The 72089-nt window shown below is 38.4% G+C and overlaps 2 protein-coding genes, 1 long non-coding RNA gene and 1 pseudogene across 4 annotated transcripts in view; 1 reads left to right on the top strand and 3 right to left on the bottom strand.

Annotated features, from left to right (window-relative positions):
- The window catches only part of LOC118500678, a 24733-nt gene extending 21966 nt beyond the window's left edge, over window positions 1-2767 (top strand). The window contains exon 2 of the long non-coding RNA XR_004903255.1: window positions 976-2767. This is a non-coding gene — a long non-coding RNA (uncharacterized LOC118500678). The remainder of the gene's footprint in view (window positions 1-975) is intronic.
- A 4034-nt stretch (window positions 2768-6801) lies between these two features.
- LOC114496718 (guanylate-binding protein 7-like) lies at window positions 6802-40325 on the bottom strand. 2 transcript variants are annotated; one of them, XM_036026386.1, is made up of 11 exons: window positions 40186-40325; window positions 36120-36318; window positions 31623-31750; window positions 23650-23759; window positions 23237-23433; window positions 21597-21842; window positions 20423-20703; window positions 11954-12166; window positions 8456-8558; window positions 7966-8159; window positions 6886-7059 (listed from the first exon to the last, which is right to left on the bottom strand). In XM_036026386.1, the coding sequence occupies exons 2-11, from the start codon at window positions 36307-36309 to the stop codon at window positions 6886-6888; spliced, it is 1836 nt and encodes a 611-aa protein (XP_035882279.1). In that variant the 5' UTR covers window positions 36310-36318; window positions 40186-40325. The 2 variants fall into 2 exon arrangements, with proteins under 2 accessions (XP_028368225.1, XP_035882279.1); XM_028512424.2 differs by lacking the exon at window positions 40186-40325 and having other exon boundaries at window positions 6802-7059; window positions 36120-36309.
- Window positions 28713-31280, bottom strand: LOC114496131 (annotated as a pseudogene).
- A 28527-nt stretch (window positions 40326-68852) lies between the features above and the next one.
- Window positions 68853-72089, bottom strand: part of LOC114496243 (guanylate-binding protein 4-like) — a 20396-nt gene continuing 17159 nt past the window's right edge. Inside the window, exons 8-10 of the mRNA XM_036027492.1 lie at window positions 71190-71292; window positions 70705-70908; window positions 68853-69073 (exon numbers count right to left, since the gene is read on the bottom strand). Coding sequence (XP_035883385.1) covers window positions 68853-69073; window positions 70705-70908; window positions 71190-71292 — 528 coding nt within the window. The remainder of the gene's footprint in view (window positions 69074-70704; window positions 70909-71189; window positions 71293-72089) is intronic.

Here is a 72089-nt window from a genome sequence, read left to right on the forward strand (position 1 = left end):
CTCTCCTTGTTCCTTGTTTTGGCTTCTTGATCATTAATCATCTTTCTTTAGCTTCTCAATCTCTCCTGTTATACCCCCCAATACCCCCAAAACAACAAACAAGAACAAAATACGTGATGTGTTTCTAAAGCACATGTTGTAGGACTGTGCCATAATTTACTCTTCACATCAGGCATCTTGGATCTCCCAATTCCTCCACTGACTGAAGATTTAAGCAGCAGGCCATTCTCTTTTCCTCCCTACTCTAATTGTAAATATTTCAGCCTTTAAGATCCAGTACACAAACATCTGATACCTTGACCTATCAGTTTCTTGACCTCCTCATATCCAACAGTCTTGTTTTTCCTATCATTTCATCTCAGCCTGGACATTTTCCTTACCAGTAATTATAGCTTTCCCATGATCTCACTATCAAGCATGCCACACACAGGGTCCCTCTCCATACCTCCTCCACACGCTGCAGCAGATGGTCAGTTTCCAACTCCTCACATTATGTTATGTTTCCGTAACATTTGGTAAAGGTAATAATGCTTCCTTCTTGATGCATCTTATTTGCCTGGCTGCTTTTGTCTCAGACATTCTTTGTTTTTCTCTATCTCACTAGTCATTCTTTCAGTTTCTCTTCTGGATTTGCCCTACTTCTTAATATCCAGCTATTGTGACTCTTCTGGTTTGAGCCCCTGCCCCTCTTTTTTCTCCTTTAATCCATTACTCTAGTTCCATGGATGGAAAAATTTACAAAGATGACTCCTAAACTTGTATTTCCAGCTCCAATCCCTCCTGTATTTCAAGCTTTAAATTCCATTCTCTGCTTGACATCCCACATCTTGTCCCATAAGTATCTCAACCTTAACATATCCAAACTAAAACTTCTGATTGTCTCCTGTGGTCCTGGGTCTAATACTCCCAGAGTCTCTTCCATCTTGGTGAATAGTAACTGCTTTAATTCCTTCTTGATTCTTATTTTTCTCTCAGGCTTCAAATTCAGCTCAACAATAAGGTCTGTAAACTCTTAAATGAGACACATATCCAGAGTCAGACAAAATCTCACCATCTCCTGTCCAGGTCTGTATCATCACTCACCTGAATGCTACACCAGAGTCCTAATAACTTGCCAGGTATGTTCACACTCACCCTCCCTTAGATCTAATCTCATCTTAGTGATTTTTGTTTTAAAAATTAATCAAAATTTCACATATGTAAAGAAAAATAACCAAATTATAATATTATAGTAGGTGACTTTCAAAAAGTACACGTCCTTGTGCCATGATGTAAATTAAGGAAACAGATTTTAGAAATATTTTCAGAAGCTTAGTCATAGCACCTTCCAAATTTCAGCTCCTTCCCTTCTCCCACAAAGGAACTGTGTTAATCAACTTCTGACACTAGTTCCCAATAATCCCTGCTTCCAGTTATTGCACACTTGTGCAATTGCTCTGAATGTGAGCTAAACCTAATGAATTGCTTAGAATGACTACCAACATTATAATTTGTTACTTCTATGACTCAGTCTAGTTATGGAATGATTCCCACCTTGATAGCACTGTCTCTTGCTGCCTCTCTGTCTCTCTTTCCCTGAATCTTACCTTTCCCCTCTCTTTCTGTCTCTCTCTGCAGCTCTCTCTCTCTCCCCTATTCTCTCTCTTTCTTGGCTTGTTCGCATGGATGAAGCAAGTCACCATGGTGGAGAGACTCACATGGTAATGACTTCAGGAGAGTCCTCAGGTACCAACCTGCAAAGAATTGAGGCCTTCTGTCCAAAAACACATAATGAAATGAACATCAGTGTCCTTGGGAAGTGGATCCTTCTCTAACTGAGCCTTGAGTGATCATAGAACAAAATTTGAAACCTTATTTAGGGTTAATATAAGTAACATTGAAAGTGGCAACAGGGTAGGGTTACTTTGAAATAGGATTAACACTATGATATCAGTTGCTTATTCTTCTGATCAGTAAAATATATTGTTTAAGTGAGGGAATCAAAGTGATTCCAGGGACAATTGAATTTTTTTGCTGAATTGTATATAACGTAAAGGTAAAAAAGGTGAGTTCTTTATATGTATAAGCAGAAAAAGCCCATTTCCCTATCTATTTTCTTAGACTGTTTCACTGGAACAAGTGGGCAACAGTCCTATCTCTACAATATTGAATGGCAATAAAACTGTACAGGACTAGAAAATGGATTGGCAGATTTACAACCCAGAGTTGTCTCCAAGTCTCTGGGCTCCATCCATTTTGAAATGTGAACACCTAGAAAGCTAGAGCTCCAGGCTCCCTGACATGTTGGGAGCTTAATCTGGGTTCTATCCTGGTGGACCCATTTCTTCTCAGGAAGATGGAAGAATTTTGATTTTTTTCAGATGAAGGCAATTAACCAAACAACAGCCATGATGCTTTCCCAGCAAGTGTAGGGTGCATTCAGGGAAGGAAGGTACAGAAAGTTCAGGCTGTAACAGGAAATTGTGCTGTCCAGTCCTGTTGTGGTAAAACAGGATATTCTTCTTCCTAAGAAAACATATTATATACTTGCTAAAATTTGTGCAGTGTAAAAGGATCTCCTCAGTTTTAATATGTAAATAATGTGAAATTTTATCCTGACTTTCTATTCACTTTCAGTCTACCTATAGGCATATACTTGGTACTGCTTATTCAAAATTAAAGAGATTTCTTTCTTTTTTTTTCGGTGGAGAGGAATTTCTTTGTTAAAACTTTTAATTCACCAAAAATATGAAAAAATAAATTCCCTGCCAATGCTTCAAACTCCTTTGAAGATAAACAAAGTACATAAATTGACATCCTTGTTAAGAATAATTCAATCTATGATAGGTACAACATTATTCTATTTATGAAAGCATTTTTGTCAACAACAGCATTTCTAATTCACTGGCACTATTGTGTGTATTTTTATTTTCTACTTTTCTGTGTATTGTGAACCTTTCTAATGATTGTGAATTATTTTGAAAAATAGAAAACAAATACACAACAATAAAGTAAATTTTCTCCTAAAAAACAAAAATCATTTATCAGGAAACATTTTCTGCTATGTATCATGTATTGTAATTTATTGTTTATTAATTTCTTGGACACAAATATTTAGTAATCCATAATGATATACAAGGTCAGTCATATATTCATAATGTTCAACAGTGCACACATCAGTTATTATATTAGAGTGGATCAGATAGAAAAGGAGGCTTGAGATAAGGAGTTTTCCTAGTCTGCTTGGTCTGGAGAGGAACCATGGGCAATTGATAAAGTTGCAGGTTGCAGGATCCAATAAAAGTTTTATCCTGGTGAGCAAATAAGGAGACGCAGCTCAGGCAAAGCAGTTTGCAACTGGATAAAATTGTTTTATGTGGGAAGTAGTTTTATAGAGTTTAGGATGGACACTGTGCTGTGTATGTTTACATGCTGATGCCAGTTACAGCCATGGGGTAGTTAACAGGGTTGTGAACTGGCCAAACCTAGAAAAACCTACTTATGTTTGGTGATTTAGTACAGGAAGCATTCTTTTCTAAATTAACAAGGAAGAATTTGTTAATTGGCATAAGAGTCAGTAGGTGATGAAGTCAGTGGGGCTTAAAATGTGTGGTGGGTTGGGAGAACTGATCAGTTCCCAATACTCTGGTGTGAACAAGTCATAGGTACGCAGGCCTGGTAGCTCCTGCCGGCTGTGCATGATCCAGGGCTTGCACCTGCTGCCCTGCTTCTCTGCATTCCAGGGAAGACCTAACCCCTAATATAGTAAGTTCAAGGTCAGAGAACCTGCCATGGAAGCTCCTACATCTACCATGGAATGAGCCTTTGTTTTACAGAAAAGAACTTCCCCCGGCTGCAGACATTGTTTTTACTTTTTTGTTATATTCCGTGAGTGGTCACTGGCAGTATTTAGCCTGAGACTGCAGAGTGTAGAAGAAACCACCTAACACTGTTTAGTCAGCCCTCCTGCTTTGTTATGCCTTTTCCTATGTTGTAGGAAAAAACAAGTCTCCTCTCGTTTTCTTTGTGTTTTGATGAGTTCCTGTACTTTATGCCCTCTGTAACACTGAAGACTTTCCATAATAAGTAAGTGCTGTGAGGATTAAATGGCACCAGCAGCATCTGAGGACCTGGGGAAAGGAATGTAGACACGTCCAAGCGGCTCACTTCTCAGAATGTGAAAGCATACTTGTGAAGCTGCCTTCTCCCACGATTGTTGGAAATGTCTCCGATAGACCTTTGATTCTTTCAGTAATTTAACAATTACTTATTAATTTTTGAGTAGGCCAGAGGCCTTTCCCTGAAACCTAATCTTGAGAATGGTGTATACTTATTCCAAGAGATGATGGTTTCTGATGGAACTTTAAAGTGCATGAAGGTGTTTTTCTCTGCCTTCATTGTCCTTTACCTCACCCCTGAACTCTCCTTTCTCTACATTAGGATCATTTTATGTCAGCATTCTTGGGTTAACTCTTTCTAATTTGTATTGCTGGCCATGTGTGTTGGAGAGACTGGGTACAGAGGCAGAACTCATCATTGCCCCTCGCCCCCATACACACCATCCAGATGTGCAGTATTCAGACCACTCCTCTGGCGGTCCCAGTGGGTTTGGAGACTGGACCAGGTGCAGGGCTTTGAATGAGCAGAATTAAAGGCATCTGAGCATTATCTCACAATCCTCAAGAAGAAAGAGCTGTATTGTTGATTCCACTTCTCTGTTGGAATGTTCATTGAGAATTTGATCTTCGTAGCAAAGCATAGTTTTCTTTCAGCTGAAACACCTTGAATGCATAGAATTATGGGTAAAATGAAAGTGCAAAAATACTCTTTTCTTACTTTTTTAAATATTATAATTGCACTGTGAGGCAAAGGTGGTGACCTCATTGCTGGGTAAATGTCTTGGGAGAGAAGCTTGGAGAACCCAGAGCCCTTGGAGTGTCCCGTCCCTTAGAACAGGGCAGCAGGTGTAGACAGGTGAGTGTTTCCTTTGTGTCTTGGCAAGTCCCTGATGCACTAGTTCCTAAAACTGTGTTCTTTATTTTGGGGACCTAAATAGGACAGTTAATACAGTAAGAAAATGCTATTAGGGGCCCTGTTAGATGGCAGCTCATATATTTGCCGCTATGTTTTTGGCACACCCGGTGTTTACAGGGTGCGCTTTGTGATGGGAGCCTAAGAGGCGATGATGAACATCACCAAGTAGATGAGATCATGAGGTAGTAAAGGAGATGACTGTAAAGGGGTCATTTCAATTTCACAATCACCTAAAAGTACTGTGGTAGCAGGGATGTCACAGCACAATAATAACCCAAGGAAGAAACCTTTTGCACTCTTGGGAAATCAGGAAATAGCAGAGGGTACGGAGAGACGGAAGAATGCAAGTAAAGGACACAGGGTGAGCAGCCAGAGTGTCTGAGGAGGTCTGTGTCCTGTGTGCAAACATCCAGAGTCAAGAGAATACGCACGGCATGTGAAATTATAAGCAACTCATTCTAACCACAAGAGTGTTAAGTCCTACACTGCTGAAAAGAAAGCTGCTGAAAAGGATTATTAAAATGTGTAGCTGGCCCTGAAAAATTTTTTCTTCTAATTCACTGTCTTTATAAATGTGGGGCAAGAATTTGGAGATCATTCCAGTTGACACTCCAGTAGACTTTATATCTGAACTTAAATTCGGGACTAGAATTTCAGGCCCTTACTGAGAGGCCTGAAGGACAACAAGTTTAAGAGGCACATCTTGCAATTTCTGTTTCCTGCTGTGATAAGTAGGCGCTCTCTGTTGACCTGACTTACGGTATTTCTACTTTGATACTGTCATGGGAAGGTTCCCTTTCCATGTATTTTTCTTTTAGTTTTAATCTATTAATTTTATTTATTTATGTTTAAATAGGTAATAATTTATGCAAGATGTAAAAGGCACAGTAAAATATAAAATGTAAGGTTAGCTATCCTCTCATATCTAACCTCAACTTATGCACATTCATTGCTTTTGTGTTCTTGGATGTTATTTTCTTTTATATTTTTTCCAGAGAGATGATCATAAATGCACATATTATTTTCTAAATTTGTTGGTACATCTATATACACATTCTGCATCTCTTTTTCATTTGTGATAAATTGTGTAGATTTCTTTATGTTAGTAAAAAATAGGGCTTCTGTTTTCATTTTAGGGACCATAGAGTCCTTTGTAAGTCTGTCTCAAGATTTACTTAACTAATATCTGAGAAGAAATTTAAAGTTGTTTTCTTCTTTTAGAATTACAGCAATCCTGCCACAAATATCATACTACATATGTCATTTTCAACTTAAGTAAATAAATCTTAAGGTTTATTCCTAAATGTGGACTTGCTGGAACAATGGTGTTCGCATTTGAAATTTTGCTATGTATTCTCCTCAATTTGTATTTCTCACTAGCAAATAGGAGTCACTGCCAGTTTCCTGAAACCCTTGCCAATCCAGCGTCCTATCAAAACTGTTCTTTCTAGACCATTTGTCAGGTGACACAGGTACCTCCTAGTTATATTTTACATGCCTTTTATAATCAGTAAAGTTAAGTGTTTTCATCTCTTCTTATATTTACACCCATTTAAAACATGTGGTGGTTGTTCTCTGTCCCCAGATTCCCGGGGACTGTGTAGATGGGGAAATCATCTCTGTGACTGTGATACAGATGGCCAGTGTTTCCTTCATGGAACCATCTGTCTTTTTGCTTCCCTTATACTGTTAGCATGAATAAATTATTATCTTGTGTCACTCTTTATTTTTAAACTGTTCTTGGATAAAACTAGCATGACACACATACTTTAAAAATGAGCCACAGTGTTATGCTATTATAACATATGTCCTTTTATAACATATTTACTAAAAATTCTCAACTAATCTGAAAAAAAATTCTTCCTTCTTTCTTCATTGGAACATGGAGGGTCCCAGTAGTACGCCGGCTGCCATACAAAAGAGCTCTACAAATATGGAGGGCCAAAAGTTTTCAGTTTCTTGAATCTCTTGCTTTAATTGGTTTATCTCTTTCCCTATCTTCTCAGATTCCTTTTCAAATCCCTCAACCTGTAGTTCTTCTTGAATCTGTAAAAAAACGAGAGAGTTCCCTTTTGAAAGTCCCACTTATTGGCACATTGTATTTAACAGCTGCAGCAGGTAAGTACGTGTTCTATACCTCTACTAACTTAGATGTTCTTTGATGTGTTTGTCCAAAATTCCCAAACTTTTGGACTTGGTAGTGGGAGTATCCATAGTTTACACCTTCCTAAGATCCCTCAGCATGATCTCATTGGGTGTGGGGAGGACTTGGGCTGGGTCAGCCCTGACAAATATGCCAAAACTGTGTTCCAGTTCTAAGGATGCTGTTTGGGAAGGATGGAGGTTTAAAATTATTAATTAATAATTATTTTCAGTTCCACTAACATAGGATGACCACACACACATGCATCACGTAATGGGAACTGCCAACTTTCTAGGGAATACTGGCTCTCAAACTCCCACTGAGACAAAGAATGCATTGTGCTCTGGGTATACAGTGCAAATCAGGCAGATCTAGAAACTATTCAGCAAATTGTAGAGCTTGAAATTATAGAGCTTTCAGCATCCTGTATATCATGTCAGGCACAATCTGATGTTTTCAACCAGATGGATCTATATAAGTCTCTTTGATGGTTGTAGCAAACATCCTAGGACTACAGGATTGAGGTCCCATTCATTTGTGGACAAAATGAAACCCTATCTTCACCTGACACAGCAGTTCCAGAGCCTGGGACATGTTATTTGTTCTCTGCAAACTCTAATACTACAGAAGGTGCTGAGTTCTAAAGATTTAGGGCTTTTGAATGATTCAGATTAATTTGACAATTCACTGAATCATATGCCTTTGCATTTTCTTCAGGGTTTATTATTACTTCAGTTAAAATGTTTCTTCCCTTCATGAGGAACTAGGCTACTTGTCTTTAGGCTTGCCCAGGCCCCAACCAGACTGACCTTCAGCTTGTGCTCCAGTGTTCTTTCCAGCACCTTCAGTCGGTTCTCGCTTGCCCTCTTCATCTTCTCTTTCAGTTGGATTAAGTTTTCCTGGAAGCTTTTCTCTTGAGCCTCTGATTTTTCCTCCTGTTCCTTCTGTTTCTGCCTTATCAGCTCCTGTTCCTTCTCAGCTTCCCAGTTTTTGGCATGCTCAGCTGTTCCCCAAAGGTTTTACAGAGGAAAGAATATACATTATACTGGGCTGTACCCTCTTCAGCTGAGATTAAAATGACTTTAAAATGGTAAGGCGAAATCTCTGTTTCAGAATGTGATGGAAAGGCATTAATTGGCTGAATAAGCTACTAGAATTCCTGTAGTTATTTTTAGTTTAGTGGACTGTTGGACAGAAAAGACAGGAAGTGCCTGTTTCAGGAGCGTTTTGCTCTCATACCTGGTACAGGACCATGCAGGAAACTCCCCTCCCCTCTCTGATCAGAGCCCTCCCCTATACCTGCTAGATCCTTCTCTCCAGGGGTGAGGGCTTTGTCTCCTTGCAGGATGGACTCCTTTGTTGCAGCCTGTGTCTGCAAGAAGCTCTGGAGGACCTCATTTGCCTGTAAAACAAATAAATCAAAAACTCTTGTTCAATAAAACAACCTATTTGACTCTAAAACTTTTGTTCTTCTTGGAACCCCACAGTAGTTCCCTTCCTTCCATGGCCACAATAAAAAAAAATCCAACCTCTTCAGTTAAAATAAAACCCTCTTTGGCAACCTCTTCCCTGTCCTAATGGCACCGGCTACCAGCCACCCACGTTGCAGACAACCAGGTTTACGTGCAGTTCTACACACATTCTTCCTCCATGCTTTGTAATATCTGCACATTCTTTACCTTCTGACTGGATGCTTGTCTACCCCCCCTTTACTCAGATATAATTTACCGATACCTCAACTAGTAGTTTCTACTTCTCCTTCCAGAAAGTTTTGCTAAATATTCTTCTGAGAGTTGAATAGATGCTTGGTATACAGACCTGCCCTACCAGCTCTACCACTTGTTGGCTGTGTGTTTTTAGGTAACCTGTTAGCCTCTCATTGCATCACATTTCTCAGTTGTATAATGGAGATGACAGCAGCATCTAAATCATATTATTCTAAGATTTAAATTGATAATCCAAATACAGCACCTAAGATGATACCTGTAATAGAAAGTGAGTGCTCAAATTATGTTACCCATCACTGTCATTATTATCATCTTCATCATCACTATCAGTGTATACTTGTATGATAATCATATCCCACCATATCCAATTGACTATGTCTTTTTTCAGTAAGATCATAAGCTTTTTAAGAATGTTGTTTCTAACAGGAACAAGTATAAAGGACACATGGATGAAAAACTAGGGGTGGGTGGAATTGGGAGGGAGGAGGGGAGGGCTGGGTGGGTGGACTAGGATGGGAGTAAAAGAAAATTGTACTGCAACAACAATTAAAATAAAATTAAAAAAGAAAAGAATGTTGTTTCTTTAATTATCTCTTACACTTAGCAAAAAAACTATCACACTGTTTGTTAAATAAAAGAATGCTCTCTTTCATCTAGATTTCTGATAATCATATATTTGAGAAGAAATATTGCTGGTTTATTTAAAAGTGTCTAATCGTGGATATAAAAATTAAAAATGTAGGGCTCACCATGCTCTGCTTTAACTTCATAAATGATGCAGTGTGTTCTTAGATTTTCAAAAGAAACAACAAAGACTCTGACCCTAATCTGCTACTCTTTCCCCCTCTTTTTTTAATCCTCATGTGAGGGCATTTTTTCATTGTTTTTATTTTTCAGTATATTTTATTGATTATGTTATTACAATTGTCCCATTCATTTTTCTTCCCTTTATCTCCCTCCATCTTGTATCCCCATTCCCTCTAGCATTCCACCCCTCAGTTCATGTTCATGGGTTGTACATATAACTTCTTTGACTTCTCTGTTTCCTACATTATTCTTAACCTCCCCCTATTTATTTTATACCTACCAATTATGCTTATCATTCCCTGTACCTTTGCCCCATCTCCCCTTTTCCCTCCCCAGTAATCTTCCTCTATGTGATCTCCATTTCTGTGATCTGTTCCTGTTCTAGTTGTTTGCTCAGTTCATTTTTTTTTAAGGTCAGTTGTTGATAGTTGTGAGTTTGTTGTCATTTTACTATTCATAGTTTTGATCTCCTTTTTCTTGGACAAGTCCCTTTAACATTTCATATAATAAGGGTTTGGTGATGATGAACTCATTTATCTTATGTGGGAAGCACTTTATCTGCCCTTCCATTCTAAATGATAGCTTTGCTGGATAGAGTAATCTTGGATGTAGGTCCTTGCTTTTCATGACTTTGAAAACTTCTTTCTAGCTCTTTCCTGTGTGCAAGGTCTCTTTTGAGAATTCAGCTGACAGTCTTATGAGAACTCCTTTGTAGGCAACACTCTTCTCTTGCTGCTTTTAAGATTCCTTATCTTTTTTTTTTTAAATATATATTTTTTTAAGATTTTATTTGTTTATTTTTAGAGGGGAAGGGAGGGAGATAGACATAGAGAGAGAGAGAAATATCAATGTGCGGTTGCTGGGGGTTATGGCCTGCAACCCAGGCATGTACCCTGGCTGGGAATCAAACCTGGGATACTTTGGTTCCCAGTCCGTGCTCAATCCACTGAGCTACGCCAGCCAGGGCTAAGATTCCTTATCTTTAATCTTTGTCAATTTACTTATGGTATGTCTTGGTGTGATCCTTTTTGGGCCTAACTTCCTTGGGGCTCTCTGAGCTTCCTGGACTTGTACGTTTATTTCCTTTGCAAGATCGGCGAAATTTTCTTTCATTGTTTTTTCAAATAAGTTTTTAATTTCTTGCTCTTACTCTTCTCCTTCTTGTACCCCTGTGATTCAATTCAGGTGTTGGAATGTTTAAAGCTGTCCCTGAGGTTCCTAAGCCTCTCATTTTTTTTGAATTCTTGTTTCTTTATTCTGTTCTGATTGAATGTTTATTTCTTCCCGTTATTCCAAATTGTTCATTTGAGCCCCTTTACTGTTGGTTTCCTGTATGTTTTCCTTTATTTTATCTTGTATAGCCTTCACTTATTTTTTTATTTTGTGGCCACACTCAATCATTTCTGTAAGCATCATAACTACCAGTATTTTGAACTCTGTATCTGATAGATTGGCTATCTCCTTGTTGCTTAGTTGTTTTTCTGGAGTTTTGATCTGTTCTTTCATTTGGGCCACATATGTTTGTCTTGGTGCATCTGCTACATTGTAAGGGGCAGATCCTCAGGTATTCGCCAGGGTGGACCCACCCACTTCGCCTATTTGTGGTGCTGTATGTGGGGGAGGGGTCAGAGAGGGAACAATGGTGCTTGCTTGTCTCTCACCCTGCTTTCAAGAGACTGGCTGTTTCTCCCACCACCACAATACCCACAGATTTTCATAGCCAGAGGTTCTGAGACTATTTTCTCTGTGCTGAACCCTGGGTCGTGTGGTCTGTCCTGTTCCCAAGTTGTTCCTCTTGGCTTATCTGCATGTGAATGTGGGGCTGCCTGGTCCACTAGCTGCCACCTTCTTGTGCATGCTTTGGGCCCTGGCTGCCTATCTCTGCCCCTCCTACTAGTATGTATGAATGTTTCTTCTTTAACTTCTTCTTTGTCAGACTTCCATATAGTTTAATTTTCTGGAAGTTCTGTTTTTTTTTTTTAATTGGTTGTTTCTTTCTTTTGGTTGTATAAGAAGTGAAGCGTATACACCTATGCCTTCATCTTGGCTTGAACTCTCCATTTTTTCATTGGTTTTAGAGAGAGAGGAAGGAAGAAAGAGAGAAACATCGATACATTGTCTTCTTGTACATGTCCTTCCTTAGATCACACCCATACCCTGGGCATGTGCCTTGACTGGGAATTGAACCCATGATCTTTTGGGCTACAGGACAATGCTCCAACCAACTGAGCCACACCAGTCCACCCCTCTTTATTTTTCTCACCTTAATTCCTTTCCTGGGTACCAGATTATAGGATTGTTCAATGTTGTCCATTGCTTCTAAGTAGAGATTGTATCCTCCAGGCACAGAGAATGTTCCTCTTAAAATCTTTTCCATTAAGGGCTCTGAAAGCTGCTTAAGTTGAACCTGGCAATATTTGCCAGATTCCTCTTCATTTTGCAGCAAGAAATCTTCCTTCCTCATCTCTATGGTTTCCTGTCAGGAAAAATGTGGAGAAACCCAAAGGAAAGAAGCTGTTAGAAGAAAACGTCCAACCATGATCCTCTTGGAAGAAGCAGCCTGACTTGTGGTCAAGATGGCAAAGCATGTAAACACTGTGCTTACCTCCTCCCAGGACCACATAAGATTTATAACTAAATTATAGAATGACCATCTTTGAGAACCATCTGTAGACAAGCTGAATAGAAGTACTACAACTAGGGACAGAAAAAAAGCCACAGCAGGACTGATAGGAGGGACAGAAATGTGGAACAGGTAGGTCCCACACCTACAGTGTGACCACTAAGAACAGGGAAGGGTATCTCAGCTGCTGAGTCCTCCACCCTGAGGAATGATGGGTTCCAGCCAATACTGGTCTCCCAGCCAAAGGAACAAGTGCCTGGAAGAGGACTTCCCACAATGTCTGTGAAAACCTGAAGGGATTATGAGTGAACGAGGAGGGCTGCTGGATGCCATGTGTTCTTCCTAAGGGGCCTGGGTAGTGGGTAAGGACTCACTCACAAACTCACTTTCTCTAACTTTGTTTGGGCAGCAGCTTGAAAGGCTATATGAATATACAGGGAGGAACTTAATTGGCTACTTTTAGGGCTAGGGTGGAGAAACTGATGTCAGGGTGGCTCTTTCTGGGATGAGAAGTGGGGGCGGATGCCATTGCTCCTTTGATGAGCCCTTCCCCCCTCCGCTGCCAGCAGGCACATGTGTGTAACCAATTTGAGCTCTCAAATAATCTAGCCCAGTTTATACCATGCTGGTAATTTTTTGATACACTACCACAACCAGTTTGTACCTGGACTGATTGCTTCCATCAGGTTTTACACATAAGCAGCTCCTCTCAGTTCACATTGTAGAGCTTCGTAAAATCTCTGAAAGGCCCAGAAACCTCCAAAAAGCAGCAACTGGACTTGGCATGCCCTGTACCTCTGGCTAAGCAGCTGCAAGTGTGGCATAAGCAGAGACCAATGTCAAATTATGTGTAACTTCCATCAGGTGCCACCAAGACTGGCATAAGCTGTGGCCTTGATGGTTTAAAAGTTAGCTTCAACTAAGCAGCCATAAGCCCAGCAAACTGGTGGCAGGCCTCAGTTCACATTATGGTGCCCACCAAAGTGTTCCAAGCCTGGAACTAGTGGCAGCTGACTTATTCACAGAATCTCCAAACTCAGTATAAGTGGAAACCAATTGCAGATCATTTTGTAACTTCCACCAGAAGACCCCAAACCAGGTACAAATGGCAGTTGAGCTCAGCCTGCATTGGGACTTCTCCTAAGAGATGTCAGAGGCAACACACCTGGTGTCTGGCTTCAGATCACACCAGAGCACCACCCAATAGCTCCAAAAAAGACACATCTGAAGGGTGGATTTGGCTGGCACCAGAGCCCTGCTAACGAGACTTCTGTACTGTGAGATCAGTGTTCATACAACAGCTCATCTCCTGCAGTTACAGGCAGCCCTTATAGTCAGTCAGCCTAAGGGTCCATTCCACCCACTGATGTGCCAACAGCAATCAAGGCTCAACTACAAACGAAGGGCACACACACAACCCTCAAGAGATATCCCTGGAGCAGCCAACTCAGGTGAGCAGGAAGACTGTGCCATTGGATCCTACAGGACACCAACTACATTAGGCCACTGTGCCAAGACTGGAAGATGTAGAGGATTGACTTCATATATAGAAATAAAAACAGAGAGTCAGCACAAATGAGGAGACAAAGAAATATATCACAAAAGAAAGAAAAAGATCTAAGTGAAATGGAGAAAAGCAATCTACCAAGTGCAGCATTCAAAACACTGTTTATAAGGATGCTTAACAAACTTAAGGAAGGAGTAGAAAAACTCAGTGAGAAATGACACAAAGAGATAGAAAACATAAAAATAGGGGTAGAAAACAAAAAGAAACAACAGAAAATGAAGAATACAGTAAATGAAATGAAGAATACATGAAAGGAAATCAAAAGCCGTTTAGGTTAAACAGAGGACCAAATCACTGATCTGGAACACAACATAGCAGAAAACTCCCATATGAACACCAAAAATATAAAATTATACAAATGAGGATAATTTCAGCGACCTCAGAGAAAGCATCAAGCACACTGATATTTGCATCATGGGAGTATCAGTAGGAAAAGAGAGAGAGCAAAGTATGAAAACCTATTCAAATAAATAATGACTGAAAACTTCTTTAACCTGCTGAAGGAAATAGACATACAAGTCCAGGAAGTGCAGATAGTCCCAAACAAGAGGAACTAGTATAGGCCTGCACTAAGATATAGCATAATTACAATAAAATGCCCAAGGTAAGAGATAAAGAGAAAATTTTAAAGCAGTCAGAGAAAAGCTGTCATTTGCATGCAAAGGAGCTTCATAAGCTTGTCAACTAATTTATCAACACAAACTTTGCAGACTAGAGGCAATTAGCATAAAATAGTCAAAGTGGTGAAAAGCAGAGACCTAAATTAAGATTACTCTACCCAGAAATATTTTCATTTAGAGTTGAACAAGAAAGAGTTTTACTGACAAGAGAAAGCTAAAGGAGTCCACCATCGACGAGGCAGTATTCCAAAACTGTTAAAGGGATTGCTTTTACTGGAAAAGAATAGATAAAAAATATGAATAAGGAAATATAGGAAAGAAAATAAATCTCACTGGCAAACACTTAGTAAAAGCAGTGCATCAGCCTAATATAAAGCTAGTACAGAGGTTAAAATGCAAAAATAGGAAAACTATGTGTTTTGGAATGTGTTCAAAGTTAAGCAACTCAACTAAAAGTAGACTGGTATAAACATAGTTTGGTATATATGAAGCACATGGTAACCAGAAACCAAATATCTATAAGTGATATACAAGAATCACTTGTAGAGAAAGGAATGCAAACACAGCACTGTGGAAGGTTATTAAGAGATAAGGGAGAGGGCAAGGGAATAAGAAAGGAACAGAAAAGGACTACAATCAGTGAACAATCAAATGGCAATAACTATATGCTCATCAATAATTACTTTAAATGTAAACAGACTAAATGTTCCAATAAAAAATCATAAGGCAGTGAATGGATAAAAACATAACATTTGTTCATATCCTGCCTACAAGAGACCCACTTCAGATAGAGAAACACATACAAACTGAGAATAAAGGGATGGAAAAAGATAATTCATGCAAACAAGATGAAAAAACCTGCAGCAACAATACTTATATCAGACAAAACAGACTTTGAAACACAGGCTGTAACAAGAGAGAAAGAAGAGCATTTAATAATGATAAAGGATCAATCAAGCAGGAGGATATAACTCTCATAAACATCTATGCACTGAAAGTAGGAGAATCCAAGTGCATAAAACAAGTATTAATAGACATAAAAGGAGACATTGGCAGTATACAGTTATAGTAGAGGACTTTAACATGCCATTGACATCAAAGGAAGATTTCCAGAAAGAAAGTAAGCAAGGAAACAGTGGCCTTGAGTAACACATTAGGCCACGTGGACTAAATTGACATTTTTAGGACATTTCTTTTAAAGAAGACTGTATTCATTCCAAGCGCCTTCTGCGATCACAATGGTATGAAACTAGAAGTGAATTACAAGAAGAAAACTGGAAAACACACAAGTATGCAGAGGGCAAATAACATGTTACTATACAATGAAAAGGTTAACAACTAGATCAAAGAAAAACAAATGAAAAGATAACCTGAGACAAATGGAAATAAAAACACAACTACCCCAAATCTATGAAACACAGACAATGGAGTTCTAAGAGGGAAATTTGTAGGAATAAATGCATACTTCAAGAAACAAGAAAATCTAAAATAAGCAAACTATCATCACACTACAGAAACTAGAAAAAGAACAACAAACAGTGCCCAAAGTGCATGGAAGAGAGGAAATTAAAGAGATCAGAATGGAAATAAATGAGAGTTTAAAAAGCCAATAGATAAGATTAGTGAAATCAAGAGCAAATTCTTTGAAAAGATATACAGATTTGATAAAACTTTAACCAGACTCATTAAGAAAAAAAGAGAGAGAACCCAAGCAAATAAAATAAAAAAATGAAAGCAGAGAAATGACACAACAGAAATACACAAGATTATAATAAGCAAATCCTATAAATAATCATGTGCTAACAATTTGGACAGTCTTGAAGAAATCCCCAGAAACATGAAATCTTCCAAAGCTGAATCAGGAAGAAATAGAAAATATGAACAGATTGATGACTACTAATGAAATTGAATCAGTAATAAAAAAAATTCATAACAAACAAAAGCCCTGGACCAGATAACTTCAGAGGTGAATATAGCCAACATTCAAAGAAGAATTAATACCTACACTTCTCAAATTATTCCAAAAATTGAAGAGGAGTAAACACATCAAGACACATTTTAAGAAGCCAGTATCACTCTAATATCAAAACTAAACAAAATAACTACAAAAACAGAATATTGATGGCTTCCACATAGGCCTTTGTCCCTGATGAACATAGATGCAAAAATCCTAAATGAATATTAGCAGCCAAATTCAGCAATACATTAAAAAGTTTCTACACTACGATCAAGTGGGATTTATTCCTGGGATGCAAGGCTGGTTCAATATTTGCAAATCAATTAATGTGATACACCACATAAACAAAATGAAAGATAAAAACCATTAATATTAATTAATGCAGAAAAAGCAATTGAAAATACCCAACATTCATTTATGATAAAAACTCTCAGCAAATTCAGAATAGAGGTTATATACCTGAACTCAATAGAGGGAATACATGACAAACCCATAGCTAACATCACACTCAATGGTGAAAGGGTGAAAGCTTTTCTTTAAGATCAGGAAAAGACAAGCATGTCCACGTTCACCACTTTTCTTCAACACAGTATTGGAAATCCTGGCCATAGCAATCAGACAAGAAAAAGAAATAAAAGGCATCCACATTGAAAAGGAAGAAGCAAAACTGTCATTAATTGGAGATAACATGATATTATATAGAGAGAACCCTAAGGATCCCACCAAAAAAACCTATTAGACTAATAAATGAATTCAGGAAAGTACCAAGATACAAAACAAACATTCAGAAATCAATTGCATGTTTATACATTAATAATGAACTCCCAGAAAGAGAAATTAAGAAACCAACCCCATTTATGATTGCATCACAAGGAATAAAATACATAGAAGTGAGTTTAAACAATGAAGTAAAAGACCTGTACCTGGAAAACTATAAGACATTTACAAAAGAAATTGAAGGAGTTACTTACAAATGGAAGGATATACTGTGCTCATAAGTCAAAAGAATTAACATCATTAAAATTTCCATAATATTCAAAGCAATCTATGTATTTAATGCAATTCCTATCAAAATACCAACGATGTTTTTCAAAAGGCTAAATAATTCTAAAATTTATATGGAACCATAAAAGACACTGAAGAGGCAAATCGATATTGAGAAAGAAGAACAAATTTGGATGTACCATGCTACTTGATATGAAGGTATACAATAAGCTATAGTAATCAAAATAGCATGGTAATAGCATAAAAACAGACACATAGGTCACTGGAAGAGAAGAGAGATCCCTGACATAAATCTCTGCCTATGTGGTCAATTAATCTGTGACAAAGGAGAAAAGAATATACAATTGGGTAGAGACAGTTTCCTTAATAAATAGTGTTGGGAAAATTGGACAGATACATACACTAATAAATAAAAAATTGATTACAGACTTAAATGTAAGACCTGAAACAATAAAACTAGTAAAAAAAAACATGGGCAGTAAACTGTCACATTACTCTTAGTAATATATATTTTTTGGATATGTCTCCTCAGGCAAGGGAGTAAACAACAAAAAAGAAATTAGTTTGCATCAAATTAAAATGTTTTCACAGAGTGAAGAAAACCACCAACAAAACAAAAAGACAACCCACTGAGTGGGGGAAGATATTCACCAATCATATATCTGATAAGGGGTTAATATCCAAAATATATAAGGAACTCATTCAACTTCACACACACACACACACATACACACACACACACATCCAATTAATAAATGGAAAGAGGACCTGAATTGATAATTCTCCAAAGGACATACAGAGAGCCACAATGAGGTGTTCAACATAAATAATCATCAAGGAAATGCAAATTAGAACCACAATGAAATATTGCCTTATACCTGTCAGAATGGCTATCATCAGTACATTAATAAACAACAAGTGTTTGCAATTTCTGTGGAGATATGGAAACCATCATGCACTGTTGGTGGGATTTTATGTTTGTGCACCCACCACGGAAAACAATAAGATTTCTAAAAAAATTAAAATAAAACTGTATGACCCACAGCTGGGTAGTTATCTGAAAAAATCTAGAACACTAATTTGAAAAGATATATGGACTCCTATGCTATTGACACATTATTTACAATAGCTTAGATATGAAAGCAACTCTAATGTCCATCAACAGACAATTGGTTAAAAAGTGGAACATGTATACAATAGAATATCACTTGGCCATGCAAAAGAATGAAATCTTGGCATTTGTGACAACATGGGTGAACTGTGAGGGTATTATACAAAGTGAAATAAGTCAGAAATAGAAACACAAATACCATATGTATTCACTTATATGTGGAATCTAGAAAAAGAGTAAATTTAACAACAAAATGGAAACAAACTGATAGATAGAGAGAACCAATTGATGGTTACCAGATAGGAGATAGTTTGGAGGGATTGATGGAGGGATAAAGAAGTACAAATTACCACTGATAAAAATAGTCATGGGGATATAAAATACACAGCATAGGGAATGTAGTCAATTATATGGTAGTAACTTTGGTGTTAGATGGGTACTAGACTTATTGGGGTGATCACTCTACAAGTTATATAAATGTCTAATCACTATGTTGTATGCTTGAAACTAGTATAACATTGTATGTCAATTATAATTTTAACAAATAAAAAGAAAAAATAAGCAAAGCAGTCTGACAGCATCAGGGTGGTCTGGGGATTGGAGTGACCAGGCATCACTGTGAAAGTCTCTTATTTGCTTTGGCTCAGGCTCAACACCTGTGAAATGGTGGGGCTGGTATACGTGAAGTCCATGGTGTGTTTTCCTCCCCAACTGACGTGTAATTGAAATATAACATTGTAATAGTTTCAGGTGTACAACTTAATGAATTGATATTTGTATATTTGTATATACTGTGAAATGGTCACAAGTCTAATAACATCTCTTACCTTACATAGTTACAAATATTAATTTTTCTTTTGATGAGTTGTAATATTAGCTCTCTAGCAACTTTCAAATATGCAATCCAGTATTACTCATGGTTCCTTTACCAGTAGTTGGATTAATCAGCAATGAACAATGGAAAGTTCAATGTGACTTTCCTCTGCAAACTTGGGTAAAAGAAGATACATCACAAATCACATGCCCAATAATGAGTGAAGTGATCTCTGAACAGAGTTTTAAACTATCATGAATTTTTCAATGGAAGTTTGATTGTGCAAAAATGTAGAAACAAAATTTGTTGTATTCATACATTTTAATTTAGGTGGTTTTCTTCTATATGATCTGGGAGGTTTTTGTAACCTACCAGACAGACAAAGGCAGACTGAAAGGGAAGCTTTCAGTGAAGGTGTCTACAGTAAGTAGAACTATGATGTTTTCTAGTTCTCTCCCCTGGTATCCATTCTCTACACAGTCCTTGGGCTTGTGAACATGATGAATATTAATCCTGTATGTTTTACAGTTCACATGACTTTAGGATAGAAAGCTCCAGGTGGCCATTATCACCTAACTACATGAGCCCTTTAAAAGCAGTTTTCTCCAGCTGATGTCACAGGAGGTAGTCACACAAACACAGAAACAATACAAGGATAGATGCATCATTGCTGGCTTATAGATGGAGGGGAGTTTCCTAGAACCTCCACTGATAATACAAGCCCTGTGAAACTTGTTTTCAGCTTGTGGTACAAGAGCATCCATATCTTATGCTTGAATCTGACCAGAAGAACTGTGAGCTAATAAACGTGTGTTTTAAGCTGTGAAGCACACAGTGCTTTACTTTGCAATAATATAACATAAAGAACTAATCTTTCAGAAAAAGCATAGGCTGTAGCTTGTAGACCCCATCACTCAGAATACCCATGCTCATTCTACAACGAGAAACACATGAACTGCAGAGTCACAAAAAGAGAATCAAGGCATCACTTTAGAAGGACAGTTTTCAGCGAGGGTGGAGGTTAAGACATATTACCATAAGCTTCTTCTGGAACACCTGGTTATCATCCTTGAAGGAGTTCTCCATAAAAACTTTAATGGCTTCCCTCTCACAGGTCACATGCAGATCTAGTAGCTCCTGGAGTGTGTCTGTGGGGAACCTTATCTGCTGGGCCATCTGCTCACTGTAGTGGTCAACTGCCTTCTGCACGGCCGCTGAGTTCTCCATCTGGGCCAGAGTTGCCACTGCATTCTCCAAACAAGGCACTGCTCCACTATTGATGGTGTCCACATAGGCCTTTGCCAGAGTCCCAAGTCCTGAATGACATGTGATATTTAGAAAATGGACAGGAAGTTTTCACTCATTGTTTCACAAGCTTTCGAGAGCAGCATTTTAAAAAACACAACGATTTTAATGAAATCAAGTTTTCGGTTTTCTCTTTCTTCTTCTCATGTCCCTCTTTGTTTTCATCCTTGACTCATCTTCCTTTTTCTTTCATGTGTTCATTTTCTAATAATAACATTACTATATATTCTATTCACCCTATATTGATTTATGAATTCATCACATTATTATATTAAAATAGTAATTTCAACAACTATGTTCAAGGATTTCCTAGAATACTTTTCCCATTGAAATTTTTAAAATTGTTTATTTTGTAGGTAAGTAAAGTAGAAAATTTGTGGGCACTATTCCAAAATAAATGTGGGGCCCCTTTAAAAAATCATCAAGAATTTCGGGTTAGTGACACAAGCATTAAACCAAGTATGGGCCCATCTCACTACAGGGCACTGTGTCTGCCCAGGTGGCATATCCAGGAATGGAGCCCTGTACATAAGGCTATGGTTAAATTTGCTTCTGAAACTCTAATGAGCTTCGAGGCTCATGTTTTGTTGTATATTTTCTGAATGGCGTAAATTCACTAAATATCTAGTGTATGCTACCAAGACACATTGAATTCATAGTTTTATCATCATGCTGATTCCTATCATTAACAGTATCTTGTGCTTATGTCATTAGTGTATTAGTTTCATGAGCTACATCCTTCATATAGGGAAACATGAATGAAAAAAACATGCATCCCTATGCGGGGTGTAAATCTCTGCTTTGTCCACATCTCACAGAGAAGGAAACACAATTACCAGCAAACCCACAGTGCAGTCACACACATTGAAATGCAGACAGACATGCTATAACAAAGAAGACTCACCATTTCCAGTGATAATTATTTCCTCTCTTATGGTCTTAGTTTTTGCATGTGTGAAGATATATTGACAGAAATTTTTGGATTGCTCCTGGAAATTCAAATCTAGTTGGTTTTCTGACACGTCTTCCATATGCTGTAATAATCTTTTGTCATTTGTAGGCTGGTCAAGGACAAGGCAATTCATCCTTGGAAAGAACTTCCTGATAAACTCTCTAGGCAAGTTAGATTCCTGGATTTGGGGATCCTCACCTGTAGAAAGAAGAAGAGCAATCATTGATGAGATGGTCTGCAGGCAAGGAGATTGAAGACTCTCATTACCAGGGATCTTTACATCACTTTAACACTGATGCCTGTGATGCCTGTGAGTCTCCTTTTATTTGATCATGCAAAGCAACCTAAGGCTAATCTACCCAAACACAGAAGTTATATTTATTTCTTTTTGTCCAGGGCCAAGAGTAAAGGAAGTACTTCTGGAGAAGAAGAATAATCGCATATGAAGAATCTTATGACTGTTTTCCTTAGCTCTTCCATGGTGTTCTGTGGCTTGACTATTTATTAGGTGCTTTTTTTAAATCATAGATTAATCCCCAAAATTCTCAGAAATACTTTTGACATTATAGTCTTCAAGTCAAAAATAAAATGTGTCTAAAGGAAGAGTAAGTTATTTCCTGGTATAAATAAAGATATTTATGATATTTCTGGGAAAAAATAACATGTGAAGGACAGACAATACAATGAACAGTAAAGAAAAATTTCTAAAAATCAGATAAAAATAAACACAATATAAATATGTTCAGAGAATTTTTTTATCAGACACCATCAAAAAGTAAGGTTAACCTAAAGCCACTTGGAGGTTTTCTTACCTGTTCTCCATACCAGATTATATTGAATGTGACAATGTTACACAGAGGGATTCTGGGCATATATTAGCTCTTCAATAAATGATTCTTGTATGAATAAATAAATGATTAAATAAACAAAAATAAATATGTTTTTAGGGACCACCTATTATTGTCTCTGCTAAATGTAATCTGTGTAGTAAATTTATTATATCAACATGGTAACATTGTATTAAGATATAGAATAAAGAGTAATGTTATGAAAAAGAGATAAATGATTTGACAGTCTTACTGGAAGGATATGTCAATGATTTTTTAAAAAACATTTAGTGTATAAATACCCTTTATATGAAGGATATAACTATGCAGGCTAGCAATATAGACTATAAAATATATCTCAAAAATCCTTTGATGTGTTCATGAGTCTGTGTTTACCATCTTCCATATTAATGGGTATTTTTCTCTGAATAGAAATAGAGAAGCTCTGAACTTGATAGTAACACAAATCTTTGAGCATTAGGAAGTTTTAGCAATGGTTGTAATTCTCTAAGTTTTTTCATGATGTCAATTTTTAAACATCATTTGGTCTAATATTTGATATTACATTTTCTCAGCCAACTTAAATTCTGGTCACCGGAGTTTTTTCAATAATAATAGTAAGTGAAACCATACCCACCTATTATACACATATCATCATTAGCATGGGCCTCAAAGTGATCGCAAATAAAGATTGACCTTAAGTGCTGAGTCATAGAGCTCAGCTGATCCTACTAGAACTTTCACCACCCAGACACCCTCTGATACCTGGAATCAACTTCAAGGCATTCCGCAGGTACTCATCTGCAGTGATGGGGCTTCCGTCCATTTCTAGCTCCAGCGTGAAATCACGCACAGCCCAAACAAGATCGGGAAAGAAACTCATGAACTCGGCTGAGTCATCTTCCTCACCAGGGCTGGGAGAGGATTTTGTCCTGATTAGCTGTGTCAGTTCAGTCACGTAACTGGGCTCTAGGTAAGGAATGAGAAGTGCTCCACGCAAACAATTCCATATGTCACCCAGAAACAAGTTTTATAAATATTCCCATTAGCCCCGTGACCCCTGTCTCCTCAACCATGATGATTATGGACACAAGGAAAAAACAAGAACAACAAAAACAGTCTCAGTTCCATTCCCACAGACCCCAGGACCCATGGTGGAGCAGTCCCTGGAAGGATACTGCAGCTGCTCCAGGGCCTGGTGGTTGATGGCGCCCATGCTGTTGTAGACGAACACGCTGCTCAGAAGCACGGCCAGGGCAAAGATCCACGAGTCATTCTTAGGGTCACCCTAGGAAGTGCATAACAGCAGGCATCTCAGGTATCCACTGTTTTTGTTTTTTTAGTGTTAAATTGAAATGACAATCCATACAATAAAAAAACAGTACTATTTTAGTTAAACATTTACTTTACAAATACAAGCAGAACAGTAACAGAGCCATAGATACAGAGAACATTTTAACAGTTGCCAGATGGGAGGGCAGTTGGGAGGATAAGTGAAAAAGGTAAAGAGATTAAGAAGTGCACATTGATTGTTAGAGAATAGTCATGCGGATGTAAAGTATGGCATAGAAAGTATAGTTAATGATATTTATGCTCTGGCTGGTGTGGCTCAGTGGATTGAGCACTGACCTGCAAATCAAAGGGTCCCTGGTTCGATTCCCAGTTAGGGCACATGCCTGGGTTGTGGGCCAGGTCCCCAGTAGGGGGCACGCGAGAGGCAATCACACATTGATGTTTTTCTCCCTCTCTCTCTCCCTCCCCCTATGTCTAAAAATAAAAAATAAAATATTAAAAATAAAATATAGTTAATAATATTCTGTATTCTAATAATATTCTAATATTCTAATAATACAGACACCATACATGGTGTCTGATGGGTGTGAGGTTTATCAGGATTATCACTTCATTATGTAATATCTACTCACTGGGGGTACACCAGAAACTAATATGATAATGTATGTCAACTGTAATTGAAAATTAAAAATGATTTCAAAAATATAATGAAACTCAGGTTTTTCTATATTTACTATAAACTTAATATGAGAAAATTTTTCAAAGCCAAACTATAAGTGATTCCTGAATTCCAGATATGAACACAGTGACCAAAAATTTAAGTTCATAAATGCACTGATCTTTCTCTCAACAGATACATTTTCCCAATTTGTCTTTCATCTTACAATATAATCCATCACTAAAATACAAATTATACCTAAACTGGCTTGATTTGGACTTACTTAATTGTTAGTCTATTTTTTTCACAAAAACAAGCTTGATAAATATGAGTTAATATTAAAATGTGTTTTATGGCTCAGGTCATTTTACAGTATTAGTGTCTCATCGCACATTTAAACACAAAAGAAAACTGAAGTGAGTCCTGTATAATAAGTGATATACAACAAGTGGAGCGATAATAGCAAATGAAACTTTATGCTGCAGAAGCTGACTTGTGTTTCAGTCAGAAACCACTGAGCCTTTTCTGGCCATGTGATGTACAAAACTGCACCCTCTCTGAAACTGTCTCTGTGATGGGCACATATGCCCCAAATCCAGTGAATGAGGAAAAACATTATGTTTGAGGAACTCCAATGTGGAAAAGCTACTCTAAGCATTTCATCTCAAGTGACTGAGAAAGCTCTTAAAACACAAACTCTTAAAAACCTGACACAATAAGAGGCACATCATTTAAGACAGGGAATTTTTTAAAATATTGTTTTATTTTTATTTTATTCTATCATTTGGTACTTTTTAAAAAATTGTTGTCCAAGTACACTTTTCTGCCTTTTTCCACCACGCCTCCCCACCACCCAAGAACTCTGCACCTCCCTCCCCTGTTTCCACCCCCTGCCTTGTTATTGGCCATGTGTCCTCTATAATTGCTTCTGCAAACTCTTCACTCTTTCCCCCAATTATCCCCTCCCCTCTCCCCTCTGGTCACTGTCAGCCTGTTCTCAATTTCAATGTCTTTGGTTATATTTTGCCTGTTTGTTCATTTTGTTGATTAGGTTTCAGTTAAAGATGAGATCATGTGGTATTTGTCTTTCACCACCTGGCTTATTTCACTTAGCATAATGCTTTCCAGCTCCATCTATGCTGTTGCAAAGGGTAGGAGCTCCATAAGGAAAGGAACTGTAAACTGACTGCTTGCTGGTGTGCTGAATGTAGGGAGACTCTACCTTTCGCTTTTAATCAGGTATGGAAGGAAAAAAAGAGACTGGCTAATTTGGCTGTTTTATCTAAATACAAAGCTAACTTAATGAAACCAGTAAATATCCAAAGTAACAACTGAACCACACATGCCATCACAAGGTAAGATGATGATAACAATCCGATTTGCTGTGAAAAGTACAGATTTATATACAGAATCATTACAGTGCCATTTTAAGTATTATCTTCTTTTTAAAAAATCACAAGTCTTGCCCTGGTTGGCATAGCTCAGTGGATTGAGCGCGGGCTGCAAACCAAAGGGTCGCAGGTTCGATTCCCAGTCAAGGCACATGCCTGGGTTGCAGGCCAGGTCCCCAGTGGAGGCCACATGAGAGGCAGCCACACATTGATGTTTCTCTGTGTTTCTCCCTTCCTTCCCCTCTCTAAAAAAAATAAAATCTAAAAAAAAAAAGAATTAAAAAAAAATCACAAGTCTTCATCACTTCGGAAAAAAATAACTTTCCCTTGTCTTCAAAGGGATGTCAATGCTAAATTTGATGGAAAATATTTGAGTAGAACTTTTTTCATTTTTTCCTCAATCTACTAAATACTCTCCAGTGCCATTTAATAGTTTTATATACAATATGCACTACTTAGGTTACTTTGGGAAAATAACATGGAAAATATTGAAGTTATCCAAGACTGCAAGGTGCTCTCATTTATAAGCAAACCTGGAATATAGAAGGCAGTCAAAAAATTTTAGTTAAGAGCTCATTTGAAAAGTATTGAGTATTTAGTATGTAGACAACTGGAATGCACAATTAAAGACTGTTAGTTCTTGAAGAACTGTGATAAACACTTTTTCTCAAAGGATCTGGTGTTAAGAATGCCTTTGTACCCAGTTTTAACACTGTAGGAATACATCTGATTTGAATTTCCTTAGATCTAGTCTTTGCTTCAAGAAACCACAAGATGCAACTACAAGTGACTGGTTCAAGCACAATTTTAAAAGTTGGGTTTGTGTATTATGAATTTTACATTCCGAATTATATCTCTCACATTCCAAGGTTAGTAACCCAGCCAGCTTAAATCAAAGGTTTTCCTCACCTAGGCCACAGTGTAGGGATGACTGACTCGGTACTAATTATAATGGGAAGGACAGATCAAGAAGGCATGTCTAGGTCAGAGCTTAAGTTACTCAGGACACGAGTGGCCTTGAATCAGATCACTCTTCAACGGTAGCACTCCTTTGCTAACAGCACTTTATAACTCACACTGGGAAAACGTCCACCTCTTTCCACCCTCCCCAAATGGCTAGAGATAACACGCTTGAAACGTGGTCACTGTAGCTTTTCACTGCTGCCAGAAGCAATCCTGGGACGTGGGCTGGATCAAGCCATCTCCATCTCTGCCTTCTCCAATCTTTTAGACTGAGATAATCAGTGAGCTCACCAATAAAATCATAGTAAATTAGAGATGCGCTACTGTAAACCAGAGAGTGGGACTGTGAGCCTTGAGGTAAAAATGACTATTCACAGAGCTAGTAGCTTTTTCAAAGGAAATTGCTGGTGATGTTTGATCCTGGGGACATGTGCTCACCTACTTGAGCACAGGCATGGTTACTGTCACTACCTGATTCCTCACCATGTGAAGGTGTGACAGGACCTTAACTAAACTTGAGTGTTTATGAATACAGTTGTTCAGGCTCTCTTGATCTGTTTTCTTCAAGTCTAAACAGGGGAAAATGCATGATAACTTTCAGATCACCCAATACTCAGGGCATTAGCCCTGTGATCAGTACTATAAAGATGTAAGAGCTAATCGAAAGTCCATTTCTATCTATCTATTAAAAGCGTAACCACACCAATCTCTTTTCTTTAAAGAGCTGTACCTTGCAAGAGTTCCTTTACATTTAGCCTGCAGTCGGCAAGTCCTTAATAAGGCACACACAGCGTACTGTGACCATTAAGTGATGACACAGCCAGCAAACACCTGTGCGCTAAGATTCTTTTTTTTCAGTCTCCCAAATTTGAACATAAATCAGCAGTATTTTTAAAAGTTTTTTTGATTTCCTATTTTTCTATTAGGCTGACAAAATGTATCTCTTATCCTGTCCTTAGATTTCAGATTATTGAAATACATTTTTGAAGAAACTTTGTGTCACTTGCTACAATTGAATTTTCATCTCTGGGAGTATAACTTAAAGTTAATTTTAAAAAACTTAGCTTTGTAACCCAAGAGTTCATAACCTAAGAGACCCATTTTTAGAAACTTCCTTCATAGATCACTATTTTTTTAAGGATTTATGTTATTCTCATTCAAGGTTGCAGGGAAGGGAGAGAGAAACATCGATGGAAGAGAGACCAGTGATTGGCTGCCTCCTACATGCACTCCAATCTGGGCTGGAGCTGGAAACCTAGGATCAAACCGCAACCTGGGCATGTACGGTGACCAGAAATTGAACCAGCAACAGAGAACACTCCAACCAACCAAGCTATGCAGGCCAGAGCCACAGTTCGCCATTTTACCATGGCCCTAAGACTAAGACCTAATTTCAGAATAGCACAAATAATTAATACACCCATTATGTGAAGAAAAAACTCTAAATGAGCTTTAGATTAGTCTCTTTTCCTACCCTTTCCCATGATTTTCCCTGACCTAATATTCTAGTGAATTCCGATATATTTAAGGTCTGTTGCTTGTAAACTGACGTCTGGCTCTACCAGGATAAAATGTGCCAGTTAGAAATACACTGGGGGTTTGGCTGTAATACATCTCACCAGAGGGTAAAATTTGGTGAAGGAGTTGAACCCTGGCTTTGTTCAAGCAAATCTGTAGGAGGTTCCGAAAGTGATAGAAGATCCTCATCACAAAGATCTAGAACATACACAGTGCTGGAGTGTAACCCCCAAGAATGGTACCAGAGCCAGGGTCCCATAAACTCAACTGACCTGAAACTGCCATTGTCTCTAAACCAGCCTGGGCAAGAGAAGAAAATGATCCTTGGCTGTAAGAATTTTACAAGTTTAATGTGAACTTAAAATAAAATACAAATAGAAGGAAGTCTACTTTTTAATTTACTTTCTTTAATGTTTTACAGAAACATATGAGAAGAAACAAATGTGAAATTGAACATTATCACATTTGTTTACACCACTATCTAGTCCTTCATGTTAACTTTACTCTTAAACAATAGAAAGCAGGTGGCCATTTAGGGACTGGGAAAGAGATAAAACCAAAAACAAGCTGTTCTACCATGTTTGTCGTTCACAATGTAGAGCTGTGCTCATAGAGACAGCCACTTTGACTTCTTCAGGGGATGGGAATTCAGTCGTAGATAAAACTGAACCTGCTCAAAAGCTGAGGGAGCCTAGAAATGAAGTGTCCCTGTCCTGGCACATTGTCATGCAATACAAACAAGGGTGAGGTTACCAGCTTGTAATTTTTAGGGACTGATTGTATACAAGGCTTTGTCTTGAATTTGAACCCAAAACAACTTATGTTCCTTAGGTTTGCTAATATGTTCAGGCATTTATGGATACTGAGGCTCAAAATTTGTTCTCAGCCAGTTACCAATGTGGTCATCCATGACCCAGTCTTTCGGGACTCCATCTGACCACCTAGTGTCTCTGTTATTAAGCATTTCAGTCCTTCATCTTCTCTGAGGTTAAGTTCACCACCAGGTAGTTTGAAGAAAGTTGTTACCAGCTGCAGCAGTAACATATGGGGAAGCCAGGGCTCGTGTGTAATCACAACCCCTTCTATAGTCTTCCTCATCTAATTTTATCAAATTCCTCCTTCATGGGCTGAAATCTGGCTGCAACAGAGCTGTCCTTCTCATAGCCAGTGGGAAGGGGGTGGCAGGGAGACTTTCCTGGTGTGGGAAGCAGTTATCTCTATTCCACTCAGCAGCCATTGCCCATCATTATTAACTTGAGAGTGCAAGAGGAGGTGTATGAATACCGGAAGTGAGTTAAGTGTCTACTCTTCATCCACTCATTCAGTTGTTCGTGCACTATGTCAGCTCTACTATGACTGAATAGTAGGGTGAATAACAACGACTGTGAAGACAATGCTGAATTCAAGCCTCATTTTGGGTATTTATATTGACTCCTCTTGTGGCCTGAGTTTACTTAGCTATTAACAGAAGTAAACAACACCGCAAAAAAAATGTGTCAAGTACTTAATACAGTGCCTAAAACATAGAAGTATGCTATAATAATTGGGCAATGATCTCTCTTTTTTTCTTGATTTTTGTTTTTTAATGTTTTCACTAGAATCATAGCATATATGGAAAGGCATATGAAACATAAATATATAAATTAACACATCATAAAGCAAACATTCATCTAACCATCAAGAAAGAGACATTATAAATGTCTTTAGAAGTCCGGACTGTCTCCCTCCCCTATTATAATCCCTTTCTTCTAAACTAATTACTGATTATGTTATAGTAAATATTGCTTGCTTTGGGCAATGATATCTTTGCAAAATTTTCTCGACCACAGGCTTATTGGAGACAAAAATCTATTCCATTAAATTCATCAAACTATTCATTGTGCATCTAAAAAATGCCAGGTACTGCATTTGCTTCTGTAGATATACAGTTCCATAGGGCAGTCCCAGACCTTGAGAGATGACTCACTGGAGCATGTAAGGCAGCATGTAAATGCATCCAAGATGCTAAACTCTGCCAGGAGTGAAACCCAGCATTATACCATAAAAGACAAAGGGGGATGCAAAATCCAGAAAAGTACTCTGTGATTTCAGGGCAAGAACTGATTATGTCTCAATGTAGTACAATCCCATTAGGTTGAAAACAGCTGGGCTTTAAAGAAGTGACAGAATGTGGAACTGTGGAGAGAAAGAGATCATGCAGGTGGTAGGACCAATAGAAGCCATTCAGAATTGTCAGGAGTGTGGCCATTTAAAGGCATTACAGATTATTTTATTTGATTGAAGTAGCAGTTATGTGTGTGATTAGTGGGAGTAGATGAAGAAGCTAAAAACGAGATTCAGGGCAAGTCATGAGTGACTCGGTAATAGAGTTAGATACTGCAGAAATACACTAGAGTTGTAAGGTCAGCAAGTAGTTCTGCTTCTAGCAGTTCTATTTGGTATGTCTCGTTTCCTTGATGAATGTAATTATGTAAAAAAAGGTTTATGCAAACTACAATCTATTAGACATCAGTAGGCCATCATGGGTTTATGTTGAGCTGATTACTGAGAATTTTTTACACTCAGATTTTTCTAAATTTATTCCCTCACTATTTTAAAAAATTGAATTTTTTTTTGCAGCAATGAAAGCCAAAGATTCACTGGTGCTACTTTCAATTTAGATGCACACTAATATAAATAATGAAAAAGATTGAATTGCAAGGATTCCTATAGATACAAAATAGTTTATTATACTATACTAATAGTGCTTTTGGTAGATCTAACTCATGCTTTTATAGAAGTCAGTGCAGAATTCATCTTCAAAGAATAAATATTCCTGGTGTAGCTGAAGTGTTTCTGTAGATTATTGAAGTAGATTATTTACTGCAACCTATTTTCATGGGTCCTACCTCCAACCACACTAATCTCACATACCTTAACTAGTATATCCCATTGTTACAGCTTCCTTTAAGAATGACTGGATTAGATTCCCAATTTTTGTATCCATGGTACCCTGTTCTGATAATGCAGCATATTATCTGTCTCCTCAACTAGGCTGTGGGTCTTCACTTCATTCACTGTCATATCTGCAGTGCTTAACACAAATCCCTAACTGCAGCTGCCTAATAGGTATTTGATATGCATTATTTGCACCTGTGTAAAAATAAAAAGATCTATTCCTAATCAAAGTGTTGAGTTTACCAAGAAATTAAATTCAACGAAACAGAAGTTAGTCTCATTATTCATAATTAAATTTGTATTTTAGAGGAATTTGTCATAAAATTTGAACTGAAGTAGTAAATTTAAATGTAAGTGGGTTGCCAAGAAGAAAGAAGGTTCTCTTTCTCACCTTTTCCACATTGCCCAAGCCCTCTGTGTCCAGAAGTACCAGAGTGTGGTTCGGCTTTGAGGAGTGGGGTACACACCACATCCAGATGCCCTTAGTTTCAGACTTCATCATGAACCCTAGAGGGAAATCTGCAAAAGAAGAGGAGGGAGTAATATACAGTAGCAGCAGATAGTCCAGGCTCTGAGTGGGTCGTCTGTGTCCTGACAGGACCTATATGATACAGCTGCTTTTGTTGGAATTTTTTTCTCCCTTTCATTCTTGTGTGTTCCTCATTTTTTCTTTTTCTAATTATAGTTTATTGATTATGCTATTACAGTTGTCCCAATTTCACCCCCCTTGACCCCTTCCACCCAGCATCCTTCTCTCCCTCAGGCACACCTCACACTACTGTTCATGTACATGGGTCATGTGTGTAAGTTCTTTGGCTACTCGATTTCCTATAGTGTACTTTACATCCCATGGCTATTCTATAAGTTCCTACTTGTAGCTCTTAATTCCCTCACCTCTTCACCTATTCCCCCACACCCCCCTCCCATATGGCCACCATCAAAATGCTCTCCATATCCATGATAGTATCTCTGTTCTTCTTTGCTTAGTTTTTTTTTTTTTTTGAATCAGCTGTTGATAGGTATGTATTTATTGCCATTTTATTGTTCACAGTTTTGGTCTTCTTCTTCTTCTGAAATATGTCCCTTTAACATTTCATATAATAATGGTTTGGTGATGATAAATTCTTCTAGTTTTTTCTTGTCTGGGAAGCTCTTTATCTGCCATTCAATTCTAAATGACAGCTTTGCTGAGGAGAGCAATCTTGGCTGTAGGTCCCTGCTTTTCATGACTTTGAATATTTCCTACCAATCCCTTCTGGCCTGCAAAGTTTCTTTTGAGAAATCAGCTGACAGTCTTACGGAACTCCCCCGTAAGTGACTTCTTTTCTCTTGTTGCCTTTAAGATTCTCTCTTTATCTTTAACCTTTGGTATTTTAATTATGATGTTTCTTGGAGTGGGCCTCTTTGCATCCACCTTATTTGGGACTCTTTGTGCTTCTTGGACTTGCATATCTTTTTCCTTCACCAAATTAAGGGAATTTTCTTTCATTATTCTTTTCAAACAGATTTCCAATTTCTTGCTCTTTCTCTTCTCCTTCTGACACCTTTATGATGCAAATGTTGGAACACTTGAAGTCATCCAAGAGGCTGCTTATATGATCTTCACTTTTTTTATTCCTTTTTCTTCTTGTACTAATTGGCTGTTTTTTGCTTCTATAAGTTCCAAATCATTGATTTGATTTTTTGCTTCATTCACTCTACTGTTGTTTCCCTGTAAGTTGTTCTTCATTTCAATTAGTGTATCCTTTATTTCTGACTGGATCTTTTTTATGTTGTTGAGGTCCTCACTAAGTTCCTTGAGCATCCTTATAACCAGTGTTTCAAACTGCATCTGATAGGTTGCTTACCTTCATTTTGTTTAGCTCTTTTTGTAGAGTTTTGATCTGTTCTTTCTTTTGGGCCATGTTTCTTTATTTCTTCATTTTGGCAGCCTCCCTGTGTTTGTTTCCATGTTTTAGGTAGAACTGCTAGGACTCCATGTCTTGGTATTGTGGCCTAATACATACAGTAGGTGTCCCATATGGTCCAGTGGCACAGCCTCCCCTATCACCCAAGCTGGGCACTTGAGGTGTGACCTTTGCATGGGCTCAGTACACCTTCCTCTTGCCTTGGTTGAGCATTGGTTGTTCTTAGCAGGTCAGTAGGAGGGATTTACTCAGGCCAGCCAGTTGCAAGGCTTGGCTTTGAGCATTGACCACCAACTGCCACCCTCCATGGAAGATCAGCTGTGCAGGGGCAGGGTGGTGGTGCTCCAATGTGGTCTGTAGCTGTCCACTGGGTGTGCAGGCTCTGGGCTTTCCTGGTTGGTACAGGCCAAGGTCAGTCCCCACCTGTGTTTTGCCCAGGACCACCCTTCCTGAACTTTAGAGCAATCTGAGATGCCTGTTATTTGTGCTGGACTTGGAGACTTCCAGGTGAAGCCAAGCTGTGAATCTGGGCTGGCTACTCTTAGTCTTGTGCCTGGGGCTACTTAGCAAGAGATATGGGGCCTGGGAGTTCACTGAGACCAGCTGTTGTTTGTTTGAAAGGATTTAGGAACTTGTGAAGCATGAACCTCAGGGAATCTGCAGGGTGAGGCAGTGTTAGCTAGGTTGATAGAGACCCTGATATGGCACCCGCCTGCTGGCTCTGTGGCTCTAGCTGCCTTTCTGTATGGGAGAAAGCTGTCTCCCAGCTCTCACCTTGATGCCACATGTGTCAGCTTCTCCCTGTCGGCCAGTGGTGCCTTCCAAGCTGCTAACCAGTGACGGATCACAAAGGGAGTGAGTTTGAGTAAGTTCACGTGAAAGTTCTTTAAGAGGAACTGCTTGGAGCTCCAGTGGTTTCTTTCATCAATTCAGTTCCTGCAGGTTTTTGCAGCCAGAACTTATGGGGACTTATCTTCCTGCACTGGAAGCCTGGACCTGGGGGCCTGGTATGGGGCTGGGACTCCTAGTTCCTGAGATATACCTTCTGAACTTTTATCTGCCACATGTGGATGTGGGACCAGCCTATTCCTTGTCTATTCCTCTCCTACCAGTCTAGATGGATGTGGTTTCTTTAATTCTGTAGTTGTCATACTTCCATTCCACTTGATTTTTGCTGGTTCTGAATGATGGTTGTTCTATAAATTAGTTGTAATTTTGATGTGGTTGTATGAGGAGATGAGTCATGTACACCTATGCCACCATCTTGACTAGAAATCTTTTTCTCTTTTTAAACAAGTAATGAGTTCTTTGCTCACTGCCTCAGGTGGGGATAAAATGGAAGAGAAAGCAGAAAAGACCTGTGAGATTTTCTAGATCCTCTTTCCAAAAGCTAAAATTAAACACACAGTGGGAGCAGATGGGAGATATATGCCCAGGAACCTGCTAATGATGTATCTTGTTCTACAGTCCAGGATTTTGACCACCTGCCATATGTCAATGTTTCCTTCAATGAAGAATAGAAATTAACATAATGAAATATCTAGGAGAGGTTGATTCATCATGGCTCAGGCCATTCAATTTCCACATTCAGGGTGTAGTCTGTAAAGAGGATACAAAGCCTGATATGGTCAGCATTCTTTTACATGTGATATTGTTTGTTTGCTTTCTGACTAGTACAAAGTAATTTGAAGTTCCTATTCCCCCAGTGAGGAAAGACAATGTGTATTTGGAGGTCATTGCTCTCCATTATGAGAGGTAAATAACACATAAAGCTAGTCATCAACAAAGAGAGAGAGAGTAGGCACCTGGTCATGCTCATGGAACTTGACTGGATGCAAATCTCTTTCTTTTTGTTCTTTCTGTGATATGAGTGGGGTGGTAAAACCACAATTTGGATGTCAACATATTTTGAGGGTAGAAACTTCCTCACCAATGGGAAGTCATCTGGTTCCCACCTGATGTTATCTTAAGCAGAAGAAAAAAGACACTGTTGAAACCACTTGACTAGTATCTCTCTGAGTTCTCAACCTTTAATCACTAAAACAACCCCCAAAAACAACCCCCCCAAAAAAACCCTCTATAATTAATTCAGGCAACGCAAGGAAAAGTGTCCTACCCTGAATGGTGGTTAAGAATTCCTCTAAAAGAAATACAAAAACAAATGTTTTGTTAGAAATCAAAGAGATATTAAGAAGCAAAAAGAAAAGAGGAAGAAAGATGTAAAGGGAGAGAGGGAGACAGGTATAAAGAGAGAGAAACAGAGAGCGAGAGAGAGAGAACCATGAAAGTCAAAACATTGGTGAACTGCAGTGAGGTATGAGAGGGCATGACTTGGGCTTTTGGGTGTTGATGATGTTTTATTTCTTGATCTTGACAGTGATTACACAGATGTTCATTTTACTTTTATTAATCTTATTGTATATGTATGTGGTATGTACTTTTCTACATGTGTTATAGTTCACATATTAAAAAAGACTGGGGAGGGAGAAAGAGAGGGAGAAGAAGAGAGAGAGAGGTAATAATAATAATAATTCACAAAAGTTTTGCTATGAAATAAAGCAAATAATTAGGTGGTATCCCCATTGAGATATAAAGTATACAGAATATACTGCTGTTTATGCTGCTTTCTGCCCCTTTTAAAAAACAGTAAATATTGAACAATATTTGGGTGTTACTGAAATTTCCCTATAGTTTAGGGCTGAAGTGATGTGGAAGAAAGGAAAAGAATAATTTCTGGAGCTGAGCTACCCCATAGATGACTTATAGGATGGATCTTTGATAAGTTTGGGGATCTCTTAATTCCTGAACAAATGAGTGAGATTTTTATGGGCAGATGGAGTTAAAGTTATACATTTTTCAATGAAAATTTAAATTTTTCTTCAATGGGAGGAGTTAGGTTCTTCCTTAAGATGACTATGAAGGAGGCATGATCAGCCTGTGTTATCACTGTTTCCAAGCAAATGACCCAAAGCAACACTCACCGGGGTTTGTCCCTGCCAGGCGGTTCATTAGGTAGGATTTTCCTGTCCGGTGTGGCCCTGCGATGGCCACCACCACCACAGGCTGAGAGATCTTGTCAAGAATCTCCAGTGCTTTTGGATTTATTCTCAGTTGATTTTTCTGGTTTTCTACCAGGCAGATGGGGTTCATTGTCATGGATCCAGACGCCATGGTAAGCTGCAACCCAGAGGAACAACTCAGTAAAACGTAAGATCCCAACATCCTATCTAATGGTTACAGAAGTCATTTGCATTATCAACTTTCTGCTTCTGGAGCTTATATGTCAGCTTCCTACATTTTGTATGTTCCTAAAAGATAAGGTTTTAGCCTAGTGTGTCAAGGCCTGGTACAGATACTTTATGTACATTATCAAATTAATCCGTAAATGAACCCTCAAACTGAGTCAGGGTAGTAAGAAGGTAGAAAAATTCCTGCACAAATGGAATTTGGAAACTAAGACAAGAAAATTAAATAAGGCCAAACACTTTGAACAACTTATAGTCAGCTATTGAATCGAAAGACCTTATCTTCCCTAACCAAGAACACTTGAGAGCAAATGGTTCACATCTCTCCTCCCTAACCATAGACACATAGCTTAAATCACCCTGGTTGGGGAAATAGAGAACAGAGAACCAGTTAATGCCATTTGTTCTAGCTGGATGCCCAAACAGATGAAGTCCAGGAACAAATAACAAAATCTCAATTAAGCCAGACAGACCCAAGATAAAAGTAAAACAGTAGAGCAGATCATAGAATAATCCAAAATTTCCCTATATGCTCATTTGGAAGCATCAGTATATTAAAAGCACACCTGGAAAGCTGTTGACTATTCTGCTGAAGCCCCCTTTAAGATTCTTGCCCACAAAAGTGAGGAATAACCTTCAAGACAACGGATACCAATGTGGGCTCACTCTAGAGCAAGCCCACGCCCTTTCTAGGACATGAACTTTTTAGTGCCTTCTTCCTAAACTCCAAGGGTCCCGAGAGACTTACAATCAGGGGAGCAGTGGGCTCCTTGTCCTGACCTTTCCTCATGACCCTGTCTCCAAGTTCCCCCTTTTCTCCCACTTCCCAGTGAACTAACAGCAGCCCCACCTCGGCTCACTTCCTTCCAATAACGTTTCTAGGGAGTGAAAGCAGAGCACTGCCTAGTCTCTCCCTATTGCTTCTTCTACCCTAAGTCCTTCCTTTGTTTTACTGTCACCAGCTTTAATAAACGTTCTCTCAAAATCACCTGGACTCATGTTGTGAAATCTTTTCTGCTCGAAGTCAGAACCCATGCATCACAGCCTGGCCTGAGAAAGACCCACTCTGGGCCCCGTCCTTGTCCAGTGACAAACAACCTTTCTTACCTAATGGGTAAAAGAAACAGAGAGAGAAAGACAGAGCACTGATGATGGCACCTTGAGAACACTAACACATGAGGGGGTGAGTATGGGGCAGAACAGGACACGCAAGAGATAAGGAGGGACCAGAGAAAATACCTGGAGTTCCAGAATGATTTGGTTTCTCATTAACTGCAAATATTTTCTGAGTACCTACGTGTGCCAGGCACTGTTCTAGTTGCTCTGTATCAAGTGGTGAACAAAATGGATACAAATTCCTGTCTGAAGGAGCTCTATTCTAGCAGGAGAAGACAGATGCTGGATAAAGCAAATAAGTGACACGCATGTTGTATTTGTATTAGATGATGGGAAGTGCTCCCCAGTAGATAAGCAGGGACTATGACAGGGAGTGTGGGGCTGAATTGTATAGAGGGTGGTCAGGGAGGACTCTCAGGGGTAGAGAAATAAATGTGACCTGCGACCTTGCTCAGGACAGTATTAGGGAATTGTGGGAGTGGAGCAGCTGGAGGAGGGGAGACTCTGAGAAGAAGAGATGAAGAATGTGACTTGCTCTCAAAACACCATGGGACAGATCTTTATAGGACTTAAAGTTATGAGGGCAAAAATTCATTTATTTGACTATAATAAAAGGTCATTTCTTTTTTACGCTGACAGGAAAGAGAGGCAGTAGCCAGGGTGTTTCAGGGTGAGCCCAGATCTGCCAGGGCCCCACAGCTGGGTGAGGCCCTGCTTGAATGTTTCCATCACAGTGGGTATTTCATGAAATCAAGGGACAGAGAGCAGTGAAATGCTTTGACTGTCCCTTCATTTTCTCAAAGACAATTCTAACCAACTTTCATGCGTTCCCATACTTTCCTAGCTGAGTGGCCATTAGAAAGATTAACTTCTCTGTGCCTCGTTTGTTCTTCCATAAAATGGCAACACTAAAAATAACAATAAAAATAACAATGAATTGATCATTAGGGTCATTAAGAAGATTAAATATATGATAAAATCTATAATGCTGCTAAAATAATGAGCTACATACTGAAACCTATGTAAGTATTGATGAAAAATTGAGTATCTAAGAGAGCAGGGAGTGTAGGTTCTAAATGAAAGTGAAGGATTGGCTTTGGACTGAAACAGTGACACCTATCTCCCCAGTACAAGCAGGTGGGGGGACACATCCCATCAGGGGGATTAGCAGACAGGACAGGACTAGCAGTACAGCTGGGACGGGGGACAGTGAGGGAGGGTAAGTCCTGTCGTTGGGGAGCCCAGGGCAGTCCTGGGTGTCAGAGCATAGATGCTGGAGTGGCTGCTGGGTTCAAACCCCAGGGTTCAAATCACTTACTGTCTGTGAGACCTGGAAAAGGGACCCTACCTACCTGTGTGGGCCTCCATTTTCTCATCAGTGTTAGAGATAAAGTGAGGATTCCTGCCTGATTCTTTCTTTTACAGGCTGGTATGCACCACACAGGGTTTCAATAAATTAAGAAATTTTCTGGAATTAGTGTGGTGTTTTAACAATGAGCTAGTTAAGCAATACATTCAAATGTGTTGCTATATTCTTCGGTGAACTACAAATTGCCAAGAAATAATAAGGTGTCTAAAATCTTGTCAGAAAATAACATGAATTTGCTTAACAGACATCCTTTTTACTATTTCTCTACTTTTCTCTAGGTGGCTGGGAGCAGAATTTGGGAGTAAAACATGAGTCTTTTATTGCTGTATAATGATCAGGGGGAATTGCAGAGCTTATTTGTTGGACCAAACATTCAAAATTTTGGGTAGGAATAGATGCATTAACAAAACTTTTTAAAAATATAAGTATACTAGAATACCCAACCCAGAAGCTATTAACTTCAAACAGACAAGCAAAATGAAATAGTGCTGCTGTGTGCAGTTGGTTTCCAAAGTTTACTCTTCAGGAGAGTCCGTCATCTGAAGTGACGATGAGAACTGCCCCAAGCCCTGGCTTGTCAGCAAGTATCACAGGGCGCTCTGACACGGTTCCTCACATGGACCACACATTAGAAACAAGGCATGGTAAACAAACACTATTCAGTCTTATAGTTATGTTTAACACTTGGTCAGTGAGCATGAGATCAAATTATTCTACATAACACAGTTTTGTATTGTCTTTGGAATATTAAATATTGCTATACAAAAATAATCAGAGTTGATCTTTCAGGATTTGAATTGTCTGTAAATCAAGAACCATCTTTTCCCTCAGTTTCTCCAACAGTTGTGGGTGGGGATAGGGCCGAAGGGTAGGGGGGAACGGGAAGCAGAGAGTCTGAGGAGAGAGGAGAGAGCTGGAGCGGGGAGGACTCCGTGGAGCACCTCTGCAAGCTGGTGGGATTTACTAGGTCAGTGCCAGGGAGGACTTCAGCCCCTTTTGACATTTGAGGCAGGATGCATTCCTCCTCCTCCCATGCAGGGGTGTTTTTGTAGCACTGGGTGAATGTGGGAAGAGCAGCTCATCCTGGTGACACGGTACTGGTGTGCTGGTCACCTCGCAGGGTGACCTCTGATCCAAAGAGATGCTCAGCTGCTGGAAGCTCAGGCCCAGTGCTAGTCTCCCGCTGCCTCCCTGCCAGCCAGTGCCCACCCTGCTCTTCCCAGGTGGGATGCACCTTTGTGCCCATGTTGTTACTGGCGATGTTTAAGGAACATGAGAACATGCTATGGAAAACCAAGTCTAGGAGCTAACTTACCTTCTTGGGACCTGCAGACAGGGGACACGTTCTCAGCTCTCCTCACTCTTTGCGCGCGAGCTCCTCCAGTGTCTGGCTCCTCCACACATTGACTGTTCTCTTTAGGAGCTGAACACGTGCCAGATCTTACAGGCAAGCAGTTATGGCTCAGGCTGATAAGAACCCAGATGGAAAGGACATGTGCTTTTTTGAGAAGTGAATCGTTGGGTGCCCCCTCCCTTTTCTTTTCTACTTATTTTTGTTTTTCAACTGAGGCAGGTGAGGTGGGAAGACAGTTGTGGTTGCTCCACACCTGCCTTCAGAATCCCAGCTTGGTCCCTCCTCCATTGGCTGTTCCCTGAACCCACAAGGAATACCCAGCAGCAGGCTGAATGTGAGCCAAAGAACAGCGGGCATTGTTTTGTGAGGAAAGGTTTCATTATTATTATTAATATCTTTTTCTTAATTTTTTTACTTGTTCTTCTCCCTCCTTTTTCAAAGAGTATTTTGTATTCAACGTGATTTTTTTTCATTAGCAACAAAAATACCAGTATGTGTGTACATAAATTTCCTGATTTTATAGCCCAGATGAATTCATTATTATTTTGTTGCATATACTTACAGTTGTTTCTTGCTTATAGGAGAGTGGATCGGTTGGTGGGCAAAGGATTGATGACTGAATATAATTTGAGAATCTCCTTCACATAAAAAACCAGAAAAATAGAAATTAATAAATGAATATTCAAAATGACCAAAACCATGTAGCAACATTTTTAAAAGGCTGACAGATGCTATAAACATTTTGTCTCACAACTTTGTTTACTTTCTGTTCAGCTACTCCTATTATATTTGAATTTCAGTGTGAGCCAGAATGCTGGCATATATATTTTAGTGGCATACCAGAGAAAATTCAATTCACTTTAAAAATTGCACTCCATTGTACTGAACTACAGAACAAAAATAGCGTCGAGCATCTATTCTATATCAGCCCATATATTTCTGTGAGATGGGTTCTTTGATAATAACAGTGATAAGTATAAAATCAGATTGTAGAGACTTAATTTAAAGTCTGTTTCAATTTTTTTTGCTCAATTATTTTGTTGTTTAGATTCCACATGTAAGGGAAATCATATCATATTTGTTTTTCTCTGACTGACTTATTTCACTAAGCATAACACCCTCCAGGTCGATTCATGCTGTTGCAAATGGTAAGATTTCATTCTTTTTATGGCTGAGTAGTATTCTGTTGTATATGCATACCACAGCTTTTGCATCCATTCATTTATCGAAGCACCTTAAACACATTGAAAAATTATGGCACAAATGAGACTGCAAAATGCTACTTCTTTTCTTTACTATTTTAAATGTCACAACTGCATTGTGAGACAAGGACCTGGCTTCCTTGATGAGTGATTGTCATGGGAGAGAAGCCTGAGGAACCCTGAGCGCATGGACTGTCCAGCTCCTCAAAGAGAACTGGGCGGCAGATTCACATGGTTGTGTACTGTCCTTTCTGCCTCAGTGAGTCCCATCTATTCAAGTTTCTAAAGCTGTATCTTTTTTTTGAGACTATGGAAAGCAGTTAATATAGTAAGGACTTGGTAACCGGTACCCTTTTGGATGGCAGGACATGTGTGTACTCACCACTATTTTTAAATAACTGGTGTTTACAGGGTGGGCTGTGTTGTGGGAGCTAAATACACGATGATGAAGATCACCAAGTAGATGAGATTATGAGGCAGTAAAGTGGAGACGGCTGTAAGTGGGTCATTTCACTTTTGCAATGATCTAAAAGTACTATGGCAGCAGGGATAACATAGCACAATGGTAGCATAGGGAAGACATCATTTCCAATCACGGGAAGTCAGGAAATAAGCCATGGTAGGGGAACAGAGGCTAGCAAATAAAGGGTACAGGCTGTTTTAGGGAAGTTTGTGTTCTATGGGCAAATATACAAAGTCAAAAGAATACATACAAGGTTTGAAATTAAAAGCAGTTTATTCTAACTAAGCACAGTGTCTTAAGCACCACAGAGCTGAAAACTTAAAATATTTAGTTGACACTAAGTTTTTTTCCTTCAAATTCACCATCTTTATAAATGTGGGACAAGAATCTAGAGACCGTTCCTGGTGACATGCCAGTAGATATTATATTGGAACCTAAATTTGAGACTACAATTTCAGGGCCTTACTGAGAGGCCCAAAGGATGACAAGGTTAAGATGCACATCTTGCAATTTCTGTTTCCTGCTTTGATAAGTAGACTATTCCTGTTGAGCTGACTTATGGTATTTCTGTAAATACTTTGATCCTGTCATAGGAATTTTCCCTTCCATGTATTATTTCAATTTTAATCTTAATAATTATATTTATTTGTTGTTTGAATAGGTAATAATTCCTATAAGATATAACAGGCACAGAGTACACAATGTAAGGTTATTTATTTTCTGCAAGTTTATTACTCTCGAGTCCAATATACAAGTTTATTTTGTACTTTCTACAGAAAGATCATAGTGCATTCACATATTTATTGGTCACAATTTAGTGGTGGCAACTATGCATAATTCTGCACCATTTTAAAATTTATGATAAATCTTTTAGAGCTCTTTATGTTAGTACAAATATAGCTTCTCCTTTCTTTTAGCAACTGTTGAATATTCCTCTGTAAGTCTATCTCGATTTTACCTAATCAGTACCTCACAGAGGGAATTTATGGTTGTTTCCAATCTTTTGGAATTTATAAAAATTTTGCAATGATATATCACTACATATGTTATTGTCTGTTTTAAAGATTTTATTTATTTATTTTTAGGGAGAGGGGAAGAGAGGGAGAAAGAGAGTGAGAGAAACACACATTGATGTGTGGTTGCCATCTGGTGACTTGGCTCACAACCCAGTCAGTCATGTGTTCTGACTGGGAAGCAAACTGGTGACCCTTTGGTTTGCAGGCTGGCACTCAGTCCACTGAGCCACACCATCCAAAGCTACCTATATCATTTGCAACTTGGGTAAATCTATAAGATAAATTCCTAACTGTGGACTTGTTATACCAACATTATTTGCATTTAAAATTTTAATGTATACTTGTACCAATTTGTAAGCTCAACAGCAAATAAGAGAGAGTTCCAGTTTCCTGAAAGCCTTGCCTATTTAATGTCCTATCAGAACTGTTCTTTCTGGACCATCTGACCGGTGACACAGGTACCTCCTAGTTTCACTTTATATATCTTTATAATCCATAAAGATATATAACATTTTTATTTATTCTTATATTTTTGCCTGTTTAAATTATATATTTAGGTTGATGCTCTTTGCTGCCAGATTTGTAAGGGCCTGTCATGGCTGAAGAAATGATCTTTGTGACTTTAATGCAGATGCTAATCTTCTCACTTTGCTGAAATATTTTCTAGGAAAAAATCATTATCTCCTAACTTATTTTGTATTTTTAATTAATACATTCAATCAAAATAAAGTATTTTTTGGATATCAGGTCCTGATGTCCTTTTTAATCACTATTTTTAGACTTTTCTTTATTGGGGTCCACCCTCCCTGGTCCCAGGAAGCTGTAACCACCCATGGCTAAGACTGAGTGAGAGACCTCTGAAACAAGGAGGCCTAAGGAGACAAAACTTATTTCCCTGGCATGAGCACTGCCTGTTCTATGCTGGCTCCCATTGCATGGTCGGATAGTCAATGACAGGTAACAATTCTCAGAGGAGAATGAATCTGAGACAGACACGATCACATGGGAAGGACTTCAGGGAAGAGACTCAGGGGGGCTGTGGAAGTGAAGGGGTGACCAACATCACCCGTGCCCCCTCAGCTTTGACAAAGCCTGAGTCCTTGTTCTGGCTGTGAGAAATCCAAGTCTCCTGGATGCCTTTGTCTCCTCTGTCTGACTCAAGCTTGTGGAAATAGCAGGGGCAGGGCAGTCCAGACCAGAGTAGGTGGACCTCCAGAGTAATTAGACCTGGGGCATAGGATATGCAATATCCTGTGAGACCTGCTTGCTAAGGATGGTCTTGAAAATGAAGGCATGGGCAGGAAACGAAGCTAGCCTTGTAGCTCTTAGGTGATAAAACTCCAAACTCAGCGTTTGTCCTTTCAGCTCTTTGAAAGATACCTACTTGTCTGATCTTCCCTGCAAGACTATAATCCACAAACTGTATCCATACCCCTACCCAATACTACCTAATAAAAAGCCTGCTCAGGCAGTGGCTTGGGGTGCTCTCCATTAGAAAGAGTGGCCATGCTCTTCCTATTCCTCTTGTTTCCCGCTAGGGTGCCAGGATATGCCAGTGCCTGTTCCTCTACCATGGGTCACAGCTCCTTTGATGTAGCTCCATTCCATATCTTTTACCAAATCTTTCACCATATTTTTATGAGGACATGGGGAATTCTCAATTACTGCTGATAAGCATATAAATTGCACATAAAGCCTAAAAACTTAGGTTGCTTCCAGCCTTGGCTTTTGTAAATTGTGCTGCTATCAACATGGGGGTGCATATGTCCTTTTGAAATGGTGTTTCAGGGTTCTTAGAGTATAATCCCAGCAGTGGAATCACAGGGTCAAAAGGCAGTTCCATTTTTAGTTTTCTGAGGAAATTGCATACTGTTTTCCACAGTGGCTGCACATTCTGTGTTCCTACTAACAGTGCACTAGGGTTCCATTTTCTCTGCAACCTCACTAACACTTCTTTGTTGATTTGTTTATTATGGCCATTCTGACTGGTGTGAGGTGGTATCTCACTGTGGTTTTAATTTGCATTTCTCTGAGGGCTAGTGATGCTGAGCATCCTTTCATATGTCTCTGGGCCCTCTGTATGTCTTCTTGAGACACGTGTCTATTTAGGTCCTTTGTCCATTTTTTAATTGGATTTTTTGTTTTCTGGGTGTGAAGTCGAGTTCTTTATATATTTTGGAGGGCAAACTCTTGTCCAAGGTATCTTTGGCAAATATATTTTCCCATATGATTGGTTCCATTTTCATTTTGCTGATGTTTTCTTTAGCTGTGCATAAAACTTTTAATTTTATGTAGTCCAATTTGTTTATTCTTTCTCTTATATCCCTTGCTCTAGGGGACGTATCAGTGAAAATACTGCTGAATTGAGTCTGAAATTTTCCTGCTTTTGTTCTCCTATAAGGCTTTCATGGTGTCACAACTTATATTTAAGTCTTTTATCCATATTGAGTTTATTTTTGTGTATGGTGTAAGTTTGTACTTGAGTTTCATTTTTTTTTTGCATGTAGCTGCCTAGATCTCCCAACACTATTTGTTTCATGAAGGGGATATTTTTACTCATTTTATGCTGATGCCCCCTTTGTCAAATATTATTTGACCATAGAAAAATATGTTTATCTATGGGCTCTCTATTCTGTTCCACTGATCAATATGTCTGTTATTATGCCAGTCAAGACTGTTTTAATTACAACAGCCCTATAATATGGTTTGATATCAGGTTTTGTGATCCCTCCTACCTTGTTATTCTTTCTCAGAATTTCTGAGGCTATTCGGGGTTGTTTGTGGTTCTATATAAATTTTTGAAATGTTTCTTCTGTATCTATGAAATATGTCATTGGTATTTTAGTAAGAATTGCATTGAATCTATAAATTGCTTTGGGTAGTATGGACATTTTGATGATGTTAATTCTTTCAATCCATGAACGTGATATATGCTTCTATTTACATATGTCTTCCTTAATTTATTTCTTCAGTGTTCTGTAGTTCTCTGAGTACAGGTCTTTTACCTCCTTGATGAGGTTTAGTCCTAGGTACATTACTTTTATTGTTGCTATAGCAAATGGGATTTTTTCCCTAATTTCTGTTTCTGATATTTCATTGTTGGTATACAGCAATGCCTTTAACTTCTGAATATTGACTTTGTATCCTGCTGTTTTGCCAAATTCACTTATTAGGTTGAGTAGCTTTTTGGTGGAGTCTATAGGATTTCCTATGTATACTATCATGTCCTCCGCAAACAATGATAGTTTTACTTCCTGCTTTCCAGTTTGGATGCCTTTTATTTCTTTTTCTTGTTTGATCACTGTGGCTAGAACTTCCAATACTATGTTGAATAGAAGTGGTGTTGAATGGAAGAATAGAAGAATAGAAGAATAGACATCTTGTCTTGTTCTTCATCTTAATGGGAAAGCTTTTAGTTTTTGCCCATTGAGTATTATGTTGGCTGCAGGTTTCTTCTATATGGTCTATATTATGTTGAGGTATACACCCATTTTGCTGAGTGTTTTTATCATAAGTGGGTGCTTTACCCTATCCAATGCTTTTCCTGCATCTATTGATATGATCATGTGATTTTTGTCTTTCCTTTTGTTTATGTGATGTATTACATTTATTGCTTTGTAAATATTATACTATCCTTGCATCCCTGGGATGAATCCTACTTGATCATGGTCATGACCTTTTTAATGTATTGGTGGATGCAGTTTGCTAGTATTGTGTTGAGGATTTTGGTGTCTATGTTCATCAATGATATTGGCCTGCAGCTTTCTTTCTTTGTTATGTCTTCATCTAGTTTTGGGATTAGAATGATTCTGGCCTCATAAAAAAAGTTTGAGAGTCCTTCCTTTTCTTAGGTTGTTGGGAATGATTTGAGAAGAATAGGAGTTAGTTCTTTTTTGAATGTTTGGTAAAATTTGCTTGTGAAGCCTTCCTTTCCAGGACTTTGGTGTGCTGGGGTTTCTTTTGAAATTTGCTTCAATTTCACCAGCTATTATAGGTGTGTTCAGGCTTTCAGCTTCTTCTCAATTCAGTTTTGGAAGATTGTATGTTTCTAGGAATTTATCTATTTTGCCTAGGTTATCCAATTTCTTGTCATATAGTTGTTCATAGTAATTTCTTACAACTCGTTGTATTTCTGTAGTATCAGTTGTTACTTCTCTTTCTTTTCTGATTTTATTTATTTGTGTCTTCTCTCTTTTTTTCTTGACGAGTGTACTTAAAAATTTGTCAGTTTTGTTTATCTTTCCAATGAACCAGAACCTGGATTCACTGGTTGTTTGAATTGTCTTCTTAGTCTCTATGACATTTAAGTTTGCTCTGATTTTGATTATTTCTTTCCTTCTACTCACTCTGGGCTTTATTTGTTGTTGTTCCTCTGGTCCTGTTTGATGTAAGGTTAGGTTGTTTATTTGAAATATTTCTATCTTTATTAGGTAGGTCTGTATCACTATGAACTTCCCTCTGAGGACTGCCTTAACAATGTTCTATTAGTTTTGGACTGTTGTGTATTCACTTTCATTGTTTCTAGATATCTTTTTATCTCTTCCTCGGTCTCACTATTAACCCATTCATTGATTAATAGCATGCTATTCAGTCTTCATGAGTTTGAATATTTTTGAGTTTTTTCCTTGAGGTTGGATTTTAGTTTCAAGGCCTTGTGGTTGGAGTAAATGCTTGATATGATTTCAATTTTCTTGAATTTTTTGAGGCTTGTTTTGTGTCCTATCATGTGGTCTATCTTTGAAAATGTTCCATGTGCATTCGAAAAGAATGTGTATCTTGCTTCTTTGCATTGAAAAGTTCTATATGTGTTAATTAAGCCCATTTAATCTACTGTGTTGTTCAGTGATACAATATCCTTGTTGATATTTTGTTTGGAAGATCTATCCATTGTTGACAGAGGGGTATGAAACTCCCCTACTATAAGTGTACTGCTGCCTATCTCTTTCTTTAAGTCCTCCAAGATTTTCCTTATGTATTTGGGCACTCCTATGTTGGGTGCATATATGTTTACAATGTTTATGTCTTCTTGATGGATTCTTCCCCTGAGTATTATAAAGTATCCTGCTGTGGCTTTTTTCATGGTCTTTGTTTTGAAGTCTATTTTGTGTGATATAAGTATTGCTTCCCCAGCTTTTCTGTGTGTGTGCATATGCTTAGAATATTTTTTTTCCAACCCTTCACTTCCAGTCTGTGTAGGTGTTTTGTTCTGAGGTGGGTCTCTTGTAGGCAGCATATGTGTGGGCCATGTTTTCTTATCCATTTGCCTACCCTGTGTCTTTTAACCGGAGCATATAATCCATTTATATTTAAGGTTATGATTGATAGGTACTTATTCATTGCCATTTTACCCCTTTGTACCATGTTCCTCTCACTCTCACTCTTTTTATTCATCTTCTTAAATAAGTCCTTTTAGCATATTTAGCAATGCTGGTTTGGAGGAGGTATATACTTTTAGCCTTCTATTGTCTGGAAAACTCCTTATTTCACCTTCCATTTTAATTGAGAGCCTTGCTGGGTAGAGTAGTCTTGGTTGCAGGCCTTTGCTTTTCATTACCTGGAATATTTCTTGCCATTCCCTTCTGGCTTGTAGTGTTTGTGTTGAGAAGTCAGCTGCTAGCCTTATTGGGGCTCTCTTGTATATTACTTCCTATTTCTCCTTTGCTGCCTTTAAGATTCTCTCTTTGTCTTTGAATTTTGCCAGTTTAATTATGTTGCGTCTTAGAGTGGGCCTCTTTGGGTTCCTCTTGATTGGGACCCTCTGTGCTTCCTGGATTCATGTGACTTTTTCTGTCACCAAATTAGGGAACTTTTCCATAATTACTTTTTCAAACAGGTTTTCTATCCCTTGTTTCTCTTCTTCCCCTTCTGGTATCCCTATGATACTGATATTATTATGTTTCATGTTGTCCTGCATTTTGTTAACCCCTATTCATCCCTTTTGGATTTTTTCCTTTTTCTTGCTCTTTCTTGTAATTTTTTTCTACCTTGTCTACTGAGGTGTGAAAGTACCTTTAATAATCAAAGAAGAATGCTTACCTCACTTCTAATAACATTAATTGCCTAACATTGCAATGGTAGGTTGAAATATTATTGATAATCTTTGCCTTGTTAAATCACCATGAGCATATCTAATGTCTGATGGTGTCAATTCTACTGTCTGCACTTGGAAGATAGCATGCTGGAAGCCACAAACCACAGTAAAACTGAAGCCATGCATGTGTACATATAACAAGAGCATATGTACATTTATTTTATGTGACATCGACATGTATAATCACAAAACAATATATAATGTTTTAAGTAAATTTATGATTTATTTTGGGCTGCATTCATAACCTACCTGAGCTGCATGTAGCCTGCAGGCCATGGGTTGGACACTCCTATTCTAAATGAAGATGAAGATTTGGCTTTGGACTGAAACAGTGACACTTCTCTCCCCAGTATCAAGCCAGTGGGGGAACATATCCCATGAGGAGGATGAGCAGGCAGGACAGGACCAACAGTAGCAGCTGGGAGGGAGGACAGTGAGGGAGGGTGAGTCCTATGGGAGGAGCCCATGGCAATCCTGGGGTGTCAGAGTACAGATTCTGAAGCAGCTACCAGGGTTCAAACCCTAGGGTGGCAATCATTTACTGTCAGTGAGACCTTGAAAAGGGAACTTACATGTGTGAGCCTCCATTTTCTTATCAGTGTTATACAATAGATAAAGCAAGGATTCCTGCCTGATTCATTCCTTTACAGGGTGGTAGTTACCCAAGAGGGTTGCAATAAAACAATTTCTAGGATTAATAGTGTTTCAATAATGAGCAAGTTAGGCAATGTGTTCAAATGTGTCCATATGTTCAGTAAACTGCAAATTGCCAAGAAATAATAAAGTACCTAAGATCTTGTGAGAAAATGACATTAAGTTGTTTAACAGTTTTCCTCTGTATCATTTTTGTACAATTCTTTAGGTCATTAGGAGCAGAGATGGGGAGTAAACATGAGCCTTTTACTACTGTCTTATAAGCAGGAGGAATTGCAGAGCTTATTTCTTAAATTGAATATTTAAAAAGTTTTGCATAAGGAGTAGATGATTCAACAAAAAATAACATTTAAAAGAATGTAAGTGTACTGAGATATCCAAACCTAGAAGCTATTGACTCCACATAAACAAGCAGAATGAAATAATTCTCTTAGATGAAGTTAGATAATCAATGGTTTTCAAAGTTTACTCTTCAAGAGTGTCACCTGAAGTGATTGTTAAAAATACCCCAAACCCGGACTCTCAACAGCATCACAGGCTATTCTTTGCATTATTAATAAGATTAGATCTTAAAGTTATTTTTAAGAGTTGAGTAGTAAGAGTGAGATTGAATTATTCCATATAACACAGCTTTGTAGTATATGTAGAATATTAAATGTAAATATAAAAATAATACATAGTCAATTTTTTATGATTATTTGTCTGTAAGTTAAGGAGCATCTTTTCTCTGTGTTTCTACAATGATTTAGGCTCATCTGGGTGGGGAGAGATCCAGGAAATGTCTGAGGTAGGGGGGAGGGAGATGAAGGAATTGACCCAATCCAGCACCTTTGTGAAGGGTTCAGGATTTGGTTTTAGAAAGGACTTCAACCTCTTTTCTGAGGGAGGGGTGTTACCACAGCTAGCTCTCTCTCTCTGAAGGAGATTCAGACATTGTTAAGTATGATCAGCTGGGGAGCATGAACTTGTTTCTTTTATCAGGAAGTGGCAGCTTCACACACATTCCAGGAGATCCCAGCATTGCCCCAGCAAAGACATGCCTTCTGACACCCTCTCAGGTACCTTGATTGCTGGAAGACTAGGAGGAAAAAAGGACAGGTGAGCAATAGAAGTCAAAATGGCTCCCATGGAGGTACTAAACCATAGAGGCTTGTCAATTTAACTTGGAAAAGGATCATTGGCTAGGATGCAAATCCATGAAAAGCCCACAAGATCTTGGGAAATTGATTGATTTCAAAAAAGATCCTGGTTAAAACTCTTTCTGTCTCTGTCTCTCTCCCTGCCTCTGTCTCTCTCTCTCAAATAAAGACACTTTTTATGAAGTCAACAGGTTATTAAATTTGAAATATTTCTAGATGTTCTCCCAGTAGGGTTTCCATCAGTGCTGGATTTTGTATGATGACTTATATTTCAGCAAGAAGAGATAGAAGAAGTGTATTTTAAAGCAAAGGAAGGGAAGGAGTAAATATATAATGGTAGGAAGTAAGTACTAGGAATTCACTGGGGCCTATTGTAGCCAGTGGAACAAGCTGATTGAGGATGAGTTTCAAAGACAAACTGGGACCTGAGTCATGGACTTTATTGCAGTCAGGTAGATTCTGCAAGGTGATGAAACATCCTCAGATCTCAGCTTGAAACAGAAAGGGAGAGTGCATAAAGTGGGGATTTGTGAGATAGCGATAGTTTAGGAGGTGTCTACATGTGGAAGGCATGTTATAATCCCGCCACTCTAGGCTTGAGGAGAAGCTTTGTTTCACAAGGTCATTCAGTGTTTCTGATTCCTTGCATCCTAGTGTTCTGGATCTTAAGGCATTATACTAATCTCAAGTTAAAAGCTGGCCTGTGGCCACATGTGTCATTCAGATACTAGTGAGAGCATGGAAGGACAGGTGGAGTATAATCTCAAAGTTTTGTGGCTCAGGTTCACAAATCCAAGTGCTTTGGCATATTCCATATGCAGACTAAATCACATAGTCACACCTAACTGTCAGGGCAGCTACATAAATATGTCTTAACTAGATGACCATAATAAGCTTATCTTTTAAAACAGAATGAGACTGATATTTGGGGCTGTGGGGCATGTTATAACTAAAAGTATAGGCAACAGTATCAGGGACAGAGTTTTATAAACTCCTGAAACTCAACCTAGCAGATTCAAGATTTCAACCCAAGCTTACAAAATAATTGTGTCCCCATATTAACTGAATTGAAAGGATTTATGTGGGCCTGTGCCCTAAGATCAAACATTAGTGATCCCTTCTCAGTTACCAAACAAAAATAATTATACCTAGGCATATCATTTTCCAACTGCAAAAATCAAAGATAAAGAAAAAAATCCTGAAAGAAACCTATAGAGTAACAAAGATAAGAATTATGCCTGACTTTTTTTCAAGAATGATGAACATGAAAGCAAGAAGAAAATGCAATAAAATATTAACAAGTTGAGACAGGAAAACTACCAGCTTAGAATTCTGTACCCTGTAAGACTACTCTTAAAATCCAAAGGAGAGATAAAGACATTTGCAGACAAGAAAAACAGAGAGAATTTGTTACCAGGTAATATGTCTTACAAAAAATGTTAAAAAGAAGTTTCTTAAAGAAGGAAAATAATATAGGCAAGAAACTCAGGTTTACATCAAAAGGAAGGCATTGAAGAAGGAAATCATGAAGTGAAATAAAAATTTTTATGTATATTTTATTGATTATGCTATTACAGTTGTCTCATTTTTTCTCCCCTTTATCCCCCTCCACCATGCACCCCCCTTTTCCACCAGTATTCTCCTCACTTAGTTCATGTCCATGCTTTGTACATATGAGTTCTTTGGCTTCTTCATTTCCTATTCTTACTATTCTTACCTCCCCCTGTCTATTTTGTAACTACCAATTATGCTTCTTATTCCATGTTTCCTTTCTTCCATTCACCCCCTCCCCCTCCCTGATGATAACCCTCAATGGGATCTCCATTTCTGTGATTCTGTTCCTGTTCTAGTTGTTTGCTTAGTTTGTTTTTGTTTGTTTTTTTTAGGTTCAGTTGTTGATAGTTGTCATTTTAGTGTACATAGTTTTGATCTTTTTCTTAGATATGTTCTTTTAACATTTCATATGATAAGGTGTTCTGCAAGCATTCAAGGACAGGTAGGTTCACACAGAATTGGGTCATATGGGAAAATATACACAAAGTCATTGGGATATTTGTCATGCCTTTATTCAGGGATGAAGTAATCCACACACACCACAAGCCACTAATTGCACTGTGGGAAGTCCCAACTCCCTCATATACTGAATGCACACAAAGCCAGCAGGTGCCAAAACTGATCTTTTAGTTATATAACAGAGCTTCATTCTACACATGCAGGCCCATAATCAAGGTTATATGAACTCTACTAAGTTATGTTTTCCCAGACATCCAGGTGAGGGAGCCTGACTGACTTCATTTTCCCTACATAAGGGCTATGTGATGATGAACTCCTTTAACTTAATCTTATCTGGGAAGCACTTTATCTGCCCTTCAATTCTAAATGATAGCTTTGCTGGATCCTAACCTTACTTGACTTCAAATGCTTCTTTCCAGCCCCTTCTTGCATGCAAGTTTTCTTTTAAGAAATCAGCTGATAATCTTATGGGAACTTCTTTGTTGGTAACTCTCTTCTTTTCTCTTGTTGCTTTTAAGATTCTTTCCTTATCTTTAATCTTTGACAATTTAATTATGATGTGTCTTGGTGTGTTTCTCCTTAGGGACAACTTGTTTGGGGTTTTCTGAGCTTCTTGGACTTGTATGTTATTGCCTTCTCCAGACAGGGGAATTTTTCCTTCATTATATTTTTCAAGTAAGTTTTCAGTTTCTTGTTCTTAATATTCTTCTGGCACCCCTATGATTCAGACACTGGGATGTTCAAGTTATCCCAGAGGTTCCTAAACTTCTCATTTTTTTGAATTATTGTTTCTTCATTCTGTTCTGGTTGAATTTTATTTCTTCCTTTTGTTCTAAATTTGTGATTTGAGTCCCAGTTTCCTTCCCTTCACTGCTTGTTCCTTGTATATTTTACTTTATTTCACTTTGTAAAGTCTTCACTTCTTCCTTTATTTTGCAGTCATACTCAATCACTTCTTTGAGCATCCTGATTACCAGTGTTTTGAACTATGCAGCTGATAAGTTGTTTATCTCTTTGTTGCTTAGTTGTTTTTCTGGAGTTTTGATCTGTTCCTTCATTTGGGCTGTATTTCTTTGTCTTGGCACACCTGTTATGTAGTAAGGGGCAGAGCCTTAGGTATTTGCCAGGGCAGGCAACCCAGTTTCCTGCATTGTGACACTGTATGTCCAGGAGGGGTCATAAAGGGACCAATGCAGCTTGCTTGGCTCTCACACTGCTTTCAGTCACTTCTCACCTGCAAGTTGCACCCTTTTCGGTGCTGAACTGATGCTAATTTCCCAGGTTGGTATGCTTGTGTGTGTTCTAGGACCCTGTGGTCCCCTCCAGTGCACTCTCCTGTGATACTGGCAGTTTTTCCTGCCACTGCAGCTCCACAAGTTTGTACAGCTATAAAAATCAGAGGCTATATTTCCTGGCCCTGGAAGCCAGGGTGCTCAGTCTGTCTTGCTCCCCAGTTGTTCCTCCTAGTTTATCCACACATGAATGTGGGACTGCCTCTTCTGCCAGCTTCCACCTTGCCTGCCTTGTCTGCCAGCAACTTCCTGGCTGTGTATGTTCTCTGTCCCAGTTGCCCATCTCCACCCTTCCTATGAGTATAGATGAACATTTCTTCCTTAACTCCTTGGTTGTTGGGCTTTCATACAGTTTGATTTTCTGGCATTATCTTGTAATCTTTTTACTTGATTGTTATCCTTCTTTTGGTTGTTCAAGGAAGCAAAACATATCTACCTACACCTCCATCTTGGCCATAAAGGTGAAATCAAAACTTATTTTGTATATTCTTAATTGATTTAATGTATTACAGTTTGTTTACAATAATAAGAACAACACTATTTTATTATGTGTACTTATGTATGTTAAGTGCACATATATTGACTTCAGTAATAAATAAGCATATATAAGGAACAGCAATACACTGCAGTCAAGATAGTCTCTTTAACGAATGATGCTGAAACAGCTCATACCCATAAGCCCATAAGCAAACAGGAGAATATGAAAATATAGGCACAGACTTAATAACTTTCACCAAAGTATCTCAAAATGGATCACATACCTAAAAGTAAAATATATAATTAAAAAACTCCTGGGAGATAATATAGATGATTGTATATATATATATAATCTTGATTGTGACAATGACTCTCCAGATATAACACCACAGATGTGATTTATGAAAGAAATAATTGATAATTTGGACTTTAATAAATAAAAGATATCTGCTCTTCGAAAGGTAATTTCAAGAAAATTGGAGGACAAGTCACAGCTAGGGGTAAATATTTGCAAAAACACATTTGATGAAGGATTGTTATCCAAAATATTTTTAAAAGCACTTAAAACTCAACAATAAGAAAACAATTTGTTTACATAATAATCCAAAAACCTTAGTAGACACTTCACTAAAGAAGATATACAGATGCCAAGTAAGCATATAAAAAGATGTTTCACATATTATATCATCAGGAAAATGCAATACCACCACACATCTGTTAGAACAGCCAAGTTCTGAAATGCTAATAACACAAAATGCTGAGGAGGTTGAGAGTAATTGGAACTCATGCATTACTGATGGGAATGCAAAATGGCACAGACACTTAGGAAGTCAGTTTGGCAGGTTTTACAAAATTAAAATGCTCTTGTTGTTTTCCCCTTCCTCCCTCCCTCCCTTCCTTCATTTTTAAATTGTTATTTTGTTACAGTTGTCTCAATGTTTCCCCCCTTTGCCCTCCTCTGTACAGTCAACTTTCTGTTCCCGCCATCAACCCTCACACTGTTGTCCATGTCCATGGAGCATTCATGCATCTTTTTTGACTATCCCTTCTTCTTTTTTCCACCATTATCCCCCTTAGGTATTTGCCTTTCATTGTCTGGCTTATTTCACTTAGGATAATATTCTCCAGTTTCATCCATGCTGTTACAAAAGGTGGGAGTTCCTCCTTTCTTTCTGTTGAGTAGTATTCCATTGTTTATATGTACCAAGTTTTTTGATCCATTCATCTACTGATGGGCATTTAGGCTGTTTACTACTCTTGGCTATTGTACATAGCGCTGCTATGAACATAAGGGTGCATAAGTTCTTTTGAATTTTGTTTTCAGATTCTTAGGGTATATTCCCAGCACTGAAATTGCTAGGTCAAAAAGGCAGCTCCATTTTTAAATTTTTTTTTTGTGGAAATTGCATACTGTTTTTCTTAGTGGCTGCACCAGTCTACATTCCCACCAATTATGCATTAGGGTTCCCTTTTCTCCACATCCTCACCAACACTTGCTTGTTGATTTATTAACGATGGCCATTCTGACTTGTGTGAGGTGATATCTCCGTGTGGTTTTAATTGGTATCTTTCTGATGGCTAGTGATGCTGAACATATGTTCTTATGTTTATGAGCTATCTCCATGTCCTCGTTGGAGAAGTGTCTATCGAGGTCCTTTGCCCATTTTATAGTTGGATTGCCTGTCTTCATCGTATTGAGTCTTATGAGTTTTTAACATATTTTTAAGATCAGACCCTTGTCCAATATGTCATTGGCAAATATGTTCTCCCATACAGTCAGTTCCTTTTTAATTCTGATGATTGTTTCTTTAGCCATGCAGAAGTTTTAATTTGATGTAGTCCCATTTGTTTAGTTTTTCTTTTATTTGCCTTGACCTAGGAAATAAATCATCAAAAATATTGCTACATTGGAGATCTGAAATTTTACTGCTGAAGTTATTCACTAGGACTTTTATGGTATCACAACTTATATTTTAATCTTATACCCATTCTGAGTTTATTATGGTGTATGGTGTAATTTGGTGGTCTAGTTTCTTCTTCTTCTTTTTTTTTTTTTGCATGTACCTGTCCAGTTCTCTCAACATGATTTGTTGAAGAGGCTATTTTTACTCCATTGTATGCTCATGTCCTCTTCACCAAATATTAATTGACCATAGAGACACGGGTTTATTCTTGGGCTCTATATTTTATTCCACTAATCTATGTGTCTGTTCTTATGCCAGTACCAGGCTGTTTTGATTACAGTGGTCTTGTAGTATAGTTTTATATTAGGTATTGTGTTACGTCCAACTTTATTCTCCTTTTTCAAGATTGCCAAGACCATTCTTTTTTGATTCCATAAAAAATTTTGGAGCATTTGTTCTATATCAATGAAATATGCCTTTAGTATTTTAATCAGACTTGCATTGAATCTTCAGATTGCTTTGGGTAGTATGGACATTTTAATGAGGTTAATTCTTCCAATCCTTGAACACAGTATATGCTTCCACTTATTTCTATCTTTCTCATTTCTTCCATCAGGATTCTATAGTTTTCTGAGTATAGGTCTTATATCTCCTTTGTTCAACTTATTCCTAGGTACTTAATTTTATTTGTTACTATAGTAATGGGATTTCTGAGAGTTCATTGTTGGTGTACAAAAATGCCATCAATTTCTGAATATTGACTTTCTAACCCCCTACTTTTCTAAAGTTACTTATTAGGTCGAGTAGTTTTTTTGTGAAACCTGCAGGGTTTTCTATGTACACTCTCATGTCCTCTGCTATAATGACAATTTTACTTCCTCCTCTACAATTTAGGTGCATTTTATTCCTTGTTCTTGTCTGATCTGTGGATAGGACCTCCAGTACTATCTTGAATAAGAGTGGTGAAAGGGGACAACGTTGTCTCATTCCTGAATGGAATTATTGCTCATTGAGTATGATGTTGGCAGTTTTTTGTATATGATCTTTATTATGTTAATGTATACTCCCTCTTTGCTGAGTGATTCTATCATAAATGAGTGCTGGATTTTATCAAATATTTTTTCATCATCTATTGATATGCTTATGTGGTTTTTGTCCTTCAATTTTTATGTGATAAATTATGTTTATTAATTTGTGAATATTGTACCACCCTTGCATCCCTGGGATAAATCCCACTTGATCATGGTGTATGATCTTGTTAACGTATTGCTGGATCTGGATTGCTAGTATTTTGTTGAGGATTTCAGCATATATGTTCACTGTAAACATTGGCTTATAATTGTCTTTCTTTTTTTGTGTCTTTACCTGGTTTTAGAATTAGGGTAATACTGGTCTCATAAAAAGAGTTTGGGAGTCTTTCCTTTTCTTGAATTTTATTGGGATAGTTTGAGAAGAATAGGAATTAGTTCTTCTTTGAATGTTTGGTAAAATTTGCCTGTGAAGCCCTCCTTTCCAGGACTATGTGCCAGGAGTTTTTCTGATTATTGCATTGATTTCACTAGCTGTTATCGGTCTATTCAGGCTTTCTGCTTCTTCTTGATTCAGTTTGGAAGATTGTATGTGTCCATTTAGCCTAGTTGTCCAATTTCTTGTCATATAGTTGTTCATAGTAATTTCTTACAATCCTTTGCATTTCTGTAGTATCAGTTGTAATCTGTCCTCCTTCATTTCTGATTTTATTTATTTGGGTCCTCTCTCTTTTTTTCTTGATGAGCATGGTTAAAGATTTGTCAATTTTATTAATCTTTTCAAAGAACCAGAACCTGGATTCACTGGTTGTTTGAATTGTCTTCTTAGTCTCTATGACATTTAACTTTGCTCTTGAATATTTCCTTCCTTCTACTCACTCTGGGCTTTGTTTTTGTTTCTAGTTCTTTTATATGTAGCGTTAGGTTGTTTATTTGAGATTTTTCTACTTCCTGTAGGCCTGTATTGCTATGAACTTCCCACTCAGGACTGCTTTCACTGTGTTTCATAGGTTATGGACTGTTGTTTATTCATTTTCATTTATTTCCAGCTACTTTTTGATTTCTTTCTTCATCCCATTGTTAACCCATTCCTTATTTATTAACGTGTTATTCAGTCTCCATGTATTTCAATGTTTTTCTGTTTTCTCCTTGATGTTGGTTTCCAATTTCAAGCCATTGTGGTCTAAGAAGATGCTTGATATGATTTCAACTTTCTTGAACTTTTTGAGACTTATTTTGTGCCCTAACATGTGGTTTCTTTTTGGAAATGATCCGTGTGCATTTGAAAAGACTGCATATTTCCCTTTTTTGGGGTGAAATGCTCTGTAAATATCAATTAAGTTCATTTGATCTAGGGTGTCATTCAATGCCACAGTATCCTTGTTGATTTTTTGTTTTGACAATCTACCCATTGTTAGATTGGGGTGTTAAAATCCCCTACGATGACTGTATTGCTGTCAATTTCCTTCTGAAACTCCTAGATTTTCCTTATGCATTTAGGTTCTCCTATGTTTGGTACATATAGGTTTACTAGGTTTATATCTTTTTGTTGTATAACTCCCTTAAGTTTATGTAGTGACCTTCTTTGTCTGTTATTATGGCCTTTGTTTTGAAGTCTATTTTGTCTCATTACATATTGCTACCCCAGCCATTTTTAATGTCCATTTGTTTGGAATTTCTTTTCATCCTTTCACTTTCAGCTTGTGTAGATCTTTTGTTTTGAGGGTGGGTATCTTATAGACAGCATATATTGGGTTATGTGTTCTTGTCCATTCAGCTATTCTATGTCTTCCTATTGGGGCCTTTAATCCATTTACATTTAAGGATATGATTCATAGGCATTTATTCATTGTCATTTTTTTCCCTGTGTTCTTTCTCTCTCTCCCCGCCCCCTCTCTTTCTTCATCTTATTGAAGCAGTCCTTTTACCATCTCTTACAATGTGGTTTGGGTGGAGATGCACTCTATTAGTCATTTTTTTTGCGTGTGGGAAGCTCTTTATTTCACCTTCAATTTTAAATGAGATACTTGCTGGATAGAATAATCTTGGTGTATGTCTTTCCCTTTCATTACTTGGGATATTTCATGCCATTATCTTCTGGCTTGTAGTGTTTCTGTTGATAAGTCAGCTGATAGCCTGATTGGAGCTCTCTTGTATGTTACTAGTCCTTTCTCCTTTGCTGCCTTTAAGATTCTCTCTTTGTTTTTAATTTTTTTTAATTATTATTTTTTAATTTTATTTTAATCATTGTCCAAGTACAGTTTTCTCCCTGTTTTTATTTTTTTGCCAGTTTGATTATGATGTGTCTTGGAGTGGGCCTCTTAGGGTTCATCTGGATTAGGGCCCTCCGTACTTCCTGAAATTGCATGACTTTTTCCTTTACCAAGTTAGGGATATTTTCTGTTATATTATTTTTTCAAAATGGTTTTGTAACCCTTACTCCTTTTCTTCTTTTTCTGGAATCCCTATGATATGAATATTTTTATGTCCCATATGTCCTCTGCTTCTCTTAAACTATTTTCTTTCTTTTTGAGCCTTTTTTCATTATTTTTTACCATGGTTGTTTTGTTCTACCTTATTTTCCAACTCCTTGATTCAATCCTCTGCTTCATGTAGCTGCTTTTAATTCCTTCTAGTGTATTCTTCATTTCTTCCTGGCTTTTATTCATAGTTTTTATGTCCTTTTTCATGCTGATGTAGTTACCACTAAGGTCCTTTAGTATACTTATAACTATTACATTGAACTCTATGTTTGATAGATTGCTTGCCTCAGCTTTACTTAGTACTCTTTTGGGGGATTCCTCCTTTTCTTTCATTTGAAGGTTGTTTCATTTTAAGGAGTTCTTTTTGTTTGTTTCTATGTATTAGATTGATCTGCTTTGAATCCCTATCTTCATAGGGTGGCCTTCTGTGGTAGGAATCTTATGGGACTCAGTGGCACAATATCCCTGAACTCCTGAGCTGGATGCTCTAGGGATGCCCTTTATGCAGTTTATTTGGGTTTTCTTGTTATAAATGGTTTTGATTTTTGTTGGCTGATTCATTGGTGGGTTCTTCCCTCTGGCTGCCTGACTGAGAGTTACAAATGCCACCTTGTATGCTGGCGTACAGAACCAGCCAGAACAAGACAAAAACAACTCAGCAAACAAATCACACAACAGCAAAAATAGCCTCCAATCATACCTTGGTATGAAAAACAAGTGATATGAAAAGAGAATAAGAATATTATACATAAGGATGATTCTTATGTAATAATCTGTAAGATTATTATCTGTAAGATTATTATATAAGAATAAGAGAATAGAATATTATTAGAATAAGAGAATAGGAATATTATAAGAATATTTCCTTTATAAGAAGGAAATATCTTCTTATCTTATAAAGGTAGAAAGAGAATAAGAATATTATACAGAAGGAAAAAGAATATGAGGTGACTACCAAATATAAAAATTATTTTGAAAGAATAGGGGGAGGAGAAATAATAAGTGTAAGGAAGAGAAACAAGGCAAAGAAAAGGAGAAAATAATGTTTACCAAATAAGTATAATAGGGAGGGAGTAGAGTAAAATGAAATAAGTCAAGGGAGGAGTATAATATAAGGTTTTGGAGAAAAAAGTGAAAAATAGTGAATAAAGAGAAACCAAACTAAAAAAAAAACAGTCAACATAATGTTATCTACAACAAAGGAGCAAAGATTGATAAAGGTGGAGAAAGAATAATGATGTTATAAGAAAGAAAATAAAACAAAAGAATGTGAGATGTCTAAAGTAAAGAAAACTGATATTTGAGAGGAATGGGGGGGTGGAATAATAAGCATAAGGATTATACACCAGACTAAAAAAAGGGAGAAAATGAAATTTAAAATGAGAATAAGACAGGGCAGGAGGAAAGCAAAAGGGAGTAGAACAAGGTTACAGTAAAATATGAGATTAAAATACAAAATAGTAAACACCTAGGGGTAGAATTGAAGAAATACAACAATTCCAAATATCAATGACAACTGAGCAAATATTAATAAACATGGAATGACAATAAGATATTATAAGAAAGGGAAAAAGAATATAAGATGACTAATAGAAAGAAAGGTTGTTTTGAGAAGATGGAGGGAGTAGAAATAGTAAAAGTGTGGAATAGATTACACACAAGGTACAGAAAGAGAAAAAATACAATTTAAAAGAAAAATAAGAAAGAGAAGGATGAAAGCAAAAATGGAGTAAGAGAGGGGATGAGTAAAATATGGGACTGCAATTAAAACTAAAACAAAGATGAAAATAATAAAATAAAAATATATGTAAATAAAATAAAATAAAAATAGTGAAATAATAGGAAAAGATTGAAGACAAAAAGGTAATGTTAAAAAGCTATGCAGAAGGAAGGTGGTCCATTAGGGTATGAACCTGCCATTGTCTCAGATCACCAGCCAAATGAATAAAGTGCCCATAAAGATTCAATCCCTTTCTCAGCAAATTGAGTATTAGAGTTGTTATGTCAAAATTCGGGAAAGTGGGACAAAATGCCTTACCTAGAAATTTTGGGGGTTTTTTTTGAGATTACATGATAAAGATGTGGAATTAAAAGGAAACAAATTAATGGTTCAGAGAAAAGGGAATTTGTTTGTGAACAATAGCAGAAGCCCAGAGGACAGGGATCAAGAAGATCTAGCTAGATATTATGACTGCTTCAAGCATGGTCAGAGTTCCCACAACCCTAGGGGATCTTCCTCTGTATTTAGCTGAGGGGACTGGGGAAAGTGTGACTGAACTAGTACTGCCATCTTGAACCTGTCAAGACACCAAATTCAGTGGAGGAAAAGCCCCTACCGGGGCAGGGCAATGTCCTGTGTGGAGACTTCCAGTGGAAGTAGGGCAAGAGGGCCAGCCTGATGGATATTATTGGGCACATACTTCATTTAGCTCAATGGAGCTAAACTGTGTAAGCTCAGACCCTTCTCAGAGGGATGATCCTGCTAAAATACTGATTTGGTTGTGTCGATTTTGGCATTCATCATCCCAATTGGGCAGACATATAAGCCTTATTAAATCCTTTTGTTTGTGGGGGATGAGTGGAGGCTGGTGTTGGATAAGGCAAAAAGAGACTCTGCAGTTACACCAAGAAAATCCAGATGGGGCTCTTAGCCCTCCCAGGGCAATACCTCTAACTGAGCCCAACTGGGACTCTAAAGGGGATGGCTTTCCTTTCTTAGAGCATTATAAGATGCATCCTTGAAGGAATGAGGAAAGGTGTCCCTAAGCAGAAAAGTCTGAATATGACACAGTGCAACAAGGACCCCTCCCAATACCAGAAAACAGTTAGGGAGATTTCTGAGGATGGCACGCGACTGCTGCATTTGGATTCCAAACTTTGGGCTCATTGCTAAACCACTGTATGTGGCTCTGAAGGGACTGATATACAGTCTATTAGAGTGGACAAAGGAGTGCACCTGGCTTCTGCACTGGCCTTGTGGCTTCCAAACCTACTGAAGTACTTTCAGTTATATGTGCACGAAAGACAGGGCATTGCCCTAGGATTCCTCACCCAAATGCTTAGTGACATTTTGCAGCCCATAGCATATTTGTCAAGGAAACTAGATCACACTATCCAGGCATGGCCAGCCTGCTTGAGAGCAGAGGGAACCACTTGAGCTCTTTAAGGAAGCTGTAAAGTTTTCCTCGGGACAGCCTATCACCATTTATGCACCCCACCAAGTGTTGAGCCTGCTGGAACAAAAGGGAAATTTGTGGCTCACTGCTGAAAGAATGGGCAGGTACCAAGGCCTTCTGCTCAACAATACCAAAGTATTCCTCAAAACTGTAAGTAAGTTAAATCTTGCCTCTCTTCTGCTGGAGCCCAATTTGGCTGCACTGATGCATGACTGTGCTGAAATAATTAATGAAGTTTATTCTAGCAGAATTGATTTACAGGGGCCATCCTTTAGAAAAAGCAGACTGGACTGTCTATACAGATGGAAGCAGTTATATGGACAAAGGAAGCAGAAAGGCTGGATATGCCGTTGTGACTCTTGAAGGAGCAATGGAGGCCAAGGCCTTGACACCAGGAACCTCTGCTCAGAGAGCTGAACTGATTGCATTGACAAGGGCACTGGAATTGTTGCGTGAAAAGAGAGTGAATGTGTGTATCGACTCAAGGAAAGCTTTCCTATTTTTGCATGCACATAGTTCCATCTGGAAGAAAAAAAAACTGTTAACCTTCAAATAAAAAGGAGAACAAGCATGCAGTAGAAAAATTCAAATTGTTAGAGGTTGTTCAGGTACCTTTACAGGTGGCAGTTATGCACTGCCTTGGGCATTAGAACGAGGGCACCCAAGTGGCTAGAGGAAACAGTCTGGCTGATAGGGCAGCAAAAGAGGCTGCTAAAGGAATGTTTATAATGCCTTTGATACCTGTTTTGGAGTTGTCACAATTTGACCCTGAATATTTGACTGCAGACTTAGAGAAAGCTAAGGGTTGGGGTTTTGATGAAGAAGGTCCTGAAAGTGGATGGAAAAAGAATAAGAAAGGAGTTCTACTGCTTTCCTGAACATTTAGTAGAGCCAGTCATGAAGCATTTGCATGAAGCCATATACTGTAGAAAAGACTCAGTAACCACCTATCTCAAACCATGAGTCACAGGTCCTGGAGTTTCTAAAGCCATAAGAAAAGTAATTGTTAGATGTGTTGTGTGCCAGAAGGACCATCCCAGGACAGATCCCCACAATACCAAGGATAGTGCCCACTTAAGGACCAGCAAATAGACTTTACTCAGATGCCAAGGGTCCAAGAGTGAAAATATTTGTTAGTCTTTGTTGGCGCCTTTTCCAGGATGGGTTGAAGCCTATCCCACTAGAACAGAGAAAACTTCAGAGGCAGTGAAAATCTTACTGAAGGAAATAATCCCTTGCTTTGGCCTCCCTAGCAGCATCCAGAGTGATAACAGACCTGCTTTTGTTTCAGAAATTACACAGAGTTTAGTAAATTTTAGGAATCAAGTGGAGACTCCACATGGCATGCAGACCTCAGGCTTCTGGAGAGGTGGAGAAGATGAATCACAACTTGAAGAAAAATATAGCCAAGCTGTGTCAACAAACTCATCTCCACTGATATCAAGCTTTGACTATTTCCCTGTTCAGGATAAAGGTGGCTCCTCAAAGTGGTATTCAATGGAGTCCTTCTGAAATTTTGTACAGGTGACCACTTCAGGCTATGATTGGGGTGGGAGATATGTGTGTAGATCAAGAAGTGAAGGTCAAGAAATATGTACAACATTTAAGTCAGACCTTAGCTGTAACTAATGACCTTGCCTGTATTAGCGACTTCTCCCTCACAGGTTTGCTGCATTCCTTTGAGCTTGTAGATAAGGTGCTACTCAAGACTTTGATGACAGCATCTCCAGAAAGCCAACTAAGAGGAAAGTGGACAGGACCTTGGGACATACTGCTCACCACCACCCACCATGGTGAAGCTGGCAGGAATAAAACCTTGGATTCATCATACCAAAATAAAGCACTGGAGGAAGACCTGAAAGTCATCTTTTGAAAACGATGACTTATGTTCTTTTCTTTACCTCCTGTTTAACCCCTTGCTATGCACAACTTATTCCTTTCAAATGAGATGAATATACTTGGGCATATTTAGCAAAAATGTTCTCAATATTTCTGACTTTTGTCTTACAGGAGAAACTTATATTGAACAAACTTTCATTTCATCTCTTGTAGGTGTTTGTACTCCCTTGGAAAGTCTTAGAAATTATACTATGTTTCAGCATATCAAAAAATGACCTACTCTTTGTAACTGGGGACCAGCGGTAACTATAAAGGACAGGGAAATGTTTCTTAAAGGTCGCTAATGTAGCCCCAGCTAGAGAGTGTGCAAGTTTTGTCAACTGAACTAAAACTGTTCTATTCTCTCAGCAGGTATGGAGATGAGTTGCACCACTGCTAATGATGTATTTTAGGCTTGTGTTCACATTAAATTGTCCACAGAATGGTTCCTGATATGTGGAGGGACTCTGCTGTCCCAATATAACTGATCTTATAGAATAAGATATTTTGACACTAACAGTAGGGGATTAATAGGGGACTCAAGAGTTTGAAAATTTTTGTTTAAGGTAAAAAGTTATTAGCTTAGTAAATAATGCATATGTTAAAGCTATTGTTTCAGAAACTGTAGACAAGGCCCATCCTGGCTCCCTGGAGAAACAGCAGACCTCCTGGAGCACTGCTGCAGATTAGTGCCTTGGGGACAAGTGAAGGCATCAGAGCCATTGTGTTCCAGGGAGACACAGATGACCACCCACCCCTGGGAACAGCTATCTGCCCAGGGTAACAATATACAGCAGTTTTAATCTAATTTCCCCTGAATTTAAAAAACCCCCACTCAACCTTACTCTGTTATAAGAAGTCTGGCTTGGAAAAAAAATGTAAGACAGCCTGTTAGGGTATGAACCCACTGTCTTCTCAGATCGCTGGCCATCTGAATAAAGTGCCCATAAAGATTCAGCAATAACAACAAAAAGCTATGCAGAAAAGAAATAGCACAAACAATGAAAAAGAATAAGGTGGAATTCATCTCAGCAGGGCCTAGTGTTTTTTGGTCTACTGTCTTCTCCTTCAGGATCCGTCCCTAATGTCACCTGGTGTTTCAGTCCAGCTTTAGGCAGCCTGTTCAAGGCTCAAGTGATCCATAGTCTGTTGCCATCTTCTTCAGGCTTGGTTGGTCCCTACTCTTTAGCCCTGTGGCTTTTTATTAGTACTAGGCTGGAGGGTGGTTCCTCTAACATCTGACAGGACTGCATGTGCCTCCTCCACCTGCCTCCAGAGAAGGCCTCTGGTGCAATCAGGAGGGTGGGATCCCTGGATCAACTCCCAGGAGGCACTGTTCAGCCTTCAGGGAAGATGATGGGTGTGTTCCCTGACCCTACCCTACAAGTCTTGCTCTGTCCCAGATTGTATTCAATAATGTATAGTTTCTGACGAATCAGCTGTCTATTTCATGTGAGGGGCCAATCTTGTAAAAGGTTCAACTATTTCCCACTTGGTGCTGATGGCAGCTCTGTGTGAGAGCTGATGCTAGGCAGGGCCCTGAATATTCTTGCTGTGCCATTTTCTAATCTCTTTGCCAGAGGCCCAGACCCAGAACCTCTGTTCTACATGTAGCACCCCACTCTCTAGCTGCACTGGGTTGGGCCCCACAGTCCCTTTACTGTGCAGCCTTCTAATCTTTCTGGCCAACTGGGTTCCATGGGCATGAACTACTCTTTGAATCTGGCATCTTTGCTGGCAGGGCATCTGTGTGCCCACATGCTCAGCCACACTTCCATACTCCTCTTTTAAAAAGTCCCTATATGGCACCCACACTGCAGATCTATGCCACTGCCTGGCTCCCTGGACACTCCATTTCCCCAAAAGGCAAAAAATCTTTCTTGGTTGGGATTTTCCACAGCCCACCAGTGGCTTTAAAAGTCTTAAGAGCCAGAATTACTTTCCTGGATTCCTGGTTGGCATTGCAGTAATGGGTGTGCTTCTCATTGAGTGTGTGCAACCTGAATATCCAAGACTCCATATATCCTCTCAAGTCTCTTCTGATTAGGTTTGGGGGGCGGGTCCCTGTGTGGAACTAGATCCCCGTGGTCTGGGAGTGGAAGGAGCCATGAAGCTGAATTTTCTCTCCTCTGCTCTGTCCTTTGCTCTAGGTACCTCACATAGGGTATTTCCCCTTCAACTTGTAATATCTCTTGCCAGACAGTGCAAAGTCTCCTCTGCTCTCCTTGGCTTCAAAAATTCATATCAACTAGAATTCCGTTGACTGTTCGGGTCACTTGTCGGAATATCAGTTAAAACTCTACACTGGGAGCACAAACAAGTGGGCTCAGCTTCCACCTATTCAGTGCCAGCTTTGAAACCTAAAATTCTCTTAATGTTTGATTAAAATATCACTCTCCCAGTGTGGTGATTGAAGGGAGGGAGGATAGTATAAGGGTGTTAAATGGTCTTGGAAAAGATACAATTAAAACATTTTTAAAAATAAATTTAAAAAAAGTGAAAGTAGGGCATGACTAATTTGAAATAGGATTAATTCTATGATAATCAGCTGCTTATTCTTCTGACCAGTAAAGTATATTTTTTTTGTCAGAGTATCACAAGTGATTAAACATAATAAAGGCCATAAATCACAAACCCACTACTAGTGTCATACTCAATGGGTAAAAACTACAAGCATTTCCCTCAAGATTGAGAACAAGACAGGGATGTCTGTTCTCAACTCTCTTATTCAACATAGTACAGCAGGTCCTAGCCACAGCAATCAGACAAAAAGAAGAAATAAAAGACATGCAAATTGGAAAGGAAGAAGTAAAACCGTCTTTATTTGTAGATTACATACTGTACATAAAGAACTCCAAAGATTCCACCAAGAAGCTTCTAGAACTGATAGATTAATTCATCAAAGTAGCAGGGCACAAAATTAATATCCAGAAATCAGTTGCATTTTATATGCCAATAGTAAGCTAACAGAAAGGGAAATTAGGTAAACAAAGCCTTTCTCAATTGTTTCAAAAGAATGAAATACCTAGGAATAAACCTAACCAAGGGTGTAAAAGATCTGTACTCAGAAAATTATAAGACACTGAAAAAAGAAATTGAAGTAGGTACAAATAAGTGGATGCACATACTGTGTTCATGGATAGGAAGAATTAACATCCTTAAGATGTCTATACTACCCAAAGCAATCTATAGATTCCATGCAATTCCTATCAAGATTCCAATATTGTATTTCACAGAACTAGAACAAATATTTCAAAAATGTATGTGGAACCACAAAAGGCCCCACATAGCAATAGCAATTCTGAGAAAGAAGAATAAAGCTGCAGGAATCATACTACCTAATATCAAACTATACCATAAGGCCATAGTAATCAAAACAGCATGGTACTGGCATAAAAACAGACATGAATCAATGGAACGAAATAGAGAGCCCAGAAATAAACCCACACCTTCATGGTCACCTAACATTTGACTGAGGAACAAGTATGTGTAATGGATTAAAGATAGTTTATTCATAAATGGTATTGGGAAAATTGGACAGATACATGCAGAAAAATGAAATTAGACCACCTTCTTACACCACACATGAGAATAAATTCAAAATGGGTTTAAGACTTAAATGTTGAACCCAAAACAATAAAAGTCGTAGAAAAAAACATGGCAGCAAATCTTGTTTCTTGGTATATTAGGTCCTGATATTCTTTGGTAAACACTCTTTATTTTTAAACTTGTCTTGGATGAAACTAACATGATATGCAGACTTCAAAAATGATCTACAGTATTATGCTATTATCACATAAGAAGCTTTTTAAATTCATTTACCAATATTCTTAAATATATTCAGGAATGGTTTCATTTGCCCTGATAAAGCAGTCATAGGAGTGGCTTCTGCAAAAAGTGAAGCACTTGCTGCAATACAAATGCTTTTCAGTAGTTGAGACCAATTTCCTTTACTGTTTTTAATCTCTTCTCTAAGTTGACTTATCTCTTTTCTCATCTTTTCAGTTTCTTCTGTGTTACTTGTAGTACTTAGTTCTGTAAGGAGCTGTAAAAAAGAAAGTTCCATTTTCAAAATTCCAGATTATCAGCCCATGTCTATTTCTCAACTAACTTAAAAGCTCTTTGATGTGTTTGTGCAAAATTTCCAAACTTTGGTCTTGGTAGTGGTAGGATCCATGGTATATACCTTCCTAAAGTCTCTCAACACATTAACAAGGGCTGGGGAGGAGTTGGGCTGGGACAGGATTGAGAACTATGCCAGGAATGTGTTTCAGTCTAAAGGATGCTCTTTGGGAAGGATGAAAGTTTAATTCTAATTATTTATTGATTTCACTGATGTAATGTTACCATTGGTATTTAGTTAATTATTGATGGGAATAGGGAGCAAAAAGGAATTAGACATTGACCTTAATAAACTGGGAAGCATGAGCCTGTTTACTTCACCAGGAAGCTACCGATTTTCACACTCCAGGGAGTAATAGCATTACTTCACCAAGCAGATTAACACTCCTCCTGTCCTCATCTGTAACCAGGATTGTTGGAGGGCACAGAAGGAGGTGCTGGACCGTAGAAGCCTGTCAGTCTAACTAGTGTATGTAGACCCATCAAGAGGCCACAGAAACTTGGGAAGTGGATTGGTCATTTTGAAAACAATTCTTGTCTTTCCATGTCTAAGTATATATGATCCCAAGGAAGGAAAGAAACTCTCCTTCTCCCATCTGGGTGACTCACACTCACCCAATGCATCCACATGTCCCCTTGCCATAGCCATGTGGCCTTAGAAGTCACCTGGCCCATGACTATGTGGGCTCTGCATGCAGACTTGAGGAGAATGCCATCACAGTAATGAACTGCAGCTGGGAACACAAGCTAAACTGGATACTGGACTGTACTTGAATATGGAGCAAGAACTTTGAGCAGTGGCCTATACAGTGGCCCTACTGAAGACAAGATTGGACTTTTTCTGTGGCAAGACAGATGGAAGGGGGACATTGGGAGGTCAAGAGGGGTACGCCCTTCATTTTATATCACTAATGAAGTTCACCACAGGGCCCCATCCTCCCTTATAGGTCTTAAGAAATTCCATCTAGACACTGCAGGAACTCACTTTCCATTAATAATGGTAGCATGACTACATTCATGTAGCACATAATGGGAACCTCTAACTCTCTAGAGAGCACTGGTTATAAATTCCTGTTGGGGCAAAGAATGAATTGTACTCTGGGTGTATGGAATAAATCAGGCAGACCTGGAAACAAATGCAGCAAATTGTAGAGCTTTTAGGATCCTATATATCACATCAGGCACATCTGATGTTTTCAACCAGATGGATCTACATTAATTCTCTTTGATGGTTGTAGCAAACATCCTAGGGCTACAAGACTAAGGTCCTATTCACTTGGGGACAAAATGATACTCTATTGTCACCATAAACAGAAATTCAGGAGCCTCGTGCATGTTATTTGTACTCTGCTATCTAGTAGTAAAGAAAGTGCTGAGTATTATATCTTAGGGCTTTAGACTGATCCTATTAATTCCACATTTCACTGAATTGTATGCCTTTGTACTTTCTTCAGGGTATGTAACGTTAGATAAAATGTATGTTCTTCCATTTATGAAGAACCCTGTTATTATTGATTGTACTTTAAGCTTTGCCCAGGCCCCACCCAGACTCACCTTGAGCTTCTTCTCTAGTATTTCTTCCCACTCCCTCAGTCTGTTCTCGTGATCTTTCTCTAACTTATTCTTCAACTGGGCCATGCTTTCCTCGAAGCTTTTCTCTTGAGCCTTCATTTCTTCCTGCTTTTCATTAAGTTGCTGCCTTAACAGCTCCTGTTCCTTCTCAGCTTCCAATTTTTTGGCACGCTCAGCTGTTCCCCCAGGGTTTTACAGAGGAAAGAGAATAAGTTATGCTGAGCTGTACACTTCTGTATTCAGAGTCTAAAATGAGTTCAAAATGGTAACAATAAATCTCTGCTTCAGAATGTGATGGAAAAACATTAATTGGCTGAATGAGGTTATTTTTCATTTAGTAGAGGTGTTGAAAAGAAAGACAGAAGCACTTTGTTTCAGGAAAGATTTGCTCTCAAACTTGTTACAGGACACTGAAGGAACCTCCCCTCCCATCTGTGATCAGAGCCCTTTCCTGTACCTGCTAGATCCTTCTCCCCAGCAGTGAGGGCTTTGTCTGCCTGCAGGATGGATTCCTTTGTTGCAGCCTGTGCCTGCAGGAAGTTCTGGAAGACCGCATTTGCCTGGGGAGGAGGGGAGAAAGAGGGAGCAAAGAGTCTTGCTGAAATAATTGTTGTTCAGTAAAACTACAAATTAGACCCTGCAAATTCTTCATCCTTACTAGTAACCCAGAGTAGTTCCCTTTCTTTACTGGCCACAATAAAAAATAATCCAACCTCTCTAGTTAGAAAATAATACCCTCTATAGCAACCTCCCAGCCCTCCAACTTCCTGTCCTAATGATGCCAGGCATCACCCACCCCAGGATACAGACAACCAGGTTCATGTGCAGTCCTACAAACACTAATACTCCATTGTATCTGATATGTGCACATTCTTTCTCTCCTGACTGGATATTTCTAACCCTTTCTTTACCTGGATATCATTTATTGATACCTCAGCTTATAGTTTCCATCTCCTCTTCCAGGAAGCTTTGCTAAACTTCCTTCTGACATTTGAATGGATGTCAGGTACACAGACCTGTCCAACCAGCTCTACTGTTTGCTGACTGTGTGTTCTTAGGCAACTGATTAGCTTCTCAGTGCATCACATTTCTCAATTATATAATGAGGATGGCAGTGGCAACTACATTCATATTAATCAAAGAATTAAATTATAATCCAAACACAGCACCTAATATCATACCTATAATAGAAAGTGAGTGCTCAAAATATGTTAGCCATCATCATCATTATCAGTGAATACTTGTATGATAACAATATCCCATCATATCCAATTGAGTATATACATGTCCTTTTTTTGTTAAGAGCATAAGCTTTTTGAGAATGCTGTTCCTCTGATACTTAGCACAAAAAAACCCC

The sequence above is a fragment of the Phyllostomus discolor genome, chromosome 5, assembly GCF_004126475.2.
Source record: "Phyllostomus discolor isolate MPI-MPIP mPhyDis1 chromosome 5, mPhyDis1.pri.v3, whole genome shotgun sequence".
NCBI lineage: Eukaryota > Metazoa > Chordata > Mammalia > Chiroptera > Phyllostomidae > Phyllostomus > Phyllostomus discolor.

Coding starts and splice junctions, on each gene's coding strand:
- LOC114496718 (XM_028512424.2), bottom strand. CDS start 36,309: ATGGCGTCTGGATCCATGACAATGAACCCCATCTGCCTGGTAGAAAAC. Junction 31,751..36,119: donor CCTGGCAGGGACAAACCCCG/GTGAGTGTTGCT, acceptor CTTCTTTTGCAG/ATTTCCCTCTAGGGTTCATG. Junction 23,760..31,622: donor GCTTGGGCAATGTGGAAAAG/GTGAGAAAGAGA, acceptor TGCACTTCCTAG/GGTGACCCTAAGAATGACTC.